Source organism: Monodelphis domestica, chromosome 7 (assembly GCF_027887165.1).
Source record: "Monodelphis domestica isolate mMonDom1 chromosome 7, mMonDom1.pri, whole genome shotgun sequence".
Lineage (NCBI taxonomy): Eukaryota > Metazoa > Chordata > Mammalia > Didelphimorphia > Didelphidae > Monodelphis > Monodelphis domestica.
The window spans coordinates 97,002,911-97,074,999 of NC_077233.1; the positions used below are offsets into that span (position 1 = coordinate 97,002,911).

At 40.1% G+C, this 72,089-nt stretch overlaps 1 protein-coding gene across 1 annotated transcript; it reads right to left on the bottom strand.

Annotated features, from left to right (window-relative positions):
- Positions 1–19,752: 19,752 nt before the first annotated feature.
- MYL3 (myosin light chain 3) lies at positions 19,753–42,514 on the bottom strand. Its single transcript, XM_001367167.4, has 7 exons — positions 42,263–42,514; positions 31,959–31,986; positions 30,969–31,118; positions 25,728–25,901; positions 21,560–21,637; positions 21,144–21,188; positions 19,753–20,441 (listed from the first exon to the last, which is right to left on the bottom strand). The coding sequence occupies exons 1-6, from the start codon at positions 42,395–42,397 to the stop codon at positions 21,160–21,162; spliced, it is 594 nt and encodes a 197-aa protein (XP_001367204.1). The 5' UTR covers positions 42,398–42,514; the 3' UTR covers positions 19,753–20,441; positions 21,144–21,159.
- Between the last annotated feature and the right edge of the window lie 29,575 nt (positions 42,515–72,089).

Below are 72,089 nucleotides of genomic sequence, written 5' to 3' on the forward strand. Positions count from 1 at the left end.
AAGAAAGAAAGAAAGAAAGAAAGAAAGAAAGAAAGAAAAGAAAGGAAGGAAGGAAGGAAGGAAGGAAGGAAGGAAGAAAGAAAGAAAGAAAGAAAGAAAGAAAGAAAGAAAGAAAGAAAGAAAGAAAGAAAGAAAGAAAGAAAGAAAGAAAGAAAGAAAGGAAGGAAGGAAGGAAGGAAGGAAGGAAGGAAGGAAGGAAGAAGGAAGGAAGGAAGAGAGAGAGAGAGAAAGAAAAAGTAAAAGGAAATAGGAAAGGAAAGGAAAGGAAAGGAAAGGAAAGGAAAGGAAAGGAAAGGAAAGGAAAGGAAAGGAAAGGAAAGGAAAGGAAAGGAAAGGAAAGGAAAGGAAAGGAAAGGAAAGGAAAGGAAAGGAAGGAAAGGAAAGGAAAATGCTCAAGTATAGGTAGGTGACTCAGTGGATAGAGAGTCTGGAGAAGAGAAGAGTGTTCTCCCTCCCCTCTGCCTTCCTCCTTCCTTTCTCCTTCCTTCCTTCCTTGTTTCCTTCCTTCCTTTTTGCTTGCCTGCCTTCTTTCCTTCATTCCTTCCTTCGCCTTATCTTCTGTTTAGAATCAATAAATACTGTGTATTGGTTCCAAGACAGAAAAGCAGCAAGAGATAGACAATGCATGTTAAGTGACTTGTCCAGGATCACACAGCTAGGAAGTTTCTGAGAACAGATTTGAACTCAGGATCTCTCATCTCCGGACCTAGTTCCACTGAGCCACCTAGCTGTATGCACAGTATTGATTCTAAGATGAAAGGTTAGAGTTAAAAAAAAAAAAGCAAAACTAAGCTGTACATCAATCCATTCTGACTGCTTTGTACCCATAACCACCAACCACTGCACTGAAGCCTTCCATCCAATTTCATTTAATGCTCCTGCTTGAATTTTTAAAATTTGTCTGAGTATGGTCTAGCACTGACAACAGAAAGGGATCTCTTTATCTTCTTCATCTGAGCAGCAACTTCTGGGGCATCTACTTTCCCCCTAAAACTAATCCTGCCTCTGACTTCCCCATTTCTGCCTAAGGTATCACCCTTTATTTTGTGTCCCATATATGAAAGTTTGGTGTTGTCTCTGACTATTTCCTCTCCATCACTTCCCATATTTAGCAAATTCACCAAGTCCTGTCCATTCTAACCTCTGAAATATTTCTCACATCTGTTCCCTCCTTTCTAGTCTGCCATTGACTTTATAACAAGAACAAGTTCTCCCAATTCCTTAATCTCTCTTCCCTCAAATAAACAAACAGAAAGTCTCACCATCCTTCATAGCATTGCCAGACAACTTGGTGGCACAGTGAATAGATCGACAGGTCTGGAGTCAGGAAGACTCATCTTTCTGAGATCAAATCTGACCTCAGACATGTGCTAGCTATGTGACCCTTGGAAAGTCATTTAATCCTGTTTGCCTCAGTTTCCTTGATTGCAAAATAAACTGGAGAAGGAAGTGGCAAACTGCTTCACTATCTTTCCCAAGAAAACCCCAAATGGGATCATGAGGAGTTGGACACCATTGAAAAATGATGATAATTAGGTCCCTCTTCTGCTTAAACCTCCTCAGTGGATCCCTATTCTGTAGCCAGGAAAACTCAAAGCCTTCCCACATCTAATGCTACCTAATCTTCCAACTTCATCTCATATTCCTCCCCTCCATTTTCTCTACCCAGAAGCCTTGTCTCATACAGGTTTGGCATTTTCCTGTTGTTTACATGTGCCTTTGCTCATTTCAGTTCTTTGAGGTTTAGATGCCCTACCCTATCCCTCCAATCCTCCATTCCACTTGACATACTGAATTCTTTCTCCCCATCCTTTAAAGCCCTTCCTCTAGTTGATCCCTTGAAATGAACTCATAATATATCACATAAACCTCTCAGGTTCTTGTCTTGTATTACTGTGTATAGCTGTTAGTGGTGTATTTGTTCTATTCTTTAATTGCCCTCTATGCTGTGAGGGCGGAAACTGTGTCTTATTTAAATATGCTCTCCATGTTCCCAGCACACTGTTTGGCAGATAGTAGGTGTTTAATAAATGTGAATTGAATAAAATTGTAAAATTCAGAACTGGAAGGGTTAATAAGGATTATCTTGGCCATCTCCTTCTCCCATTTTACAGATTCAAGAAAATGATGACTAGAGAATTAAATTCAATTACCTAAGGTATCACAGCAAATTAGTAACAAGAAATAAGAATTAGATCTAAGGCTTTTGATTTCTAGTCTGGGCCCTTTTTAGAACTGTAGCATCCCAAGCATTTTCACATCTATGAAATATAAATGACTGTATGATTACTGTGTCTCCAAGCATAAGGTTATACCAATGAGGTTTGTGAATGTAACCTTGAACTGGCCATGCGGCCCTTGGCTAAGACAAACTCATTAACATGCTCGGACTCAATTCCCCGGGAAAGCGGGAAAACGCGGTTTGCAATCTACACGCCCAAAGGTGTTACCTCTACCTTGCCACCCAATCTTAATTGTCTATACTTTGTGATGTGGGTACTACGTGCTTGAGAATACTTCCCTAATCAGAGGAAGGCAATAAATATAGAGGCGGCGACCTTGAATATCTCTCTTGGATCTTCAATCTTCTCTAGCAATGACTCTGTCTCTCTCTCCTCTTAACCTTCTCCTTCCCGGAGGCTGTAACCATCTCGGCCTGCATTTCCTACCTTAATCTCCTCCTCCGCCTCGTGTTCCTTCCTATCAAAGGGAGTATCATAGGTCTGCCTGCCTATTCAAACACTGATTTGTCCCTGTCTTTCATTCTCCACCCTGGTTCTCGGTTCCTATCTCTGCTCGGGTCCCATCACAAAGGTGAGCCCCTTCCCTTGTGGGACCCTGCTAATCAGGGAAGTCCATTAAGTGACACCCCACAAGAACCCAGGCTCCTCCATAGATAGGGCTGTCACAGGCACTTTCTTCTGCCCCCATGTGTCCCATCATCCTTAAAGTGGAGAACCTTTGGAGAGGGAAAGTTCCATTCTTTTAAATACTGAAAATAACTCTGGCTGGATTTGGCTGTTCCTCAAGGACCATGGGAGACCAGACCACCATGCTTGGAGGGGGATCAGAGATGAATGTTTATGCATCTGTGGGAAGCCCACAGCTGGTAGGGACAACATTGCCCAAGAGATGTCAATGCTGACTCGACAAAGCTCCCATACCCCTGCTTTGAGCCCCTTCTCAGAAACACAAACATACAGACCTTCTCCTCTACCTTGAAAGAGATTCATTCCAATCACTCAGCTCCCATAACACTCACTGAGTTCTTTTCCCTTTCACTAAGCCCCTATTTCTTTATTAAGCCCCCAACCCTAACATTCATCTCTCATTCCCTCACTGAGTCTCTACTGTTATTACTAAACACCCTCATCTCTGATGAGCTCCCCAAGTAGGAGCTCAAGAAAAACTCAACTCAGTTGGGAGACAACATGAAATAGAATTTTGTACTTGGGTGTCAAATCCCCAGTCTGAGACTAGACCTTCAAATCCCCTCTCTCATCACTTTCTTTCCTTTCCTTCTATCTTCTCTCTACCCATTAGCAGTCTTATCCATCCTGGTTGAACGATTCATGGTGCTATCTCTGTGTCTCTGGACCCAACTACTCCCCTGATTGGACATCACCACCTGAATGGCTTACCAGCATCCAAGAATCAACCAAACCAGAGCTCAGAATCTTCCCTCTCAATGTAGACTTCTGGGTAAGCATGGCAGCAGTGTAGACCCAGGACTCTTCCAGTCCTCACCACCTATCAATATTGATGACATCAAAACAAAACAAAAAAATTCATACAAATGAAGGGACTCTAAAGTAAGGTGCAGCATTGAAGGTATGTGGGATTTGGGCATTTCCACACTATAAGGGGGTGAAATACCTTCCACCAAAATGTGAGCTGATCAACCCTCTCCCACCCCACCTACAAAGCCAGAGTCAGAGCCAATTCACTAGAATCAGTGAGTGAGCGAGGGGCACCTCTAGGTCCTTGGCAGCTGACTAAGACCACCAAAGACCTACCCTGAGAGCAGCTAGACCGGAGACCCCAGGAGGATGAACCTTGGGCACCCATGAAGAGATAGTGCAGAGAAGGGCAATAAACAGTAGAAGCTGCAGAGAGGTGGCCTCAGGCAAAAACCACACTCCTTAGCTCCATACACAGAGAGCCTGACCTCCTCACTCAGACTTATGACCAGAAAGGGAAGGAAAAACCACCATAGTGATGGCAAAAAATGCCCAGGAAAAACAACTTCCCCACACCAAGAAAAATAATAAGAAGGCATTGACCCTGGATAATTTTTATGGAGGAAAAATCCAGACTACAGAGGAAAAAGCAGAAGAGGACATACAAATAAATGCACCCAAATCTCCCCCCACAAGAAATGGAAATTGGCCACAAGCTCTTGAAGAATTTAAATAGAAGCTTATCAAAAAGATGGAAGGATTTGGGTAAGAAAAGTGGGAAATAGTTCAAAAAGGAAATAATAGTTTAAAGGACAGGAACTCCCAATTGGAGAAACAACTAGAAGCTATGAAAAGTAGGATAGAGGAAACTGAAAAAGAAAACCAAAAGATTATAGCAGAAAACCAGTCCTTAAAGACCAGAATTAGACAGTTGGAAGCCAGTGATCTTGCAAAACAGCAAGAATTAATAAATCAAAGTCAAAAGACTGACAAAATATAAGAAAACAAAATATCTCACTGACAACAGTAGATCAAGAAAACCGGTCTCAAAGAGACAATTTGAGAATCATTGGTCTACCTGAAAAGCCAGAAATAAACAGAAATCTTGACATCATACTACAAGAAATCATCCAAGAAAACTGCCCTGATGTTCTTGAACAAGGGGGGAAAATAGACATTGAAGAGTTCATAGAACACCCTCTACACTAAACCCTCAGAAGACAACCCCCAGGAATGTGATTGCCAAATTCAAGAGCTTCCAAGCTAAGGAGAAATTTTTACAAGAAGCCAAAAAGAGACAATTCATATATCAAGGAGCACCAATCAGGATTACACAAGATGTGGCAGCTTCCACACTAAAGGACCTCCGAAAGGCAAGAGAATTGGGTCATCAACCAAGGATCACCTACTCATCAAAACTGGCTATATACTTCTAGAGGAAAGTATGGGCATTCAACAAAATAGAAGATTTCCAAATATTTGTAAGGAAAAGACCAGAACTAAGTGGAAAGTTTGATATCCAAACACAAAAATCAAGAGAAACATGAAGAGGTAAATCAGAAAGAGAGGAGAAAAGGGAAAATGTTTTTTTATTTAAATTTTCTTCTTTAAGGGCTTCAATAAGATCGAATGGTTTATATTAATATATGGAAAATGTTGTTTTTAACTCAAAAAATTATATTCACTACTGTAGTAAGTAGAAGAATAATTGGTAGAGATTGGGATAATAAGTGGTATAAGATGATATGCAAAAAAGGAGGAGGAAATGGAAGATGGCACCAAGAAAAACTTGAAGGAATAAGATAAGTAGGATAATCTATATCACACAAAGAGGCACATGGGAAAGGGAGGGGAAGAATACTATTATAAGAAGTAGAGGAAGAGAGTACTAATAGGTAATACTTAAACCTTACTCTCAGTGAAATCAGTTCTGAGAGGGAAGAGTATCTAGATCCATTGGGGTATCAAATTCTATCTTATCCTACAGAGAAAGTGAGAAAGGAAAACTAAGGGGGGAATAGGGCGGGGAGTAAAATGGATGGAAAGAGGGGGGGAGGGAACTTAACAGACCCTAAAAAATAAGAAGGGAACAAAAAGGGAGGTGGCAGAAAGGGAAGCATAATAAGGGTGGGGATTATGGGGACTGATTAAAAGCAAACCACTTACTTAAAGGGATATAGCAAAAGAAGAAAGGGAAAAGAGAAGAAAAAGAAATTGAAGGCATTAAAATAAGCAAGTTATCACTCTTTGCAGATGATATGATGGTCTACTTAAAGAATCCTAGAGAATCAACAAAAAAGCTAATTGAAATAATCAACAACTTTAGCAAAGTTGCAGTATACAAAATAAACCCATATAAGTCATCAGCATTCCTATATATTTCCAACATATCTCAGCAGCAAGAATTAGAAAGAGAAATCTCATTCAAAATCATCTTAGACAAAATAAAATACTTAGGAATCTATCTCCCAAGACAAACACAAGAATTATATGAACACAACTACAAAACATTCTCCACACAATTAAAACGAGACTTGAGCAATTGGAAAAATATTAACTGCTCATGGGTAGGACGAGCCAATATAATAAAAAATGACCCTCCTACCCAAACTTATCTATCTATTTAGTGCCATATCCATTGAACTTCCAAAAAAATGTTTTACTGAATTAGAAAAAAACCATAACAAAGTTTATTTGGAAGGACAAAGGATCAAGGATATTCTGAGAAATAATGAAAAAAATACAAAAGAAGGTGACCTTGCAGTCCCAGATCTCAAACTATACTATAAAGCAGTGGTCATTAAAACAATTTGGTACTGGCTAAGACACAGAAAGGAGGATCAGTGGAATAGACTTGGGGTAAGTGACCTCAGCAAGACAGTCTATGACAAACCCAAAGACCCCAGCTTTTGGGACAAAAATCCACTATTTGACAAAAACTGCTGGGAAAACTTGAAAACAGTGTGGGAGAGATTAGGTCTGGATCAACAACTCACACCCTACACCAAGATAAACTCAGAATGGGTGAATGACATGAACATAAAGAAGGAAACTATAAGCAAATTAGGTGAACATAGAATAGTATACTTGTCAGATCTTTGGGAAAGGAAAGACTTTAAAACCAAGCAAGACTTAGAAAGAGTCACAAAATGTAAAATAAATAATTTTTATTACATCAAATTAAAAAGGGGTTATACAAACAAAACCAATGTAACCAAAATTAGAAGGGAAGCAACAAATTGGGAAACAATCTTCATAACAAAAACCTCTGACAAAGGTCTAATTACTCAAATTTATAAAGAGCTAAAGCAATTGCACAAAAAATCAAGCCATTCTCCAATTGAAAAAATGGGCAAGGGACATGAATAGGCAGTTTTCAGCCAAAGAAATCAAAACTATTAATAAGCACATGAAAAAGTGCTCTAAATCTCTGATAATCAGACAAATGCAAATCAAAACAACTCTGAGGTATCATCTCACACCTAGCAGGTTGGCTAACATTACAGTGAAGGAAAATAATGAATGTTGGAGGGGATGTGGCAAAATTGATACATTAATGCATTGCTGGTGGAGCTGTGAATTGATCCAACCATTCTGGAGGGCAATTTGGAACTATGCCCAAAGGGTGATAAAAGACTGTCTGTCCTTTGATCCAGCCATAGCACTGCTGGGTTTGTAGCCCAAAGAGACAATAAGGAAAAAGGCATGTACAAGAATATTCATAGCTGTGCTCTTTGTGGTGGCAAAAAACTGGAAAAGGATGCCCTTCAATTGGGGAATGGCTGAACAAATTGTGGTATATGTTAGTGATGGAATACTATTGTGCTAAAAGGAATAATAAAGTGTAGGAATTCCATGGGGACTGGAACAACCTCCAGGAAGTGATACAGAGCGAAAAGAGCAGAGCCAGGAGAACATTGTACACAGAGACTGATACACTGTGGTACAATTGAATGTAATGGACTTTTCCATTAGTGTCAATGCAATGTCCCTGAACAACCTGCAGGGATCAAGGAGACAAAAAACACTACCCTCAAGCAGAGGACAAACGGTGGGAGTAAATACACCGAGGAAAGGCAACAACTTGACTACAGGGGTGGAGGGGATATGATTGAGGAAAGACTCTAAATGAACAACCTAATGCAAAAACCAATAACATGGAAATGAGTTCAGATCGAGGGTGCATATGATACCCAGAGGAATCACGCATCACCAATGGGAGGGGTGGTGGAGGGGGGGGTGGGAGGAAAAGAAAATGATCTTTGTTTCTGATGAATAATGTTTGAAAATGGCCAAATAAAATAATGTTTAAAAGGAAAAAAAAAGAAAGAAGAAAACCAAATTGACAGTATCCAAGATGAAAAGTGAAACCTAAAAATAATAAACAGTATATATCTAAAATCATCAGCAAACATCATCTGCAGTGGGGATAAATTAGAAGCATTCCCAATAAGATCAGGAATAAAACAAGGATGCCCCATTATCACCTCTATTATTTAACATTGTACTAGAAACATTTGAAGTAGCAATTAGAGAAGGAAAAGAAATTGAATGTATTAAAACAGGCAGTGAGAAGACCAAGCTATCACTCTTTGCAGATGATGTGATGGTCTCCTTAAATAATCCTAGAGAACCAACTAAAAATCAACAACTTTAGCAAAGTTGCAGGATACAAAATAAACCCACATAAATCATCAGCATTTCTACATATTTCCAACACATCTCAGCAGCAAGAATTAAAAAGGGAAATTCCACTTAAAATCACCCTAAACAATATAAAATACTTAGGAATCTATCTGTCAAGACAAACACAGGAACTATATGAACACAACTACAAAACACTTTCCACACAATTGAAACAAGATCTAAATAATTGGAAAACCATTAATTGCTCATGGGTAGAATGTGCTAACATAAAAAAAAAGACAATCCTACGCAAACTTATTTACTTATTTAGTGTCATACCCTTCGAACTACCAATAAACTTTTTTACTGAATTAGAAAAAATCATAACAAAGTTCATTTGGAAGAACAAAAGATCAAGGATATCCAGGGAAATAATGAAAAAAATGTGAAGGAAGGTGACCTAGCAGTACCAGATCTCAAACTATATTATAAAACAGTAGTCATCTGTAGTGAACCTTCCATGAACCCATGAGAAAAAGTTCCTATTCCCAGGTGTTTGTGGCATCTTATTCCTGCTGAGTACACAAAAACATAGAATTCTCAGTTCAAGGCTGCATAAACAATTCCAAGAACTCCTGAGAATTAGTCAACTCCCCTGTTCATATTCTGGGGAGGATTGGGGAGGATAGGTTATTTCTCTTGAGGAGAGCTTTAAAACCTGTGTAGCTGAACACAATAAACATTCATTATCCCTGCTTTGATAATGTTCCGGTCTTTCTTTACTGTGACTTCATAGCTGTCCCCGACAAGTGGCACACAGTACAGGGACAGCCCTCTCCCTGTTCTTTTATTTGAACCCCTCTAGGTTCTTTTTGGAGAACCCCTGATTTGTCCTGTGTGCTGGTCATGCAGAGTTCCGATGCTACGGAGATCCCCTCGGTGGTGAGTATATGAGATACTCTAAGGGTGAGAGGAAATATCAGTTCTTTTAATTTGTATTTTAGTTGGAATTGGTCTTGGTCTTTTGCTAGTACTATACTTTGTTGCTGCTATTCCCCCCCCCCCCCCATAATTGCATTTGTTTGGTATAAATAAGATGGGTAATATTCTGGTATTCATCTCAGATGAAGATCAGGTTGCAGGAAAGCTACTCAGAACAGTCCTAGGGTTACATGAAGTTAAAGTAAAAAGGAGGCAGTTAAGAAATTTTGTGCAATATGTCCGGAGATTAGCACCATGGTTCCAGGACAAAAACAGTGTCACTATAGAAGAATGGGAATGGATTGGATCCAAATTTAATGGCAATGAAGAACCACAACCTGAATTTGCGCTAATTTACAATGTTGTTAAATTATGTTTGTTTGTTTGTTTCCATTTGAATACGTTTATTTAGTCAATTTAGAACATAATTCCTTGGTTACAATAATTACATTATTTCCCTCCTTCCCCTCCACCCACTCTTCCCACAGTCAATGCACAATTTCATTGGGTATTACTCGTGTCCTTCATCAAAACCTATTTCCTTGTTGTTGTTTACACTAGGATGTCCATTTAGAGTCTACATCCCCAACCTTATCCCTTCGACCCATGTATTCAAGCAGTTGTTTTTCTTCCATGTTTTTACTCCCATAGTGTTTCCTCTGAATGTGGATAGTGCTCTTTCTCATACATCCCTCCAAGTTATTCAAGATCACTGCATTGCCAATAATGGAGAAGTCCATTACATTCAATTGTACCACAGTGTATCAGTCTCTGTGTACAATGTTCTCCTGGTTCTGCTCCTCTGCATCAATTCCTGGAGATTGTTCCAGTCCCCATGGAATTCCTATACTTTATTATTCCTTTTAGCACAATAGTATTCCATCACCAACATATACCACAATTTGTTCAGCCATTCCCCAATTGAAGGGCATCCCCCTCATTTTCCAATTTTTTGCCATCACAAAGAGCACAGCTATGAATATTCTTGTACAAGTCTTTTTCCTTATTGTCTCTTTGGGCTACAAACCCAGCAGTGCTATGGCTGGATCAAAGGACAGACAGTCTTTTATCACCCTTTGGGCATAGTTCCAAATTGCCCTCCAGAATGGTTGGATCAATTCACAGCTCCACCAGCAATGCATTAATGTATCAATTTTGCCACATCCCCTCCAACATTCATTATTTTCCTTCACTGTAATGTTAGCCAACCTGCTAGGTGTGAGATGATACCTCAGAGTTGTTTTGATTTGCATTTGTCTGATTATCAGAGATTTAGAGCACTTTTTCATGTGCTTATTAATAGTTTTGATTTCTTTGGCTGAAAACTGCCTATTCATGTCCCTTGCCCATTTTTTCAATTGGAGAATGGCTTGATTTTTTGTGCAATTGCTTTAGCTCTTTATAAATTTGAGTAATTAGACCTTTGTCAGAGGTTTTTGTTATGAAGATTGTTTCCCAATTTGTTGCTTCCCTTCTAATTTTGGTTACATTGGTTTTGTTTGTACAAAAAATTTTTTATTTGATTTAATCAAAATTATTGATTCTACATTTTGTGATTTTTTCTAGCTCTTGCTTGGTTTTAAAGTCTTTCCTTTCCCAAAGATCTGACAAGTATACTATTCTGTGTTTACCTAATTTGCTTATAGTTTCCTTCTTTATATTCAGGTCTATTAAGTTATGTTTGGAGGATAAAGAGGCAGAAAAGAAAATTCTGTTGAGTCTTTGTTGTTTTTGTGTGGCTAGATTAAAGAAAGGAAGAGGCAGAAAGAAATTAAGATGCAGTTTCACAAAGGGGAATTTCTTTTGTGGTGGCTGGTCCCCGCTCCCTCCACCTACATTCCAACCAGGCAGGCTAGGAAGGAGAGACTGTGCCTGCTCCAGCAGCAAGCTTCCAAGCAGGAGAGAGAATCTGAATGGGGGGGGACGGGATTTAAAAGTTCTTTCCTTGAGAAACCCAGTCAGCCTCATCAACAGCTCTCCTCCAACCCCAATTGGGGGCAGATAGTAGTTTTGTCTAGGTACTACAAGAACATTTTGTTAGAAATCACAATCAAAAGAGAGAAAGTTTAGATAGATCACCACGTAGTGTTCAGGGAAAATTAGAGAACCAGAAAGTCAGATCAGCTGATCATATGGCTAATCTCAGTAGCCATATGTAATCTCTTAGTTCAACACAGCTTCCTCAGTTAAAGGGGCAGTACACTGAAACTGTTTTAATGATTTTTTTCCCCCTGCAAATATTTCTTCTTAAGAATGGATCCTAAAACACTGATTTTTGTTTCTGTTTATCATTGTCTTTGTCACAGTCTCATATCTATGTATTCTTAAATTGGACACTCAAAAAAAATGGGGTAGTTGCAAGATTGAACTTCTCACTGTCAGCAGAGGACAAAAGCAAATACCTGTTCAATTATTTTTTTCCTCTCTTCCTTTAGATGGGCCCCCAAAGGAGTGAAAAAGAGAAAAATTCAGAGCAGAAAAGGGAGATTTTTTTTTTACTCCACGGTTAGAGGCTACTTTTCTCTTAAGATTAATTCTAAGACTTGATGTATGCAATTTGGGAAGATTGCTAATGATTTTGATATGGTACGAATGTAATTTCATGTATTGTGGTAACTGTCAGTTAAATGTGAAATGTTAGCCATATTTTATTGAGCAGAGCAAAACTCATGGTTAGAAGTTTGTTTTGTTAGATCTTTCTAAGCATAATGATTTTAGTGAATTTGAGAATTGTCTAAATGTGATTGATAGCCAGCCTGACACAGAGAGAGAATGTTTTATTCTATAAGGACAGAAATTTTACTGGCTACTTTATAGATGTAAAGGTCATCCAGAAAAAGTTGTTATGCTGTTGAGAAGAACTTATTCTAGAATTTAAATTTGGGATTTTTTCAAATCAGATTTATTTTAATGCATGTGCTGTCAGAACTAGTAACAAGAAATCATATGACACACAAGAATGTTTTAAAGTGGTTAATCTGTGCATGGGATTTAATAATACAAGTACTAAGAATTTGGTATTTTGCAAAAGAGGGAATTTCTAAATGGTATTATCTTTGACTAAGGTTATATGAATTGCTATTAAAAATGTGTACAGTGTATAGGAAGGAATTTAAGGGTATATGATATGCAAACTATATATCCTTAACAAGACAAATTTGACCAGCCCTGAAATCAAGAAGGGCTTGTCATGAGGATTAAATACAATTCAGTATAATACCTTTCCTCGACTTACAATAATGGTAAAGAGGAGAAGCCAGAAGAAATAAGATTATTGGATAGAGATACTAACTGATACTATGAATTCTAGTGTGAAATAGATATAACAAATTACAAATTGGAATATTGTTGATGGAATTAATCAGGAATGTAGCAATGTTTTGAGCTAAAAGAAAACTAAACTGGAGGTTCTATTCTACTTTAGACAGAGGTTTGAGAGGAGTGCATGTCAATGCTTTGAACTTCAGTTTGGTTACATACTGAAAAAATGCTAAAGGACTTAATCAAAGTTATTTGGGAGTTGTGGAGTTCAAACTAAAATCCACTGAGAGTAAATTATTATGAAGGGGGTCTGATACATTCAAAATTTTAAATTGTAGTAAGTTCACTTGTTAAAGAAGGATGGGACAAGGTTGTCAAGTAATAAAACATAAATTGAGCCAAGGAGCCTTAGGATAAATTGCTTAGAAGCAATTAACTCCTTCCTTGCACACAGGAAGGAGAAAGAAGTGCTTATAATTTTTCCACACTGATACTTAGGGACTGAAATAGGGACCTCAAAGAGTCGACAACCACTGTGTGATGGAACTTAAAGATGAGTATATTTTAATTGTAGATTTGGAGGTTTTAAGATGCTCAAACAAACAAACTTTGCCAGCCCTGTCTGACCAAGTAGCTTGTTTGAAGCTGTGGAATCTTAATGCAAACATCCCATGTCCAGAATGATAAGATTATTCAGGGTTTTTATGGGCTTCCTGCTTGACAAGAGAAAGAACTTCTCATGTTATTAATCATTGCTTAATGACTTTTCAAATGGCTGGTCCCCCCAGAATATTTAAAACAGATAATGGACCTGCTTATGCTTCTAAACATATTTTTCTTTTTTGTCAAACTTGGGGTATTCAACACCTCACAGGTATCCCATACAATCCACAAGGAAAAGCTATTGTTGAGCACAATAACCAAACATTAAAAACATTTCTTTTAAAACAAAAAGGGGGAGAAAACACCCCGCATTGATGATTGGCAATAGCTGTATATACTATAAATAATTTGATCTTTACTTCTAATAGCATATCCCAAGCTGAAAATTTTTTCTCTGCATTCTCTTATGAATGAAATTCAGGTACCAATACTCTCATGCTCCCCCCCTCAGAACAAAAATTTGTCATGTAGAAAGATGATAATCAGCCTGGGCAAGAACCCCATCCAGTGGTCCTGCGAGACCAAGGTTTTGTTTGTGTCTCCACAGGTAAAGACAGAGTATGGCTCCCTTCCCGCTGTGTTGGAGAAATTGACCATAAAGAGAAGGACAAGGAGAGGATGCAGGAAGCCTCACAAGGAGACTCGACAATGTCTCCATAAGATGCTGACTCTTTTGCTTCTATTCCAGAATTTAAGTACAGCTACCGGAATAAAGAGATGAGTTTTTTGGGAACAACCACCTTGGGCAGAGTATGTCAGCCTGGGACACTTTCTTCCAGAAGTCATCTTATATACAAAAAACAACTCTGGTATTCCAAGCATTTATCATTTTGAAGGACCATCTAGGGACAGCAATCAGGCCAATAATTTGTTTTTGTCTTTCTATTGGACTGGACTAGTTGAAACACCCCCAGTGTGCCTCGCACAAGACCAGCCTGAATGCCTGCCCCTCAAATCTCTGCAGACGCATTATTATGGTCATCCTGACCTGTCAGACTCTTTCTGGGTAGGACCTTATCGTGTAGATAAAAGGGTAAAATATGAAAGTTACGGGCAACTACAATATTTAGGATGGTTGGGGGAATCATGTAACAGTATGTGGGGACAAGAAAGACCTATTTGTCCATATGTGATGGAATATGAACAAGGAGACACTACACTGTTAATATGTTTCTGCCCTTGCTATCATGTAGATCTAAAAGGGCGTCATATGTTCATTGGAAAAATATGACTTAGGTGTCTTGGCATAACGATACAAGGTGTATTGGAAAGAAAATGGATTCATATAAATTTCATGATTGTTTTATAGGAGGATATAGTTTGCCTTTGTGGGGGATGGCCCCCAGGAAAAAATGTTTACGTTCTGTTAATTTCACACAGATTTTGACTGATTACAGAGAGATAGCCCTGGCATTGGATAAAGTAAATATGTCTCATTATGTTAATGTTACTAATAATGGGAAAGTCCAAACACCTATAAATAGAAGTGTTACACTAAACATTCGAGCTTGCCTAACAGGGGGATATGCTTTTATAACTACAGTAAGAAATCATCCTGAAGCCTTGAACATTACCAAAATAACGAACAAAGGAGTTAGATATTGGAATGTAACCTGTAGCAATTGTAGGGTCAGTTATTGTGTAGGTTTACAAGTGGATGGGCCGGTCTTAATCATCAAGCGACCATGCATGGCCCTTTTTGCCACTGAACATAAAGATTCACGGTATGGTAGTCCAGGGGATCAAATTCTTCATGTCTTACAACAAAAAAATAAGAGCATGATGTAAATGGTGTATTACTTGTATTGCATTAGGCATAGTAGCATTAGTTTCTGCATTGGCCTCTACTATAATGGGTTCTGTATCTTTGGCACAATCAGTTTCTAACTTACATACTCTTGAGCATGATGTCAATTATTTGAAAGCATTGGCTCCTAATGTAACCTCAGCATTAGAAAGACAAAAAGAAATTGATATAAGTTTTTATGAAAGTATTATGACGATACAGAAAAATATGATTGACCTAACAAATGAAGTAAAATATTTGTCCTTAAAAACATGCATGAAATGGGATTATAGGTATACTGCATTTTGCTTGCTACCCATAGCAGTAAATAATGATACAAAAACATTGGAAAAATTAAATTACAATTACACAGATTATGGGATCATGAAAACATCACCAAAGACATTAATGATTTGGGTTTATTAATTCAGAATATTGATTCGTCCTTACAAGAGGACTTTGAACCACAACATATTGCAGATTCTCCATATAATTGGATTGAAACAGGAAAAGGATTGTTTTCCTCCTTATTTTACGATATTACTCTTCTTGTAGTTGGTACGCTTGTGATTTTGTTTATCTGCTTATGCTTGCCTTGTTTACTAAAAACTTTAATTACTAGTTTTGCTGGATTGCAAAAAACTATTAATGGGATCCTGTACCAAAGGGAATTAGATGCCTTAAACAAAAAGGGGAAATTGTAGTGACCCTTCCATGAACCCATGAGAAAAAGTTCCTCTTCACAGGTGTTTGTGACATACTATTCCTGCTGAGTATGCAAAAACATAGAATTCTCAGTTCAAGGCTGCATAAACAATTCCAAGAACTCCTGAGAACTGGTCAACTCCCCTGTTCACATTCTGGGGAGGATAGGTTGTTTCTCTTGAGGAGAGCTTTAAAACCTGTATAGCTGCACACAATAAGCATTCATTATCCCTGCTTTGATAATATCCCAGTCTTTCTTTACTGCGACTTTGTAGCCATCCCCCACAATCATCAAAACAATATGGTACTTGCTAAGAGACAGAAAGGAGGATAAGTGTAATAGACTTGGGGTAAGTGACTTCAGACAGTCTATGATAAACCCAAAAATCACAGCTTTGGGGACAAAAATCCACTATTTGACAAAAACTGCTGGGAAAATTGAAAGACAATATGGGAGAGATTGGGTTTGGATCAACATCTCACATCCTACACCAAGATAAATTTAGAATGGGTGAATTACTTGAATATAAAGAAGGAAACTATAAGTAAATTAGGTGAACACAGAATAGTATACTTGTCAGATCTTTGGGAAAGGAAAGATTTTAAGACCAAGCAAGACTTAGAAAAAATTACAAAATGTAAAATAAATAATTTTGATTACATTAAATTTAAAAGGTTTCGTACAAACAAAACCAATGCAACCAAAATAAGAAGGGAAGCAACAAATTGGGGGGGGGGGGATCTTCATAGCAAAAACCTCTGACAAAGGTCTAATTACTCAAATTCATAAAGAGCTAAACCAATTGTACAAAAAAATCAGGCCATTCTCCAATTGATAAATGGGCAAGGGACATGGATAGGCAATTTTCAGATAAAGAAATCAACACATGAAAGCACGTGAAAAAGTGTTCTAAATCTCTTATACTCAGAGATATGCAAATCAAAACAACTCTGAGGTACCACCTCACACCCAGTAGATTGGCTAACATGACAGCAAAGGAAAGTAATGAATGTTGGAGGGGATGTGGCAAAATTGAGACATTAATGCATTGCTGGTGGGGTTATGAATTGATCCAACCATTCTGGAAGGCAATTTGAAACTATGCCCAAAGGGGACTAAAAGACTGTCTGTCCTTTGATCCAGCCATAGCACTGCTGGGTTTATACCCCAAAAAGATAATAAGGAAAAATATTTGTACTAGAATATTCATAGCTGCATTCTTTGTGTTAGCAAAAAATTGGAAAATGAGGGGAATGCCCTTCAATTGGGAATGACTGAACAAATTGTGGTATCTGTTCATGATGGAATACTATTGTGCTCAAAGGAATAATGAACTAGAGGAATTCCATGTGAACTGGAGTGACCTCCAAGAATTTATGCAAAGTGAAAGGAGCAGAACCAGGAAAACATTGTACACAGAGACTAATACATTGTGGTACAATCGAATGTAATGAACTTCTCTAGTAGTAGCAATGCAATGATCCAGAACAATTCAGAGGGATCTATGAGAAAGAACACTATCTTCATCCAAAGGAAGAACTGGGGGAGCAGAAACACAAAAGAAAAACTACTGCTTGATCACATGTGTCGATGAGGATATGATTGGGGATATAGACTCTAAATGATCACCCTATGCAAACATCAACAGTATGGAAATAAGTTTTGATCAAAATCACATGTAAAACCCAGTGGGATTAGGAGTCAGCTATGGGAGGGGGTGGAGGGAGAGGAGGGAAAGAACATGATTCTTATAACCAAGGAAAAAATATTCTAAATTGACTAATTAAATAAAATTGAAAAAAAGAATCTTCCCTCTCACACCCAGCCTTCCCTTTAACTGGTCTCTTCTTCCACCAGCTCCCATCCATTCCCAGAGATTCAGTTTTATAAACTTGGAGTCATCCTTGAGTCTTCCCTTTCCATTATACCCCCTAGACAGTTTATCACCAAGTCCATTTCTACCTTTGGTATATCTATCATTCTTCATTTCCTCCTTTTCCCTTCACTAAACCCAGCCTAGTTTAGGCTCTTGCCACTCTCTCCCTTTATCGCCTTTTTAATTAAAGCCCTACCTATAACCTCTTCTCCTCAATCCACCCATCACCTTGCAACATGAATCATCTTTCTAATGTGCTTTTCTAATCTCATCATGTTTATGCTCAAAACTCCCATGGGTCCTCTATTGCTGAGGGGAGAAACCATAAAGTCCCAAAATAAGGGGATTAAGCTAGATGGCCTCCAAAGCCTCTTCTTTGACTCTTTGTGATCCCATTTGGGGTTTTCTTGGCAGAGATACTGGAGTGGTTTACCATTTCCTTCTTCATCTCACTTTACATATGAGGAAACTGAGGCTACCCATGTTAAGTGACTTGCCCAGGGTTACACAACTTCCGAAGTGCCTGAAGCCAGATTTGAACCCAGGAAGATGAGTCTTCCTAATTCCAGGTCCAGTGTTCTATCCATTGTGCAACCTCACTGCCCAAAGGTCTTTTCTAGCCCTAGAATCTATGATCCCAACTATGGCTCCTAACATTCAAAACTCCTCACAATCTAGCTTCAATTTCCCCTTCCAGTCTTGTCTCACACTCCCTACTGCCCCTTACTTCTCCTATCTAAAATATTAAACCCTAACCCCAGTCAATCCCATCCTTTCCTTTCTAGCTTGGGTGTCTTGTTTCTGTTTCTGCCATACCTAGAATGCACTTTCTCCCACCTAGAATGTACTTTCTCCCATTTCTTCCTATTGAAGTCTCTCTCTTCATTTAAATTTTCAATTAAGTGTCACTTCTTCCCTGAAGTCTTTGTATTTACAGGAACATAGATTTAGAACAAGAAGGGTCCTTAGAAATCTTTGAGCCTAGGGCAGCTAGGTGGCCTAGTGGATAGAGAGCCAGCCCTGGAGATGGGAAATCCTGGTTTCAATTCTGGCCTCAGATACTTCCTACCTGTGGGACCCTGGGAAAGTCACTTAATCCCAATTGTCTATCCCATTACCCTTCATGTCAATTCTAAGACAGAAAGTATGACTTTAAAAGAAAAACCGAAATCCTTGAGTCTTACTCCCTCATTTTGCAAATGAGAAAAATAAAGGTCCAATGAGATTAACTAACTTGCCCAGGATCCCACAGCTATTAGGTGTCTGAGTTAGGATTTAAATCCAGGGGATATAAAATATTATCTTTGGGGCACAAATGGGTGTGACGTTAAACTGATCATTTTTTCTGAATTATTGGACCCAGACATTGTAAGGTCTTCTTCTCTTCCTCTCTTGAAAGGGCAGTAAATAGCCTATTAATCAGTAAAGATTTGTAAGCCAACAAGAGGAGATTAAGAGGCTGTCTAAGAGTGAGCCTAGAATTAGAGACTGGGCAAATGAGCTTGGTCCAGAGCTCTGGTTAAATCCCAGCTTGGTGGAGAGTATTCTAGCACAGGTTCTGGGAGCAGTAAGGGAGAATTCAGTGAGATCCTGAGGCATCATCCTTTATGTAGGCTTGAAGGAACAGCCTTAGATACTTCAGTGTCCCATAATAAGACAGGGATACTTGACATTCTAAGAAGTGGAGGGATGGGGCTTTGATCTGTAGTCTCAGTATCTCCCATCCCTTAGAACAATAACTCTAGCCCTTTGGGCTTAGCAGAGTAGTCACCAACACAGAGTAATCACTAGGGCCACCTCAGACCCAGGGGGAGGAGGTGATGTGGAGGGTACTTAAGGCCCAGTCTGACCCCAAATTCCCTCCCTTCCCTACTCCATGCCACCCTCTACGTCCCCTCATTAGAGTTACTGTGAGTTTAGATCCTAGAAACAGAACTTTTGTCTCCAAATGGTCTGTAAAAGGGCACAGATATTCCCTGGGAGTGCTCTGCATGCCTTTCTCTATCCCTCTTTGAGCAGCATTAACGAATGTATCATATTAGTGGTCCATTACCTAGAATGGTCCAGAGAAGGAGGTTTGAAGGTGCTAGCTCCCAAAATGGGTTTTTTGGGGGTGTGTGCAAAGAGGAAGGAATTGAGGTTCCCTGGTTCAAGGAAAACAAGACAACTAAAATGAATGAGAAGGAAGCCCTTTAATGGGGGTCAGCAGTCAGAAGGATGAAGGTAGCACCAAAAGGTAGAAGTGGACAGAGGACCCTGGGGCCTTGTTCCCTGGTCTCTTCCCTGAGGAACATATCCCTAAGGGCACAAGAACACTTCCCCCAAGGTATAAGAGAGACATTGGAGGTGGACTTGAATATATTATGTGAAAAGGAAAATGAACTGAGAAAGGAGGGCAGGGTTCTGGAGCTCATATCACTAGATTAGACTCCTAAGACACCATGACCCTACCCCAATTCCTGGGGCAAATGTATGTGTCAATGAAGTGGCCTCTGTGTGTGTGTCTGTGTGTCTTTGTGAGATGGACAAGAAGGCAAAGGCCACTTGGTTCCAGTTGTTTAGGAAACATCTTTTTCCTTTCTCTGTGATGTCCCACTCTCCGCCTTCTCCATAGAAGCCACCATTTTATCACTGCAATTCTCAAAGAGGGCAATCAAGTATTTCACCCTAGTGAGTGCCCCCTTGAGAATTGCACTTCCCTTGTCTCGATCCACAAAATGGAATCCATCCCGTGGACAGCCAGCCTCTTCTTTCCTGGCCCTCCCACCACAAACCACCCAGCCTTCATCCAAATGAGCATTCCACACCACTTCAGGGAACTGACTGAAGAATCATCCCCATCAGGCCCTCTATCAGGGCTTCCTGAAAGAAAAATTATTCATGAATTACAAAATAGCAAGGTTCCTCGGAGCCAAAGGGCAGAAAGCTGGCCTGGGAGCTTTGTTGATAACACCCTTAGAAGCCTCCTCAATTTAATACTAGGAAAACTAACTCAAACTACAGGATGGACACAATACAGTCCCCACAGTTATTCCTGTGTCAACTAACAAAGTTAAGGGACACCTGCTCTCCACATCCCAGGCTTGAAGAATTCAGGAACCAGGACACCCAGCTTTACTTGTTTTTCTTTCTTCTTCTCACTCTTCCTTCCTTCCATTTCCTTCTTTATTCTTTCCTTTCTTCCTTTCTCTCTTTTATTGTCTTTTGCCTTAAAAACATATCCCTAGCACTTAGCACAGTGCCTAGAATATAGTAGATACTTAATAAATACTTATGGACTAGTTTCTCATTCTTTATCTCCTTTTTTCTTTATTTTCCTTCCTTTCTTCCTTCCTTTTCTCTCTCTTTCTTTCTCTTCCTTCCCTCCTTTCCTTTATTACTTCATTTTTCTCCTTTCCTTCTTCCTTTTTGTCATTTCTTCCTTTCTCTCCTTCCTTCTCTAGGCTCTTAAAAAGGAAAATCATTGAAGTCCAAATATATGGTCCTCTCCCCAGTAACTCCAAAGAAGTCCTGACTTCTCCCAGTCCATTTCTGAAAAGGTAAAAAGGGAGGGGGAAATCTCACCTGAAGAACTCAGATCTCAGCTAGCCATGATATGTTTCACAAATGCTAGAAAGAAGACAAAGATGGAGAATAGATTAATGTGTATGTGGGTATGAGTGTATGAGAGATGCACGTTGGTGTGCCTGTCTCCCTTATCACTCACTGATGTAGGATGAGGGTAGGTAGGATGGAGGTGGGGAAAATGAGACTCTTCTCCCCCTCAGACCAAGTCTGTGGGGAAATGACAGGTAGGAATTCCTTGGACACCCTTGGCAAGCCCTAATTTGCAAGAAGCCAGCCCATGAGACCCAGGATTTTGTCACTTGCTTATAGAATCTCTTCTCCTCTTCAGGATCAGGTCCCCAGGGCAAGGGTTTGCTGGAATACACACCCCTCAGTCCTTGGGAAGAGCCTCCCTGACTGCCGCTGTTTCTCACCTTCATAGTTGATGCAGCCATTGGCGTCTTCCTGTCCAGCCATCAGTTTCTCCACCTCATCTTCAGTCAGTCTCTCACCTAGAAGGGTTTAAAATGTTGGTTGGAGTCACATATGGTTCTCTCTCTACTAGTGACAGGTAGGAAGGGACTGAGGATCTGCTTGTAACCAGAGGTCCTATGGCTGGCACTGCCCAGATATTCTCTGGCTGGAAAGGATCTCAAGAGGCTTCATCCATTCAAAGGATCAGAGTCATAGATTTAGAGCTAGACAGGAACTTTGGATGGCAGTGTGATTCAGTAGGAAGCACACTGGCTCCAAAGACAGAAGGCTTGGGTTCAAATCACTGTGTGTCCTTAAGCAAATGATTTAACCTCTCTGGACCTCTGGTTTCTCATCTTTAAAGTGGAGATTGGACTAGCTAGTCTTTGAAGTCCCTTCAAGCTCTAGAACAATGATTCAATAGGATTTCTCATTCAACCAACCTTAGATTCCTTCTCTAGAGGTTGGTCACACATTGGGAAACTTGAACTGAGGCCCTCTACCTCCAACTCCAATATTTTTTCTACCTCACCATTCATCTTTCTAGCCTCCATATTTAAAGCATGCTCCATCCTCACCTCTGCCTTTTAGAAGCCTGTGCTCACCTTCAGTGCCACCTCCTTCCTAAGAGAGGCCTTTCTTGATGTTCATAGTTCCTTTCCCTACCTTTCCCTCCCCTATTAGCTGTATTTCTATGGCAACCAGTTGTTTCAATCCTGCTTCAGAATATTTCCTAGATTGTGAAAACCCATGCAAAGTTAAATTTCTGCTTGCCTCAATTTCCTCATTTGTAAAATGGAGATAATAATGTTTGTTTTTCAATAGTGTCCAACTGCTCATGACCCCATTTTGAGGTTTTCTTGGCAGAGATGCTGAAATGGTTTGCCATTTCCTCATTTCTAATAATAGCACCTACCTAACAGAGAGGAATCAAATGAAACAATATTTTTTAAAGTATTTTGCACAACTTAAAAGTAGTATGGGGGTTGGGGGGCAGCTAAGTGGTTTGGTGGATAGAGATCCAGGCCTGGACACAAGAGATCTTATGTTCAAATCTGACCACAGGCACTTCCTAGTTGTGTGACCTTGAGCAAGTCTCTTAACCCCCCATTGCCTAGACCTTACCAAATTCTTCTTCCTTAGAATCAATATACAGTATTGATTCTAAACCAGAAGACAATGTTTTTTTAAAAAATGATACTAAGTATTGTTTCCAAGGTAGAAGATCAGTAAGGGCTAAATAATGGAGGTTTCCCAGGTTCACACAGTTAGGAAGTATCTGAGACCAGATTTGAACCCAGGACTTCCTCTGTCTCCAGGCCTATTGTATCTACTGAGCTACCTAGCTGTCCTCACTTAGTATTGATTTTAAGACAAAAGGTAAGAATTTTTTGGAAATCATTATATAAATACATGATATTATTGTTACTATTATTGTTTTATATACATGTATGTGTTTTTCTCCTTATAGAAAATAAGCTCCTTGAGGGTAAGAATTGTTTCATTTTTGTCTTTGTAGCCTCAGCACCTAGAACATGAAGTGGACTGATTAGTGAGTTCAATTCAAGGTCAAATAGGAAAGTAGATTGTTAAATTTTCAATATGAGCATTTATACCTCAGAAATAAATAAATGCTATCAATTAGGACTTGATTTATTCCTTTATTGATTATCTGGGCTTATGAAAGTGATGGAAATGTTGATAATACAGATTAAATTTACTTATTTTTTTAATTATCCCTAGTTTTTTTTAATTTTATAATATTTTATTTGATCATTTCCATGCATTATTCATTGAAGACAAAGATCATTTTCTTTTCCTCCCCCCCACCCCCCGTAGCCGACGCATGATTCCACTGGGTATCACATGTGTTCTTGATTCGAACCCATTGCCATGTTGTTAATATTTGCATTAGAGTGTTCGTTTAGAGTCTCTCCTCTGACCTGTCCCCTCAACCGCTGTAGTCAGGCAGTTGCTTTTCCTCGGTGTTTCTACTCCCACAGTTTGTCCTCTGCTTATGAATAGTGTTTTTTCTCCTAGATCCCTGCAGATTGTTCAGGGACATTACACCGCCACTAATGGAGAAGTCCATTACGTTCGATTATACCACAGTGTGTACAATGTTCTCCTGGTTCTGCTCCTCTCGCTCTGCATCACTTCCTGGAGGTCATTCCAGTCTCCATGGAATTCCTCCACTTTATTATTCCTTTTTGCACAATAGTATTCCATCACCAACATATACCACAGTTTGTTCAGCCATTCCCCAATTGATGGGCATCCCCTCGCTTTCCAGTTTTTGGCCACCACAAAGAGCGCAGCTATGAATATTTTTGTACAAGTCTTTTTGGCCATTATCTCTTTGGGGTACAAGCCCAGCAGTGCTATGGCTGGATCAAAGGGTAGACATTCTTTTGTCGCCCTTTGGGCATAGTTCCAAATTGCCCTCCAGAATGGTTGGATCAATTCACAGCTCCACCAGCAATGAATTAATGTCCCTACTTTGCCACATCCCCTCCAGCATTCATTACTTTCCATAGCTGTTATGTTAGCCAATCTGCTAGGTGTGAGGTGATACCTCAGAGTTGTTTTGATTTGCATCTCTCTGATTATAAGAGATTTAGAACACTTTTTCATGTGCTTATTAATAGTTTTGATTTCTTTATCTGAGAACTGCCTATCCATGTCCCTTGCCCATTTATCAATTGGAGAATGGCTTGGTTTTTTGTACAATTGATTTAGCTCTTTATAACTTTGAGTAATTAAACCTTTGTCAGAGGTTTTTATGAAGATTTTTTTCCCCAATTTGTTGTTTCCCTTCTGATTTTAGTTACATTGGTTTTGTTTGTACAAAAGCTTTTTAATTTGATGTAGTCAAAATTATTTATTTTACATTTTGTGATTCTTTCTATGTCTTGCTTGGTTTTAAAGTCTTTCCCCTCCCAAAGGTCTGACATGTATACTATTCTGTGTTTACCCAATTTACTTATAGTTTCCTTCTTTATGTTTAAGTCACTCACCCATTTTGAATTTATCTTGGTGTAGGGTGTGAGGTGTTGATCAATTCCTAATCTCTCCCACACTGTCTTTCAATTTTCCCAGCAGTTTTTATCGAATAGTGGATTTTTGTCCCAAAAGCTGGGGTCTTTGGATTTGTCATAGACTGTCTTGCTGAGGTCGCTTTCCCCCACTCTATTCCACTGATCCTCCTTTCTGTCTCTTAGCCAGTACCAAATTGTTTTGATGACTGCTGCTTTGTAATATAGTTTAAGGTCTGGGACTGCAAGGCCCCCATCATATGTGGTTTTTTTGTTTTCATTATTTCCCTGGATATCCTTGATCTTTTGTTATTCCAAATGAACTTTGTTATGTTTTTTTCTAAATCAGTAAAGAAATTTTTTGGGAGTTCCATTGGTATGGCACTAAATAAATAATACAGATTAAATTTAAAACCGTGTCCTATATATCTTACCAATCCACCCCCAGTTCCACCTTCATTATCACTCCTTTATATGTTTTCCATAATGTAAAGCACACTTCCTGGGCACAGAGTGGGCACTTAGTAATGTTTGTTCATTGATTGTTTCCATTGACATCTACTTAATCCAAAGCAAGAAAAGAAAAATGTCCCTTCTATTGGAGCTGAAGTTAGGAAGACTTGAGTTCAAATCCTGCTTCAGACACTAGTTCTATGATGCCAGGCAATTCATTTAACCTCAGTCCAAGTTTTCCTTTCAGTAAAATGGGGATCATAACAGCACCTACTTCTCAGAATTGTTGGGAGGGTCAATGAATAAAATACTATGCAAATACTAGCTATTATTATTATGCTGTCCAAAGTCTTTGGGGGGGGGGCACAGAAGACACCATAAAGATTAGCTGAAACTCCTCTGTACCACAAAGTCAGAGAAAACAGTGTCTTTGACAATACCTTCTAAAGGTCTTTCCTCTCCCCTAGGGGATCTCTGTGTTAGAGGTGAGAGGATGCTGGCATAATAATGGGAATAACAGGTACAGTCCTAAGGAGATTCAAGTCTTTGCCTCATGCTGCTTCCCAGCCTACAGTATCTAACCGTGTTCCTCCAAGCCATCTCAAGGGACTCATGGGGCAGTAGGTAGGTAGAGACTTACCTAGGGTGGCCAGCACATGGCGCAGCTCAGCCCCCATGACAGTTCCATTGCCTTCCTTATCAAAGACTCTCAACCCCTCTACAAAATCTTCATATGTGCCAGTGTCCTTGCACTTGGCAATATGCTGCAACATTGGCAAGAAGGTTTCAAAATCCATCATTTTGGAATTGAGTTCTGTGGGGACAGAGAAGGGAGATGGGGAAGTTAAGAGCAAATATTCGCAAGAGCATATGAACACATACACACACACATCCGTGACCCAGACCTACTTCAGAAGGAGTAAGGTACTCTCATGGGGGAATAGATGAATTAGGGGAAAATATATCAGGATGTCCTCCAGAGAAGTAGGTCAAATGACTTCACTTACCCTCGAATCTATCATTTTCTTGATCTATCTGCCTGGCCTTTGTTTACCAAGATCCTTGGGGCCTTGATATCTGTCCAAGGACTTTCCTTGCCAGAATTTAAGGCCTACCTAGTTTTTCCATCTGCCATGAACCAAACATGAACATGAGCCTTCCTTTAGGTGTTGTGTCCCCTAGTTAGAATATGTGCTCTGTAAACATGGAGATTTGAACCCCAAACTTCAATTCCCAGAAGTCCTTGGTAGTTCCCAGAATTTCCCAAAAATCTCACTATTGATACCCACCTGGGCAGAGAACAAAATGGGTATTTAAACTGCCTGTACCACCTACTTGAGCTCTGCTTCCACTTATAGGCTCACGTGTCTCTCTACCAGGCAGGCAAGATGTAGATTGCACGTGCTTTTCTTATTTTGTATTTCTTTGTTTCTTCATTCTAATAATCTTTAATAAACCTCATAAAATATAATACTTTTAGTAGAAAAACTAATTTTAATTTTAATAGTTGTGGCGACCAAATGGGGAAAAAAAAACCTCTCAAAAAAAAAAGATAGCCTAGATAATGATTTCTAAGCCATGTTTCTCCAAGGCTTTTTAGCAAGCCCCTTGACTCATCTTGCTCCTGCCTGCAATCCAGACCCAGAATTGTGCACACTTGATCCCGGCCCTACCCACCCTAGCGGCTCCTGCTCCTGGTCTCTCTCATTCACCTGGCCCAGCTGATACCTGCTGCAGCAACTCTGGCCTCCGACCCAGATGGCTCATAGCCCCAGGCCCAGGCCCAGGACCCAGGCTGCTGGTAGCAGACCCAATTTCTTCAGGATCAAAAATCAGCTAGTAAAAAACGGGGGTGATTTTTCTTTAGGCTACGATTAGCCTCCACATGGCAAGGGGCAGGGGATAGAGGGGGAGAAAGAGGAGAAGGAAGAGATTTTTCCAAACAGGATCTTAAAAGCATGGCTACTTTAAAAGGATATCTTTTGACTGTATTGATTCTTTCACTTAGCTCACCTGGGAGTCAGGAGAGAATTTCAACTCCCTGCAATTCTTTGGCCCAAATTGAGATTCCTAAAACATCCTCACTATGGGGAAGCAGCTCAGTGGCTCAATGAACTGAGAGCCAGGCCTAGAGGCAGGAGGTCCTAGGTTGAAATATGGCCTCAGACACTTCCTGGCAGTGTGGTGCTGGGCAGGTCATTTAACCCCCATTGCCTACCCCTTACCAGTCTTCTGCCTTCTGACAATAGGCATCTAAATGGATAAAAACCCAAGGAACTTGAAAGAGACTGGAGGTTATATTTTTAAGGCTTTTCGGACTCCAATGTTTTATAGAAATCTCTGTATTCGATTGCATTTTGCTGATTGTTTTAAGTTTTAACTTTGTGATTATAAGTTCATATATTACTGCATTCAATACTATTCTGTTACGCTGAATCATTTTAATGTACTGGGTTTTGACTACTATTAAATTTTGTTGCTTTTCCTCTATAACTGTGCTGAACAAACATTATTGAGTAAGCCCATATAAAAACAGCTTTTCTATTTTTGACTTTGTAAATTGTTACATAGAGGATAGATGGACTCCATCAGAAAAATGGCTACAATTATATAACAAACTTTGGAAAAAGTTTAATGAACTAAATATCTCAAATTGATTTTAAGGGTTCTTTAGACATGATTTTTAGAAATTTTTTTTCTACAACTCTGATTGATAATTTTGCCTGCCCCTAGCAGGAGGTAAGGCCCATTTTAGTAGCTGAAGTGAAATACAATTATAATCCCCAACTCCCACATTTAGAAAAATGTGAATGGAAGCTGGGAAGTTAATCCCAGGGCATATAGTACCCCTGGATGGCCCCCCAAAAGTGGAGCATCTCTCATTTACACCTTCAACTCACTTTATCCAACATCAACAGTACAGGGGTTTGGGTTTTTCCTAGACTCCTCTGCCACATTTTTGTAATGATATCTAGATTTCTTGATGACATTCAAAACCCAAAATAAGTTTCACTTTGTTTAAATATGTTTACCAAGGTTGAAATATTTGCTACATTTGTAAAAATTGTGACAAATATCCATCAATGATTATAAGCTACATTTTGAATTTTAAAACTCTTTTATTATATTTTTCTTGCATGTGCAATATACTATTTCAGTTTTTTTATTTTTCTTCTCCTTTTTATATAATTGAAGCACATCACCATTATTAAGATTTTCTTTAACATTTTTGATTTTGCAGTAATATAAGTTTAAAATACATTTGCTATAATGTCAATGCATGCCCCAAAAGCTTGAGACTATAAAAATGATGCCACTAATTGTTTAAAATAAATTATGGGACTTGGCTTAATGATTCTGTCTGATTCCAGGACAAGATATACAAAAGAGCCATTGCACAGGGACAAAGAAATCAATCCAGGCAGAATTGATGCACTTCTAAACCAATACAAAGGACTTGACTTAACTTAACATATGTTAAGATGTAGGCCTTCCTTGTATCCACACTCTTTGTGAAAATACTTACAGACGAGTATCCCAAACTTGGCTCCTACTTGGCTTCTATAATCTAGTCCCTATTCTGTCTTTCATAGTGTGGCAAACTTTCTGTAGTCCTGGCTACTGACTGGGTAAATGTTTACTTGCTTATATCATTTTAATTGGGCCCTGATTCAAGGACCTGTTATAGATTTATTTTTCCTTTGCTTGGAATTTTTACACATAAAACTTTGATAGTCTATATTTCATCCAGAAATTGTTTTTTTAATTTGGATTTTTCTGATGTCTTTTTAATTTCTCTTGCCAATTGATTCATATACCTCATAACCCAGCCATGCATCCCTAAATGATCCCTGTGTTTTTCAATCACCCTCTTCACAGGGGAATGTAAAAATATTATTATTTTAAATTGCAAAGTTTAAATTCTTTTTGAGAAGAATTTTAGGTTAAGAAACATGCTACCTTTCCAAATACAGAAACTGAACTGTTTGAAGAAGACACCATGAAGATGTTTCCAGACCACAAGCTGCATGAGAAGATCAAGAATGAAGGGTGTGGTTGATTGAACATTTATTTGTATGTATACTTTCATGCCAAAGGGGACTGCCGCCTAACTGGCTTTTTGTCAATGCGTCTAGCAATTATTGGTTTTGTTCTTTTCCTCTTATTCTCAAATTATTGTCATCTTTAAGTTGATTATATTTTCATGATCCTTTTGAGGAAACTTTTCCCAATACAATCAAATGGGGGGGGGGTGTAAAAATGAAGATTTGGACCCTGGACTTCAATTCCCAGAAATCCTTGGTAGTTCCCAGAATTCCCCAAAAATCTCATTGGAGATACCCACCTGGGCCGAGAACAAAATGGGTATTTAAACTGACTGTACCACCTACTTGTGCTCTGCTTCCACTTATAGGTTCATGTGTCTCTCTACCAGGCAGGCAAGATGTAGGTTGCATGTGCTTTTCTTATTTTGTATTGCTTTATTTCTTAATTCTAATAATCTTTAATAAACCTCATAAAATATAATACTTTTAGTAGAAAAACTAATTTAATTGTTACAGCTCCTAGAAGTTGGGGGCTGTCTCAATTTTTTCTTGTATACTCAAGAGTTTTGCATAGTACCCAGTATATAGTAAAACCTAATAAATACTTTTCTATTTCTATTCTGTTTCTCATGGTTAGAACCAATCATGTAAGATGTCTCTGCTTAAAACAACTCCTTTATTCCTTATCACTGTTTTTTTAACCCTTACCTTATGTCTTAGAAAAATCAATAAGGCAGAAGAGTGGTAAAGGCTAAGCAATGGAGGTTAAGTGACTTGCCTAGAGTCACACAGGGGGGAAGTATCTGAGGCCAGGTTTGAACCCAGGACCTCCCATCTCTAGGCCTGGCTTTCAACCTACTGAGCCACCTAGCTACACAATCTCTATTGACTTTTTTTAAATTTAATTTAATTTTAAAATTTTCCATAGCTACATGATTCTTGTTGTCTCCCTCCCCTCTTCCCTCTTCCATCCTGGAGTTGACAAGCAATTTCACTAGGTTATACATATATTATCACTCAAAACCTATTTCCATGTTAATAATTTTTGTAATAAAGTAGTCTTTTAAAACCAAAACCCCAAATCATACACCCATATAAATAAGCATTCTATTGACTTTTGAATAAAATTTGGGCTCCTTTGCTTAACATTCAAGGTTCTCCATAATCTGACATGTACTTTCTGAGGACAAGTGTACTGCTAATCTAGAGTAATGCCCTTAATGAGAATTCTGGCACAAAGAGGAGAGACAGTAGCAGATCATTAGGCTCCCCTTATCTCAGACATAGACATCAACCTAATCACCTCCCTACAAACCCAAGGTAGGCTGAAAAGCTTAATGGGTATTCGAAACAGGGCTATCCTTGGTTTGGTGACAAAGTTTCACTGCCACCAATCCCTTTGGTGCTCATTGCTGTGCTGGCTACACAAGATCCTCAAGGTCATCCATCATCACTCAAATAAGCCTGTGGAAAAAGACTTCCAAGTGCATCTTACCTTCTGCTCTACAGTAAAAAGAGTGTCCCTATCTCTCTTCTTTAAAGATATAAGATTCTCATCAAGAGGACTGATTTCCAAGGACAGCCTTTCACCTTGCTTATATGAGCTGGCTACAGGCAGCCCTGGTATAGGAGACTGGTAGCTACCATGGGACTATTGTCAATAGCTGCTGTTTCCCCATTCCAACAGCTCAACTGCCCTGGATTCTTTGCTGTGCAAACACCTCTGAACAAAGAGATAGATTGGGATGCAGGTAGGGCTTGGTAAAAATACCTCTCACATTGAATTCCTTGGGTAGTTGCTTTCTTCCCCTGTAGGTAAGTCTAAGGTCACTTACCTTCCTGTTTGGGTCTCCCCAGCACTCGAAGAACCTCAGCCTGGGTTGGGTTCTGACCCAGTGCTCTCATCACATCCCCACACTGCCCATATGTGATTTTCATCTCTGACTTGGGGGTCCGATCAAATAGGGAAAAGGCTTCCTTGAACTCTGGTAAGAATGAGGGAGAAATATCAGATAAGGATGATGACACATGAGGTGCTCAAAACACAGAACAAGCCAGGATGGAATGTTCTCTAAGTTTTTGTCCTAAACTTTCCCCCAAACCCATCATTCTGGAGCAACTATTAATTTTGAATCTAATTATAGTTAGTTTTATATAGCTTTTTTCCTTTCTTTTTAAAAACATTTATTTTCCCAATTATATGTAACTATTGGGTTTTTTTGTTTTGTTTTGTTTTTTTTAAACCCTTACCTTCCGTCTTGGAGTCAATACTGTGTATTGGCTCCAAGGCAGAAGAGTGGTAAAGGCTAGGCAATGGGGGTCAAGTGACTTGCCCAGGGTCACACAGCTGGGAAGTGTCTGAGGCCAGATTTGAACCTAGGACCTCCCATTTCTAGACCTGGTTCTCAATCCACTGAGCTACCCAGCTGCCCCCTAACAATTAGTTTTGTACAACTTCTGAAAGAGGTGAGGACAGTGTCTTTCACCTCATATGGCAGATGAAGGAGTGAAGAAGGAAGGCATCTAAAAAGCTGTATTTTTCATGTAAGAATGGGAATTCTCTGAAGGCAGGAACTATGTTTTTCTCTCACTCTAGAAGATCCCAAAGGGCAAAAATTGTGCCTTTCCTCCCTCAAATGAAGGATTCCTTAAGAGCAGAGACTTTGTCTCCTCCTCAGTCTAGGGGCTTCCAGAAGATAGGGGTTGTAGTCTCTCTGGCATTAATGCCTAACATATAATTGGACACCCCAGAAGGGTCGAGCAATTAGCCTATTGACTAATGATCTGAGTAATGCATAAAGGGGTAGTGACCCAAAGCTACTCACCTTCTATTTGCTCTGGAGTGAACTCAATCTGAAATAGAAACCAGAGGAAAAGTTCTAATTACTGCCGTGGACTCTCAAAAACCCTCTCAACAAAGCCCAATGAAGAAACCTAGCCCTTGACACCAACCTGAAAGAAAAATGCCTTGAAAGTTCTTTTTTATTTATTTACCTTTATATGTATGAATATAATATAATATGATATTATTTGTTTTAAATATGTAATAAAGTATAAAAATATGCTTATCCAAGAGAAACAAATTTTTTCATTAACTATGTCCAAAAATTTATATCTCATTCTTTTTTCCCCCTTCCCTCCTACCTTTCCCCTTCCCAAAAAGGCAGGTAATGTGATATAGGTTGTACAACATTGGGAAACATTTTTTAAGCCCTTACCTTCTGTCTTAGAATTGGTACTAAGTATTGATTCTTTCTTTTTATTTGAAAATTTTTATTTAATTGATTAATTTAGAATATTTTTCCATGGTTCCATGATTCATGATCTTTTTTTTCCCTTTTCCCACCTCCCTCCCATAGCCAATGAGCAATTCCACTGGGTTTTCCATGTCATTGATCAAGACCTATTTCCATATTATTGATATTTTCACTAGAGTGATCATTTAGAGTCTACATCCCCAGTCATCTCCCCATCTCCCCATGTGATCAAGCAGCTGTTTTTCTTCTGTGTTTCTACTCCCACAGTTCTAAATATTGATTCTAAGACAGAAGCATGGTTAGAGCTAAGTAATCATGTTTAACTTACTTGCCCAGGGTCACGCAGCTAGGAAATGTCTGAGGACAGATTTGGAGCTAGAACCTCCTATCTCCAGGCCTGGCTCTCTTATCCACTGTGCTACCTTCCTGCCCCTTGAGAACATTATCAAGCATTTTAATAAAATATTGTTAAGTGAATGATGAACATTCAGAGAAGAGTAACCAGGGACCTCTCATGCCTTCTGAAAACTGTTTGAAGGAACTGGGAATATTTAGTATAGAGTAGAGAAGACCTAGGGGGACATGTGATCCTTGTCTTCAAGCCTTTGAAAAATTTTCAGGTGAAAAAAAGGATTAATCTTGTTCAGTTTGGTTCTAGAGGACAGGACTAAGAATAAAAAATGGTTATTGCTGAGAAGCAGATTTCAGTTCAATATAAGGAAAAATTCCTAACAATTAGCTCTCCCAGAATGCCTCAGGAGGTAACCCCTGCCCCCCTCCAACTTGTAAATAATCTTCAAGTGAAATCTGATTCATTATAAAAGGGATCTTTGTTAGGTTGTGGGTCCATAGGATCATAGAATTAGAAGTGGAAGAGAACAGAAATTTCTCATTTTATAGATGAAGAAACTGAAAAAACAAAGAGGTTGTGTCACTTGTCACAAAACTAAGAAATATCTAAGGGAAAAATTGAACCCAGATCATTCTGAGTGTAAGATGAATTCCCTGGTCATCACTGAATGTATCTTGCTGCCTTGGATGATTTTGGAAGACTCTTTCATCTCTGAAACTGTGCATCTCCTCCAGACTCTTTCACTGTGTTTTAGTTTGGGGTTTTTTAAACATTTGGCTGACATATGAGACAACTCTCCAGAAGCTGTATGTCCACGAGGGTTGGACTTTCATCCTGGGGACTCTTTTTTGGAGAGAGTGTGGAAGAATCTGAGTCCCTGGTACTTGGAGGAACGGTCAACTCCTGATGCCCTGTTCACTTTCCTGCTCCCTAATGCCAAGGGCAAACTCCCACTCCCAGGACTAATCCAGGTCTCATCCAATAAGAAGAGAAGAAAGATGATCCTATTCAAACCGAGTGTCTGTATGATGTGTTGCTATGGGATAGGGAAGGGGAGCAGAGAAGCAGAATCCCAAACATTCATGGCTCTTCCCTCAGACAGGTCCCTCAGTCATCACTGGCTCTGTCCCACAGCAACTGACACACACCCAGCCCCACTCACAGGGAGCTCAGTGTCTCAGACAGGCATGCCAACCACACCACGGAAACTCTAAACTGAGGTATGAATGGATAGGAATGTCACATACTGGCCACAAGGGCCTCTTGGGGGTGGGGGAGGGTTGGGGAACTGGAGGAAGAGCTGGAGAGAGGAGAAGCGGGTCTATCCCTATCCCCAATTCTCTCGAATCCATGGATACCTTGAGCTCCTGGGCAATCTGAGGAAGTCTCTAAGAGGAGGAGGGATATCTCCCCCCACCCCATTTTAGCATTTCATTTTAACAGTGGATGAAGGTATAGCAGCTCTACTGTTTTCTTTCTGTACAGCCTTGGACAAATCACCTTCTGTTTCCTCATTTCCCTCATCTGTAAAATGAAGGGGTCCAATTAGACATTCTCTGAAGTTCTTTTTGGTTATTATTCTATGACTTTAGGGTTTTAGGGTAGAAGAGTCCTGAGAAGCTGGAGAGAAGGTCTGGATGTGAACACCCACAGAACTGAACTGAACTTTGAAGAAACACGAGAGTCCTGTGAGCCCCCTCCATCCACTTCCTTCCTTCCCATCCTTCACTCCAATTTCTGGCCATTGGCTCTGGGCTCTCAGTCACTTTTCTCTGCTCAGACAGGCCGGCAGAGCCACTTCGTGTGAATAAGCATAATGAGGTCTGAGATAAATCAAGGACGGTAGCCATCTCCCCACAACCTCCCTCCTTCACGCCTGGCAGCCTCGTGCAGCCCGGACTTCCAAGCATCCTTCACGCATCTAACCCAAATCTCCCTTGTTTCCCCAGTTTCAAGCCTTACTGAACTGAAAACTTCTAAGGGCTAAATTTGCCCAGGGTTCAAAAGAGGCAGCAAGGTTAACTTGGGGAGCCCTGGCCCAGGTGGCTGACTGTATTTGGAACCTAACACACTTCCTAGCAAACCACTTCATCTCTCAGGGGCCTCAACATCCTGATCTGTAAAATAGGAATATGATTCTTAGACTGACCATCTTTCCAGAGGGGCTGTAAAGAAGACTATAAAAATGAGATCTGGGAGCAGTGGATTGAGTCAGGCCTGGAGATGGAAGGTCTTGGGTTCAAATCTGACCTCAGACACTTCCTAGCTGTATATCTCTGGGCAAGGTTCTTAACCCACAGTTGCCTAGTCCCTGCCACTCATCCACCTTGGAACCAATATTCAGTGTTGATGCTAAGCAGGAAGGCAAGGATTTAAAAAAATTTTTTTAAAAAGAAATGCATTCTTATTATTACAGTCAAAAAGTGTCAGAGATAGCAGGAACGCTGGAGACCATCAAGTCAAACCCTTTCACATAACAGATGCAGAAACTGAGGTCTGGAAAGAGACAGTGCAAGGTCAGACAGAAGCAGACAGAAGAAATAAATTTAGGACTTTGTATTCTAATGTTTTTCCCACCACACCAAGTTGAAGAGTGGAAATATTCTATCCTCAACAGCATGGGTGCCTTCTAGAGCTGCCCAGGCCGTGCCTCTCTCCCTAGGCTGGCCAGGGAAGAGAGGAAGAGTCACCCCAGCTGCTCTCTCTGATTTGTCCCTCTCCTCCCTCCCCAATCCTCGCTGCCCCCCCCCATCAGAGCTGTGGAAGCAGCCAGATCCCTCGCTCTGGGGGTCACGGGGGGGGGGGAGATTTATGAGGTGTGAGCTGGATAGGAGCCTGCCTGGCCCCACTGTGCCTGGGCACCCATCAGGGCATGCTTGCAGCTGGTGCTTTTGATGCTATTTTCTCCCTCAGAGAAGGCAACCGCAAACAGGCCCAGGGTGTAAGTCATCATTTCCCACTGGAAGCCGTATGTTCCAGGTCTAAACTGAGAGCAGAGGGAGGGGAAGTGAGAGGGTGAGAGAGACAGAGTGTGTAGGAGAGACAGAGACAGAGAGAGATGGGGAGAGAGATGGGAGATAGAGATACAGAGCCAGACAGAGAGAGCGAGCCACAGCCAAAGACGTCTGCATGAGGATCAAAGCATGCCATCTTCGACTGCATGTCCTTCATGCGATTTCCACTGTGTCTTCTGTCATGACATGAGCAATATGGAAATACATCTGACCTGAAAGGAGGGGCAGAGCCTGGAACTGACTCTTCATCTCCTCGGGGAAGAGAGGGAGGAGAAAATCTGAATTCTAAAATGCCCAAAAAAGGGTGTAAAAATGGTTTCTACACATTACTGAATAAATGTTAGAGTGGTGGGGAAAAAAGACAAAGAGAAAAAATATACAAAGGACATCAAGACAGGAAAGGCAGAAAGAGTGAGGGAAAAAAATAGAGATAGATGGAGAAACATGTAAAATCTGAGAAAGAAACAGACAGACACAGACACAGACACAATGAGGGAGAGGGAGAGAGCCAAGACAAAGAGGAAGAAGGAGGGATACAGAGACGGACAGTGAAGGAGAGAGGGGAGAGAGTGTGTGCACATCACTATTGGGGTATATGGATGTGTATTTCTAAGTATGCAATTTGGGTCTATGAACACAAAACATTAAAAAAAAAACCCTCACCTTCTGTCTTAGAATCAATACTGTGTGTTGGTTCTGAGGCAGAAGAGTGGTAAAGGCTAGTGGGGGTTAAGTGACTTGCCCAGGGTCACACAGCTGGGAAGTATCTGAGGCCACAGTCCTTTTTAACAGAAGATAAGACTCAGAGTAAGAAGGTAAGAGGCCTCCTGATTTCCAATCCAGGGCTCAGGATGAGCCCCCTCAAGGCTAAGGGAACGTCTGAGAACCTGTCAATCTCTACCTTCCACTCTGCTTATCTACAAACCATGCAATTTATTTTTATCTCAGCCCCTTTGGCCCCTCTGCAACCTATTCTAGGGTCCCTGGTGGGCTGAGGCAGGAGGAGGGGCTGTTGTCTGGAAAATATTCCAGGTCTATTCTTGGACACATCACAAGCAATGTGATGTTGCCCACTTTGGCTGTGATAACCTCCATGGTCAGCTCACAGTGGCCTCGTGGGCCACTCTAATAAGTAATTCTTGAGTATTGGAATAGCATCAGAGAATGTTAGAGGCATTCAGAGGGATAGTAGAATGTCATCAAAGGCCAGAAAAATTCCATTCCACACAAATTAGAGAAGCAATTTGTCATATTTGAACCCAAGTCCTCAGAATACAGATCCACCTTGAGTGGATCACTTCTCTCCCCTGGGTGGAATAGAATCTTTCTAGTCAGTTTAGTCTAATCAGAAGAGTCCGAGATGTGGTCATGAAGATAGTCTACTAAGGCCTGGCAAATCTGGGATATGGGCCAGTAGAACCCTCACTCTTTTGAAGTACAATTATTATTAATATTAAACTGGTCCTCAGTTTCCTCATCTGTTCAAAAGCCAGGTCTGACAGAATAGAGAACCTCCAAGATCCCTTCCGACTATAAGTCATTGATCTAGTCTTAAATGGTCTTTCTTTGCTGGTCAGTTCCTATATAAATTTGTCATATAGCAAGTTAATAGTTGAGTCATCCGTTAAGTCACTCTTTCCATCATAGCACATGGCATTCCAAGAGAAGAAGAATATTAACTCACTCCTGCGTAGAGCTCTGAGCTTTGCATGGCAATTTTTTTCACAAGTCATAGAGATAAATAGTGTGAGTATCATTCCCTCCCCCCCCCCATTTTACAGGTGAGTTCATTAACTTGCCCATAATCCCAGGGCTAGTGCCTGAGATGAGATTCAAACTCATGGCTGCTGTCCCCAAGTGCCCCTTAGAGAGTCTCTCAGACAATGATCTCCCCAATCCTAGACCTTCCTGAGCCTCATTTTCCTGATCTTAAAAGGAAGGGTTTAGATTAGATTGCCTGAGAGGTTCTCAGCTCTAGGTCTGTGGTCCCATAATGCTATGTGGGCATTGGGCCATGGGAGAAGAACAGTTTATCTCTGTCACAGTCAGGGTCGGACACCCTGTCTGCCCAAGGTCAGGGATACCTGTCAACACTCTACACACACCCACTCAAGCCTCTCGAGGACTCTCTCCCAACCCAACTTTCCAGGCTGCTGGCTCTTCCTCTTCTTCTAAAGTTGTTTCCCATGTTTGAGAAACATCAAGGAGAGAGCAAGATGATGACGACAATGAGGATGATGATCACTACCATTATTAATGCCTACTATGGACCAGTCACTTTACAAATATTATCTGGTTTGATCCATAAAACAAAACTAGAAGCTAGGCACTACTGTCATCCTATTTTGAAGATAAAGAAACTGGGGCAGGTTAAATAATTTCCCCAAGATCACACAGCTATTAAGTGAGTGATGTATGATTTTAACTCGAGTCTTCTTGACTCCAATCTAGCTAGCTGTCCAGGTAAGAAATTAAGAGTTCCAATAAGTATAAAATCAAAGATTCTGTACAGTAAGATAAGGAAATTGAAATAAAAATCAATAGGCTGCTCCAGGTAACTCCAAAGTCTAAAGAAACACAGGGAGGGGCTATGACAAAGCCCTAGAGATCATCTTTAGTTTATTGTTCTTCAGTCTTTTTTGATCATGTCCAACTTTGCGACCCCATTTAGTCACATTGTCATTTCCTTCTCCAGTTCATTTTGTAGATAAGGGAAACTAAGGCAAACAGGCTTAAGAGACTTGCCCAGGGTCACCCAGCTGATAAGTGTCTGAGGCCAGATTTGAATTCATAAAGATGAATCTTCTTGACCCCAGGCTCACCACTCTGTCCACTGTGCTGTCTAGCTGCCCCTAATCTAGAGGAGGGAAATGTTTTATTGAATAGGACTGGCAATGTTAATGAACCATAATGATTTAGGAAAACTTGTGGCAGTAAGCTCTGGCTCTAGAGTCAGGGGACTTGGGGTCAAATTCTATTTGAATTAAACAAAACATCCTTTTATATCAACCCCAATAAGTAGTCATCAAGCCTTTGAAGAATTCTATTGCGCTGGAGTCTGTGACCTCCCGGGAAGCCCACTTTACTCTTCCCTACATAGTGTTAAAACCTGCCTCTCCGAGAATTATACCCATTGGTTCTGTAAGGTTCTGCTCTCTGGACCCAAGCAGAAGCAATCTAGTCCTCCTTCCACATGGTACTCCCTGACCTCATCTGTTGGCCAATACCCCTTTGCAAACAAGGCTAGATTGGTTCACAGTCAATATACATCACTGGACTTAGAGGAACTACTGGAGTTGGTACCATCTTTGAGAATCCTGCGATCACCTCTATTGTAATGTGAGGTACTAAATCATAGCTATAGAAATGGAGATCAGCATGAAATGTGAATGTGTGTGTGTGTGTGTGTGTGTGAGAGAGAGAGAGAGAGAGAGAGAGAGAGAGAGAGAGAGAGAGAGAGAGGGAGAGAGAGAGAGACAGACAGACAGACAGAGACAGAGACAGACAGAAAGACAAAGAGAGGGACAGAGAGAGACAGAAAGGCAGGGAGAGACAGAGACAGAAAGAGAGACAGAGATACAGAAAGAGAGAGAAAGACAGAAAGAAAGAGACAGAAAGAGACAGAAAGACAGACAGAAAGAGAGAGAGACAGAGATATAGAAAGAGAGAAACAGAGAGACAGAGAGAGAGAAACAGAGACACAGAGAGAGAATACAGAAAGAGAGAAGAAGACAGAGAGAGACAGAGAGAGGAGAGAGAAAGACAGAGACAGAGAGAGAGAGGGAAAGAGAGAGAGAGAGAGGGAGGGAGGGAGACAGAAAGAGAGGGAGGGAGAGAGAAGGAGAGAGGAGAGAGAGGGAGGGAGGGAGAGAGAGGGAGAGAGAGAGAGAGAGAGAGGGAGAGAAAGAGAGAAAGGGAGAGCTGGAAATAAAGACAATAAACAGAGATTTAGAGATGGGAACCTAGAAAGAGGTAGAGATGACAGAGATAGAGATGAAGAAAAATGAATGTGTGTATGACTGCTATATAAGTGATATTATTATTCATTGTTATTATTATTACCTCCATAGTATCCTGGAGTACATAGAGTGCTGGATTTGGACTTCAGGAAGATTTCTGACAATTACTAGCAGTGTGACCATGGGTAAGTCACCTCTCTGAGCCTTGGTTTTCCATTCATAAAATGGGACGTAAAGTACCAATAATACTTCTCAGGGAAGCTCAAGTGAGATCACATTCATAGAACAGCTTGGGAACTTGAAAGCACATTTTAAATATCATTTATCCATCATTTGCACCTTTTTCATTAGTGCAAGTGATTTGAAGTAGCTTTTTCCCCCCAGGGCTGGGATTTTGAAAAGGGATAATGAGAAGGTTTCAGGGGGTGGACAAGACAGGCCCCATCCAGGAAGGTGACCAAGGCTGGGAAGGAGGGGGAGGGGGGGCCTGGGGCTAGAGGGACCAACCTTAGCCAAGGACACAGTCAAACATTCCCCCCCTCCCATATGCTAAAATATCAGCCGTGCTGCTATGTGGAATGCCAGAGCCCTAAAGTCACATCCCCAGGGTGGACCTGGACCTACCTTCCTTGTCCTTTTAGAGCATTCAGAGCTGTAAAACCATTTAGAGCACAGGCTCTTAACCATTTGCACACCATAGTCCATTTTAGCAATCTGGTAAAACCTATGAACCCTTTCTCAGAAAAAAAAATCATTTCTAAATGAGTAAAATAGAATACATAGAATTACAAAAGGAAACTGATACATTGAAGTAAAAATAATTGTATTCACCATGATAATTATATTGAAATGAAAATAATTTCCTTTCTCCTACAAGGTCCTAACCCAGGTTAGGAACTCTTGTTCTAGAGAAAAGGAAACACTGAGGGTCGCTAGGACTAAAGCTAAAAACCAGGAGGGATTTCCTACCACAGGGAAGGGAAGGAGGCTTAATAATGATCTTAGAAGAATCAGATCTGTAAAATGGGCATAAAATACTTGTTTTAACTATTTCACAGGCTTGAACCACAATAAAAGTATGACATGTGTTATTTAAAGTATTCATCTCAACTACATAATCCTTGACACCTGCTCATTCTTGTTATCTTGCCTCTGTGAGAAGACATCCCACATGCATGGTGCCCTCACAAATTCTTTAGGTAACCCATTTCCCTTTGGGATCACTCTCATCTTTAGGAAGTATTTTTTTCTTATATGGAGTCGAAATCTGCCTCCCTGTTCACTTCCACTCAGTGCTCCCAATTAATTGCTATACTCTGAGGCCAAATGTAATCCCTTTCAAATATTTGAAGGCAGTTATCATCTTCCTGAGTCTTTGCTTCTCTAGACTTGATATCCCCGTTTCCTTCAATATAATCCTCCTAATGTAGAATTGTCTCTCTCTTGCCTATTGTGGTTACTGGAGGTGGGGAGGAAGCTTGGATTTGGTGGGGGAGAGAATACATGTGAGGGACAGGGTACACATGCCTAAAATAAATGTTGCCAACTTCCTAATTTTCTTGCCAATTCTCAATTCCCAGGCTGGGCAGAGTTCCTGATCTCCCCTGGAGTTAGGATCAGAGAATGTAGTCAAGGGTTAAAGATCATCCCATCCATCTCCTTGTGCTTGGAATGCTTGAGAAGGTGGTAGCATAATGGGAAAAGACCAGATTTGGAATTAGACAACATAGATCCAAATTCGAATTCTGCTATTTATACCTGGTGGCCTGAGGCAAGTCACTGAATCTCTCTTGGGGATTGGATCCCATGATCCTAAGGTTCCTTCTAGCATTATGTCTATAATTCTATGATCATCATTCAGTTGTTTCAGTTGTTTCTGACTCTTGGTGATCCCATTTGGGATTTTCTTGACAAAGATATGGGAGTAGTCTGCCATTTCCTTCTCCAGTTCATTTTACAGATGAGAAAACTGAGGCAAACAGAGTTAGGTGATTTGCCCAGGGTCACACAGCTCTCTGTTGAAAGGAAGGGTGCTCCTCCCCACATCAGTACATTTGAACAAAGCTCCAGCCATCCCATTTTAAAGTTTTGCCGGCACAACAGAAAGATCATTGAATTTGAAGCTGAAATTTATCTTAAATATTACCTAATCTACTCACCTTCTTTTACAGCTAAGAAATCTGATTCTCAGTGATTTCCCCAAGGTCACATAGAAATTTGATGGTAGAACTGGGATTTGAACCCCGATTTCTCACCTGGAAATTCAGTATTCTTTTCTCGACAAATGAAATGCCCTGCATGTCACATTTCTATTCCTTGTCTCCTCTTTTAACATTCTCTCTTCCAGCTGGGCAGTCCCCTTTATGCCATACCCTCAATGATTCCCCCCTCCCAGTCTCTGCTGGTCTCCAAGTCTTTACACCCCAACCTCTCTTCTGTAAAACCTCCTCTTCCAGAAGTCTAGCCTAACTCCATTCTATTTCATCCCTCCTTTGGATTTCAGAATCCCTCCAGAGCTGAGCCTGGAGACCTAGGGAAGAAACCTACTTTGATCTTGGAGGCATCGAACTCGACTTCCTTGGGGGGCTCAGGCTGGGGTGCTGGCGCTGGAGCTGGAGCTGGAGCTGCCTTGGGGGCAGCCTTTGCCTCCTCCTTCTTTGGATCAGGCTTCTTGGGAGCCATGGAGAGGGGCTGGTGAGGCAAAGAAAGGGGAGGTGCGAAAGTGAGCCCAGGGAGAGCAGAGCACAGGAAGGGAAGGCTCAGGGGAGCTAAGGCAGTGCAGTGCTGGACTCTGGTCTAGATCAGGGTCTTTATCTCCAGCCTTAATTGCCCCACCCCATATCACTAGTGCCCCCCCCAGCCTTCATTCCTCCCCCCTGTGGGGGTTGGGGGAGCCTTACAATAGGGACACAGCTATAAAAGGAGAAGAAGCCAGGGGGCCAGTGGCTATTTTGGAGCTGATGTAGACAGCATTGTTCAGAGTTGGCACATCTGAGGAATGGAAGGTTGTTAGGGGCGGGCGGGAGGGGGGAGGGAGGTGAGACACAGTGTGAAGGTTACAGGTCCCCTCTGCCTCTCCATTTCTGGCTTATGTAGGGGAGGATTAGTGACATTTCTCTTCTGCCACCTGGCTCTTTCCACTCCAAAGGAAAAAGAGGGGGGAAGGGGAAAGGAGAGTGGAAGGAGAATAGAGGAAGGAAAAGGAAGGGTACATAGAAAGGGGGTATAGAAAGGAAAGTAAGAAAGAAGGGAGACTAGAAAAGGGAAGAGGAGGAATCAAAGAAGGAGGGAGAGTGGAGCAAGGAGGAGGGAGAAGAAAGGAGGGAGTAAAATGGAAAAAGACTAGAAAAGGGAGAAGGGAGAATCAAAGGAGGGAGAGTGATAGAATGTGGAGGAAAAAGGCTAGAGAAAGGAATAAAGAGGAGGGAGAATAAAGGAAGAAGGGAGTATGAGAATGGGGGAGGGAGAACAGGGCAGGAGGGGGAAGATTGGAGGAGGGAGAAGAAAAGAGAGTGAAAATGGAAAAGAGAGACTAGAAAAGTTGCAAGGAAGAAGAATGGAAGAGTGAAGCTAGAGGAAGGAGGAAGGAGGAGGGAAGGAGAACAGAATAGGAAGGATAGAGAAGAGAGGAGGAAGAATAGAAAATGGAGGGAGAATGGGGAAAAAAGGCCAGAGAAGGGAGGAGTGAAAGTAGAGGAAGGAAGGAAAAGAAAGGAGGGAAGGAGAATGGAAAAGTAAGAATAAAAGATGAAGAGATATAGGGTAAGGGAAGTGAAATAATAAGAACCTCTGTCCTAAGCTCCTGAAAGTCAATAAACGTTTATGAAGTTCATGCTAGGTACCAGACATTGTGTTAAATAAGAATTTTCTATCTAGCTTCATCTTGGTTTGTGAAGTGCCCTACTGTGTTTGCTATCTTCTCACCTCCAACTTATTATGTCCCCTGTCATAACCTCATTCTAGCCTGGACCTAGCTGCAGCTACCTGATCTCTTTTGCTCTTTTCCCCGGGGATTTTTAAAAGCCAATCCAAACTCCCAGGGAATTTTTTTCACTGTATTAACAGGAAGTCACCCTTGGTATAATCACCTTACTTTAGATCCACAGAGCTGAAGCATAGTAGAAGAGCATTTATTCTGTCAATGTGAAGCAAGTATCTCTTCTGCAACCTTCCAGTGACTATGTTGCCTCTACTTTAAGACCTCCCGTGTTAAGGAACTTACTACCTATCAAAGTGGTACATTCTACTTTTAGACAACTCTAATTGTTAGGAAATTTTTCATCACATGGAACTAACATCTCTGCAATTGCCAACCATTGGCCCTGATTCTGCCCTGTGGGGCCAAGAAGAATATATTTAGTATATATCCAATATATAATATATGCTATATTGTGTATCTATTATAATATATATAATCCCACTTCCTCATGACAGCCCTTCAAATGTTTCCAAATGATTAATATATTCCCTCTCTCCAAATCATCTTTTCTCTAGAAGAAACAACCCCTGTCATCTTAACTTACCCTTGCATGGTATGGTCTTCAGGTCCCTCACCATCTTGGTCATCCTTCTTTGAATATGTTCCAGTTGTTCAATGTCCTTCATGAAATATGCTGCTCCAAACTGAACATAATAACAGTGGTTAGATAGGAGGAAAAGAACAAAGAGAATAGTGTCAGGAAAGTCCAGAGTAGAGAAAGTATTCTGAAAAAGAGGGTGACCAACTTTTAGACGGAGGAATAGATAGACAGACAGACAGACAGATAGATATAGATAGATAGATAGATAGATAGATAGATAGATAGATAGATAGATAGATAGATAGATGTATGGATGGAGAGAGAGATAGGTGGATGAATAGATATATATATGGAGAGATGGATAGATAAATAGATAGATACATACACACATACATACATACATACATACAGAGATACAGAGATAGACAGAGATAGATCAATGGAGAAGGAGAGGAATAGATGGATAGAAATTAGATAAATAGATAGATAGATAGATAGATAGATAGATAGATAGATAGATAGATAGATGGATGGATGGATAGATGGATGGATAGACAGATACAGATAAGAGGAACTATATCATCTTTTTCTTTTGACATCACTTCCATTATTTTTGTTCTCTTCAATTCAGCCTTCTCCTGACCTTTTCCTTGTTCCTTATATATCCTGTCTCCATGCCTTTGCATTGGCCATGCCTAATGCCTGGAATGCCTTTCCTCCTTAACTACACCACATAGAGTCAATCCTTCTCTTCCTTTAAAATGCAACTCAAGTATCCCCTGGATGAATTTTTTCCTGGATTTCTCCCAATTGCTAATGACTTCCTTTGCAAACTACTTTGCATTTAACTGCTTTGTATAGAATATTGGGTCTGATTTGAGGAAGACTCATCTCCTTGAATTTAAATCTGGCCTCAGACACTTGCTAGCTGTGTGACTCTGGCCAGTTGCTTAACCCTATTTGCCTCTCTTTACTCCTCTGTAAAATGAGCTGGAGAAGGAAATGGCAAACCACTCTAATATCTTTGCCAAGAAAACTCCAAATGGGTTCATGAAGAGTGGAACACCATTGAAACAAATAAAAAACCATAACAAAGTATATTGGTATTTATTCCCTTTTTAATTATGATGTCTATGTTTGTATGTGTACTTGTCTCCACTGTTAGAATTTAAACTCCCTGTAAGCAGGAATTATTTCATTCTTGGTACATACTTCAAGCATAAAGATTCACACAGAATAAGGGTTAGGGATAGGAGCAAAATCTAAGACAAGGTCATCAGGCTCATCCAGAATTTAGGGTTGACCTGGACTAATTTTAAGGAGAGCTGACACTGGAGGGAAAATCAAAACAAAATAGTAGATCTGAACTATATATTCTCTCAACTCTCATTATGTGGCTTCTGACAGTCATAGATCTGAATCACAGAAGAGCCAAAATATCCCTAAGGTTAGCAAAAAGAGCTGTTAATTTCCTCTAAAGAGGAGAGGCTACTTAACAGCTGAAAATAAGCAAAGAAGTCCAGTGGAGAATTAATAGATGAAAGTATAGCTGAGGAAGCAATTATAGACGGTATCAGCAGCTCTGCATGGTGGAAGCTAGTGGCACATTCATTGGCAGAGAACTTTTCCAACTAGGAAGCAGCCTTAGGAATATAAGCTATTCAGGTTATAAGTGTTCTCCCACCAGTGGTAGGAGAATCTGTGTGTATACTGTGAGCATAGCAGGAGAAAATCATACTTGTTACTTACTATTTTGTATAATTAAATTATCTCTTTAAAAAAATCCTTATCTTCCAATTTAGAGTGGTTACTAGGTATTGGTTCGCAGGCAGAAGAACTGTAAGGGCTAGGCAATTGGGATTAAGTGATTTGCTCAGGGTCACACAGCTAAGAAATGTCTGTTACAAGATTTGAACCCAGAATCTCCTATTTCCAGGCTTGGCCACCTAGCTGCCCCAATTAGATTATCTTTGTTTTGAGTTAACGCGTCTTCTGCTTTGGCCTTGTTAAAGAAAACAAAAACAAAAAAATTAGAAGGAGACTCATGAGCAATGGTTCTGAATAGAGGGTAACTTAGAGAGTGTTTTGAGTCATAGTTTTCAGGGGTTCACATTTGAAGGGGTTCAGGATACAACCAGAGCCCTGAAACAATGGCTCAGGCTTTCGTTGTAAGAGAAGAAACACTCTGCTACTGGAGGAATCTAAGCAAAGGCTGGGTGACACCCTGGGTCTAAAATATTTGCCCTTGTCCCTTGCTCTTGAATCCATAATACACTTCTTTAATGGACTTTTCATGTAATGTTGTAGAGAATATGCCATAGATCTGCAGTTCTTGATTTGGAATACATGAAAGTCTTATTTCTATATAACTGGTTTCCTTTGTAGGAGTATGCACTTTATTTTATGCATTTAAAAATATTATATGGGGAAGGGGCTCCACTGGCTTCACTAGACCAGTACATAGAAATAGTAAAGAACTCCTACTCTAGGGACAAATTGAGTACCCTTCCAAATCCCCTCCCATATATTTTCTTTTATCCTTCTACAAAAAAGATTATGTGTCTTTGGGGGTTGTATGTTCTTTGGCCATTAAATCGATGACCCTCCATTTCTTCAGGTTCTTAACAATATCACACACAGAGAGGCAGGGAAAGGAGAAGGCAGAGGGTCCTGTGAACCTCTCCATCCCATGTTCCATTCTACTTTTCCCCTCCTCCCACCCACTAAATGGGATCAAAAGGCATCTTGCCACCATGTTGGATTGGCCTTGGTTGTGCCATGCTGGCTGTGTAGCACATGTTTTGAGAGAAGGTGGAGGAGCATGGAGAGTCCCATCTAAGGCTATTTTTAAATCATCCTGTGCCTTTGAAAGAAGAAACCTGGCACATGGTCCCCCACCCCAGCTCACAGCCTGCTGCTACCCTACAAAGCTTTCCCAAGAGGTACCATCTGTGTCCCTCACAGTGGACAGGGCCATACGTCCCCCTCAGAGAGGGGCTTCCCAAGGACATAGGCCCAAAGTGGCATCTTTGTCTGATGGAGATACCTTGTGGGGTGGTCAGCAACTTTTCTGAGACCATTTAGTGGATCTGAGGGAATGAGGTCAGAAAGAATCCTGGGTTTCAAAGTCAGACAACAAGGGCTCCAACTCAACTCTGCTGCTTACTATCAGGGTGATGTTGGGCATCCACTCCCTTGCCCCACTTCCATACTCTGTAAAAGGAGGAGGCTGGGCTCCTTACTCCAAAAGTTCTAATCTCAGACAATGGATCCCTAAGGACAAAGACTGTATCTCCCCCTCAAACCAGAGGCTAAGGTCAGAGATTGGATTATACTTTAGACCTCAAGATCCTTAGGAGTGAAGATTGAATTTTTCTTACAGCAACTCAGTGGATTAATGAAGAGTAAGGGATAGAGGGTAATCTGGAATCAGGAAGACCTGGGTTTAAATTCTACCCCCAAACACTTAATAACTCTATGACCTTGGTCAAATTGGTTAATTTATCTGTACCTCTATTTCCTAACCTGTAAAATAAAAAGGTAACAGTTAATGGCTTCTAAGGTCTCTTGTGATTCTAAAGCCAAAATCCCAGAAAGATTCATCTTCCTGAGTTCAAAGAATTTAGCCTTTGACACTTCATAGTAGTGTGATCCTGGACAAGTCACTAAACCTTATTTGCCTTAGTTTCCTCATCTGTAAAATGAGCTCTAGAAGGAAGTGGCAAACCACTCCAGGATCTTCACCAAGAAAACCCCAAATGGGGTCAAGAAGAGTTGGACATGACTGAAAAAAACGACTGAACAATAGCAATGATCCCATCGTCTCCATCTCTCCTGCCATGTGCTTTGCATCTCTCCAACAGTTCTCAGTGGGGACTGGGGGTGTCTGTAATGGAAGAGGGGGTGGATTGAAGCACTTTGAAGCCCCAGCGTGACAAAAACATAGGCTCTGGCACAAGCTCTCTCTACATAATGCTTGAGCATCCAGATGAAAATAGAAAAATGTGCTCCCTCATCTGGATGTTTGAACTACAGAGCCCTGAGCATCTGGAAATGTGACAACATCTGGATGATAGACAGGGTTTTTCACTTTTCTCTCAAAAGATAGTGTTGACAGAGAAAAAAAGACAAGCACACAGAAAAAGAAACATGAAGGAAAACGGGCAGAAAGACAAGGACAAAGAGAAAAGCAGAGACAGAGACACATAAACATGAAGTTCTCATTTTTTACAAAATGAGAAGAGGGGTAGAACTTGGGACTCCATGGATATGGGGAACTTGGGTGAGGAAACTCCCTCTATCAGTGCAGTGCTGGTGGGCACCTTCTGCAACATAGAGACTTAGACACCTGCCCAGAGCTCTTGAGAGCATGACTCGTCCAGGCCACACAGTGAGGACGTGTTAGAGGTAGAACAGCTCTTCCTGGCTCAGTGGCCAGGATTTTATCCTGCACTCACTAGAGCTAGAGAAAGAAAAAGAGACACACAGAGAGGTGAAGATCATAGAGGGAGGTCTCCCTGCCCCACAAATCTGACTTCCTTGTTTTGTCTTAAAGGCTCTTGGGATTCCTAGTGATGGAGGGTTGAGGAGGGATACTATAGCAAGAGCACAGAACCCAGAACAGTCCTTGGTGCCATCTCGGGTGAGAAGCTCTCACCCTGACATGTGAGGGGGAGAACATCCCCGCTACCATCTGGGCCCCACATGTGTGCCCAGGGGGTTGGTCCCACCCAAGAATGAAGAACAAGCTATCCAGAGCTCTCTGGCTTACACTGCATTTTTTAAAGTAAAAATGTTTATATTTTATTTTTTTCCAATTATATGTAATAATTTTTAACATTCATTTTTAAGTTTGAGTTTTTAAAATTTTCCCATTCCCTCCCTCCCCTCTCCTTCTCCCTGAGCAGGCAAGCAGTTAGATATAGATTATACATATGCAGTTATTGCATGGTATATTCTCAGGGTTGGCGTGACTTGGGGATAGAGGATCTAGGGAAGAGGGGCCCCCAGCATTGCCAATATCACCCTGTTCCACATGGAAAGACTCACCATAACTAAATTCTGGGCTGGGTCAGATTGGTCACAGGAGCAGGGGACAGGAGGTGGTAGGGATTCTAGAAAGTAGATACTGCCTGTGGGTCCTGGAACATCTCCAGCAATGGGTCTGTGACACATTGAGCCATCAATATTCTCTTGCCCCAGTGTGACCCATAATGCATGTTTCTAAGAAAACTCATGGGGGATCTGGGATCAGTCTTTAACTAGGATAGCCTCATGACCAGTAAAAAGAAGCTCCATCTCTTTGAATTTTTAAATTTTGCCTTTTTTCTTATCACCTTCTACCTTCAAGCCTACTTAGTCCCCTAGGTTTTGATTTCCCTGTGTGTTAGATTATAATTTCCAAGGCAGCATGACGTAGGGGCAAGGATGCTGAGTTTGAAGGATCTTAGATCTAGGAACACTTCAGACATCATCTAGTTTAATATTCCTAATTTTATAGATGAGGAAACTGAGGCTGGCGGTGACTTATCCAAGGTCACTTAGATTATACATATGCAATTATTGCATGGCATTTTCTTGGAGTTGGTGTGACTTAGGGAGAGAGGAAATAGGCAATATTTGAAAATTGGGTTCCTCTGACTCCAGAGACTTTTCCCACTGTACCATTCTTCCTTCCTAAGTCAGAGCACCTAGTTTCAAATACAGTCTCCTCCCTACCAGTTATGTAATTCTGGGTAATTCATTTGACCTCTCTGCATTGGTTTCTTCATCTATAAAATGTAGAGATTGCACCAGAAGGCCTACTTAAAATGATCTAAAGTAGGCACCGTGTCATTTATCACCTTGGTATCCCAAGTACAGAGCTTAGAGCTGTATAAACAGACAGAGATGAAATGTTTTTTATGTTAAATTGAACTGACCAGAGCCCAACCTCTGGGATGAGGATTAGAATTCAGTCTGGATCCAAGAAATAGTATTGCATTTTTTGGTGTTTTTTTTTGGGGGGGGGGGTTCTCCTATCTCTGAATCTAACATGGGCTACTCAGGGAGGACCAGCACCTCTCATCCAAAGGCTTGCCCGGTCCTTTTCGGGGCAACACTTTTTGGTGTTTCTCTCTCACCTGTGGCTCCAAGATGCTTTAGCACATACAGTGACCTCAGCAGATGGGCTAGACCAGATTATGGGTAACCTACAGGCCTGTTGTAAATTAGGGAAGATCTTTACTCCAGGTATGTGAAAACTTCTCCCAGAAGAATGGGCAGATGAGAACAATTTATTCAAGTGGCGGCATAGTCAGCCTGACTTTTTTGTCTTACTACTGGACTTCCAGTGGAGTGAGACTGATGGCTTTATCTTCTTTCTCTATTTCTTGTTTCTATTTAAAACAATTCTTTGTTACAGGGGGTAACTCTCTGGGAAAGGAGAAGAGGGAAGGATGGAGGAGGACATAGGTGATATAAAAACTAACATCAACAAAAAGTTTATTTTAAAAACAGCTGTCCTTTGAGACTTGCCATATTCAATGCTTTTTTAAACACTCACCTTCCATCTTATAACCAATACTGTGTATTGATTCCAAGGCAGAAGAGCTATAAGGGCTAGGCAATGAGGGTTAAGTGACTAACCTGGGGTCATCCAGCTAGGAAATGTCTGATACAGATTTGAACCCAGGATCCCCCTCCCCCGTCTCTAGACTTGGCTGACAATCCATGGAGTCACCTAGCTGCTCTCTGCCATATTCAGTGTTAGCAAAGTTCTCATCCCTCCTTCAAGTCAATGAATGGGGGACACCTGGATTCTTCATCTACACTGGAGCAGTCCCAATGACACAATTGAGGACCTCAGGCTTTTTGGAGAGAAGCAGTTTCTTATTTAACAGCTCTCTGATGTCACACAGCACAACACTATGAGACCAGAGACATATCTGCTATTGAGCATGAATAGGGCTTCGATGTTTCCAGCAAGGAAGATTCCAAGCTTAGAAGATTTCAAAGGAGGGAATAGACCTTAGGCAGGAGGAAAGAGCACATCTAGAAGCCACCAATCAATAGACAAAGGCATCATGGCCCCAGGATTTACATCTCAAAATTCCTAAAAGCCAAAACTGGAAAGGACTTTACTACTCAGAACCTAGAATGTTAGAGCTAGGAGGGACTCTAGGACACAGAATACAAAATGTTGGATTTAGAATATAGAATATATGGAATATATTATGAATTTACATGGGATATATGTATATAGACCATTGGAACCAAGAGGGACAGTAGGACATAAAATACAGAGTGTAAGTACTAGAAGACCTACAGTTTACAACATCAACCATTTTAATTATTACAGTTTAAGCCAAACAACTATTTTAAATCTTACCGTTTATGACGACCACGAAGTTGGTGATAAAACCCTCAAAAGACTTCTGTGAAATCTCTTTCCTTTATCTCTTTGCTTTATTACTTGCCTATCAGTCAGTTTTGTTTTCTGTTTTAACTTGGCTTCAAAATTACAGCTGCAAGAAATGGGTGAGTAAAAAATCTTTTTGATTCTCCTTAAATTTAAGCTGTTTTAGATCTTAGCAACAGGGCCCTAAAGTCCTGGCTAGGAGAACTATTTCTAAATCCTTTCCTTTAGGGAACAACTGCCTAAATTAAGATTAAGACAAACCTGGGGAACGTTCTGGCCTTGTCCTTCTCCCCACATGTTTACTTTAGAAATATGTGGTTACAACCAGTTCACAACATACTTAACAACTGGCTATTCAGCTCCATGACCAACCTTGTAAAATTTGCATTCTTTTTCTCTCTAAAATTTCTCATACCATGGGATTTATGGCAAAATATAATCAACACAGTACTCCCCCTTGGGATTTTGATTGTTATAGCTGTAATATGGTATTTCTTTACAAAACCCATTTCTCAGTCAAACCAACCAAGTGTTCCTTCTACTACTCAACAATATGCAGAACTAAATACTCGGCTTGAGCTTATAGAAGGAGGTCAAGGAGAGATTGTAGCTTTTATGAGAAGCATTAAAAGAGAATTAAGAACATTATCAGAAACTCTGGACACAGCTCCTCCTGCCAACTCAACCTTAGAACCCCCTGCTTCTAACGAACCCACCCCTCCCCCTGCCCCGTCGGCCTCAGAAAACTCACCCACTCCTCCCACTGCTCATGCTTCTGACCCAACACAATCAACTCTAAGTTCACACCCCACCCATACTTCTGATACTGATTCCTCCAATCCAAACACCTCTGTATCCTTTCACACTTCTTCCTTGGCTCCTCCTTCTCATCCTACACAATCCACTTTAAGTTCACATTCCAACCTAAATTCACACCGTACCCCTGATTTTTTTGGCACTATGGGACAACAACAAACCCTTCCTTTTAATGTGCCCAACTCTTCTATTTCTCAGACTTACCCAATTGAAAATGGAGCAAGAAGCCTAGAAACAGGAATACCAAATAACTTAGATAGCTTATTTCCTTTAAGGGAAGTACCCACTTTTAATAAGAATGGAAACTTGGTATCTGTAAGACATCATACACCTTTTACCCCTGAGGATTTAAAAAAAAATTGAAGGAAGATATGCCATCATTTGAGGACGAACCAATATTAATTATAAAAAAATTAGAGAACATATTCAGAACTTTTGACCCCACTTGGTTGGATGTTGAGAATATATTAGAAGAATTATTAACAAAGAGAGAGAAAAATAATATCGTCTCTCTGGCTAATCAAAAACAAGGTAGAAGAGGACATTATTGGCCAACTGAAGATCCACATTGGAACCCCAATGTTGAACTAGATTACACAAAACTAAACCAGGCCAGAGAAGCATTATTGACAGCCATGAGAGCTTGCTCTGATAGACCTGAAAAATGGTCAAAATTTGAAAAAACCTAACAACATATTGATGAAACACCCTCCCAGTTTATGGACAGAATTATTGACGTAGGGAATACATATATGGACCTTAATTTATCCAGAGAAAGAGACATTAGACAAATACGTAGGCAATTTGTTAAGAATTGTTGTTCAGTGGTAAAAGACTACTTTAGAACTAGCTGTCCTAATTGGGACTCTATGGACCTCGATGAACTAAGGAGAGTAGCAACCTATGTTTATCAAGGTCGTGTAAAAAGACCTGAGGAAGATGATACATCAGTGGAAGATTTAAAGAAAGAAATTGAAATGTTAAAGAGACAATTGAAAAATAAGGGAGAGACTATAGCCCCTTTGCGGGAATTCACAAATAAATCAATAACTTGCCACTTCTGTGAGAAGAAGGGCCACAAAATGATGGAATGTAGAATCTTTCTTAAGATGATTGGAAGGAATATGCAGTTTAATAATAGCTTTAGAAATAACTATTGAAATGATGATAATGGTCATAGAAACCAGAACAACTATAATGATGATAATGGTCATAGAAACCAGAATTTTAGAAATTCTAGAAATTATAATGATGATTATGGAAATAACTATAATGAACATAGAAATAAGAACTTTAGAAACCAGAATTATAGAAATAGGAACTGGGAAAATAATGACAATGCTCCAAATGAAGAAAATGATAATACCCAACAACAAAATATAAGAAATGGAGCTCGTCCAAAAAATAGTCGAGGTGCCCTTCAGGGGGGTGCCCAAGGAATATCCCAAACACAATGATGGCGTCTGGGGCAGGGGGCTGGGGCCCAGGAATCAGAGGATACAACCTTTGATTTTCCGGACCCTGATATCCTACTACCCGTTGTCCCTATCCACTGCCCTCCCCATACTAATGAACCTCATGTTAACTTAAAGGTGGGTAACACTTATTATGATTGTCTATTAGACACTGGAGCTACCAGGTCTGTATTGAAGAATGTACCAGATTTAAATTGTTATTCCGTTGATTCACAAAGTGTAGTGGGGGTATCAGGAATACCCTAAAGAGTTGAAAAACTTGCCCCTAGAATGGTGTCTGTAGGACCCCTAGAGGTACAACATTCCTTTCTTTTAATGCCTGACTCCCCTTTAAATTTTCTGGGGAGAGACCTTCTATGCAAACTCAGAGCCATAATAACTTGTTCACCAGATGGTTCTTTATCATTGGAAGTACCAGAGGAATCTTTAAATTTACTCCCTGTACTTCTCTCGGAAAACCAGGAGGCAAAAGAGTCTTCCACTTTTGAAATACCTAAGGATATACCGGAGTCTCTTTGGGCCACATCTTCTTCCGATGTAGGCTTACTTAAATCTGCTGTTCCTGTGCAGATAAAAACTAAATCTAACCCACCTCCCTCCATCCCTCAGTATCCCCTCTCAAAGGAGGCAATTGAGGGTATTACACCAGTTATTAACTCATTAATAGAACAGGGAATAATAATCCCTTGCAAATATGAATACAAAACGCCCATCCTGCCAGTTAAAAAACCAAAAAGAGGGCCCAATGGCAAGCACCTCTATAGATTCGTACAGGATCTGAGGGCAGTGAATAATCATGTTATAAAGAGACACTCCGTAGTTTCTAACATAAATACTATTATTTCCTCTATTCCTAGAACAGCTACATACTTTACAGTAGTAGACTTGTGTTCAGCTTTCTTTTCCATATCTACACATGAGAACTCCAGACATATTTTTGCTTTTACCTGGAAGGGCTCACAATACTCATGGAGTCGGCTGCCACAGGGTTATGTGGAAAGTCCGAGTTTATTTGAGCAAATTTTGAGCCAAGATACAGACAATATAACATTTAAAAATAGTAAATTAATCAAATATGTAGATGATCTACTCTTGGCTTCAACAGATGCAAAAACATGTCAAAAAGATAGCAAACACCTTCTTTTGGAATTGTACAAAAGAGGACATAAAATCTCAAAGGATAAAGTTCAGTGGTGTCTCCCTAAAGTAGAATATTTGGGATTCATCCTGTCTGTGGGTGCTCGTTATATTTCTCCAAAACGAATTGAGAATATTCAAAATTTAAGCGCTACTACTACTAAGAAACAGTTGATAGCAATTTTAGGAGCAACAGGGTTTTGCAGACAATGGATTCCTTGCTATGGGGAAATTACTAAACCCCTCATAGTATTAACAAAGGATTCAGTTTCTGAACCTCTCAAATTAGAGCCTGATCACTTGTCAGCTCTATCAGATCTAAAAAAGGCTATCATGTCTGCCCCTGCTCTAGGCATCCCAGATTACAACAAGCCATTTACTTTGTATGTGCATGAGCGAAGAGGAGTAGCTTCTGGCATGTTAACTCAGACTTTGGGACCCTCTCAGTGCCCAATTGCTTATTATTCTGCTAAATTGGACCCAGTAGCAGCAGGAGCACCACCATGTCTTAGAGGAGTAGCTGCTACAGCCTTACTAGTGACAAAAACTGTTGATTTATTATTGGGATGTCCATTCACAATAATGTGCCCACATGAGGTAGAAGCATTATTGATAAAACATAGAACACAGGCATTCTCAGATCAGAGAATTACAAGATATGAAATAACCTTATTAAATAGTGAAAACATTACTTTAAAACATTGTACTACTCTTAACCCTGCCACCTTGCTTCCAGATTTACCAACTTCAGGAGAACCATTACACAATTGTGAAACATTAGTGTCCATGGCAGAAAAGCCTCAAGATAATCTCTTGGACACTCCCTTAGACAATGCAGATATAATTTTACTTACCGATGGTTCCTCTTTTATGAGGGATGGCATACATTACACTGGAGCTGCTGTAGTCTCAGAATTTGCCACTGAATGGTCAGCTTCACTACCTTCTAACATTAGCGCTCAAGGAGCAGAACTCATAGCTCTGAAGCAAGCTTGTATAATTGTCAAGGATAAAAAGGCAACAATTTGTACGGATTCTAGATATGCTTTTGGCATTTGCCACTCAGTCGGGATGTTATGGCTCCAGAGAGGATTCTTAACCTCAGCTGGAAAATCTATAGCTAATGCAGAAATTATTAATGAAGTTCTTTCTGTTCTCCAGCTTCCTGAAGCCCTAGCTGTAGTTCATTGTTCTGCCCATACAGGTGGCACTGACCCTGTCTCTAGAGGAAATGATCGAGCAGATGCCGCTGCAAAGCTAGCAGCCATAGAAAGGTCTGAATTAATTTTAACATTAACAACTACTAATGATTTAAATTTACCACTTTCCTATAATGAAAAGGAAGTGGAAAAATGGAAACAAAAATTCAAAGCAAAACAGATTAATGGAGTGTGGGTGTCATCTGAAGGAAAACCCCTGCTCCCTAGAAGTTTCTATAACCAAATTTGCCAATCTATTCATAAAAATGGTCATTCTGGCACCCAGGGCATCATGGACTCTGTCAAGAGAGTATGGATAGCCCTTGGTATAACTACCATAGCCTCTAAAGTGTGTTCAGCCTGCTCTACCTGCCAGGCATATAACCAACATGCATTTTGTAGAAAAGCCTTTGGGGGACGTCCTCTGGCTTACACACCTTTTGAACATCTACAGATAGATTTCATAATGATGCCAAAGGCTGGACGTTATAAACTTTGTCTAGTAATTGTAGATCAACTAACCAGATGGCTGAAAGCATTTCCTGTGACCCGAGCCACGGCGGATTTTGTTGCAAAGATACTTTTAAAGGAAATTATTCCTCGTTTTGGCCTGCCAGCACGTATTGATTCCGATTGGGGGGGGGGGGTCATTTTACTGATTCTGTTCTAAATCAGATATATTCTTGCTTGGGAATAACTCCCAAATTTCATGTTCCATATCATCCCCAGAGCTCAGGCCAAGTCGAGATGATGAACAAAGAACTTAAAACTATGATTGGCAAATTATGCACTGAGACCCATTTAAAATGGCCTGAAATTCTCCCTCTGGCCCTATTTTATCTTAGAAGCAGGCCTAGAGGAGACTTACATATTTCACCATTTGAGATGCTTTTTGGACATCCACCTATACAGGCTAAGCCTTTCTCCCCGGCATATACATCACTATTAGGGGGAGATATTACTATTGCTTCCTATATACAGGAGTTACAGCACAAACTACATGAACTTCATGAATCCAGAGCTGCAGTACAAGCTGGACCATTAGACTTTTCTCTGCATGACCTGAATCCAGGAGATAAAATTTATATTAAGAATTTCAAGCGTACTGGAGCAACTCAGTCTTCGTGGGAAGGACCATTCCAAATATTATTAACTACTCCAACATCCATAAAGATTGGAGAAAAGGACTCTTGGATTCACTGCTCACATGTTAAGAAAGCATCTTCTGCTGAGACTGATTGACTGAAACCTATCGCATGCATTGGAGATAATAATCCTTAGACAAGTGGATGCTTTTTTTTTTTGAGAACACATTGAATTACTGATTTTTTCCTTATTTTTATTATTTCTTTTCCTTATTTTGATTAGAATATTTGATTTTTTCTCATTTTTGTACAGAAGGTACACATAATTAATATTAATATTTTTTTCCTGCAGTAATAGAAGTTAATATATATTCTTGCTATAATATCAATATATACCTAAAAGCTTTAAACTACTATGGGAACCTGCCATTTATTGATAAAATATTATAGGACTGTGATTAATGTTTATGTATGATTCCAGATAAAGGGATAAAAAGGATAAAAAAGGGATAAAAACAAGGAGTACAGACTTAACCTGAATAGTGCCAAAAAGAGCACACATGAAATACTAATGTGAGACTCGAGGTTGCGATGCTTGACATATGTTAAGTTGTAGGACTTCCTTGTATCTACACTCTTTCCGAAGTACTCATACAAGTACAAAGTTTGACTATCATGCTGGCTCCCTATATCCCTGAGAATGACAAAAAAATCAGATGAGGGAATGACGCTTCCCTATCAAAATAGAATTCTAATTCTTTTCTTCTAATATTATGGCAACTTCCTGTAGTCTTGTCTGCAAATGGCTAAATGACATATTATTGCATTCTATCCTACAGACTTGTGGGATAGAAATTACTTTATATTGGACCTATACAAGGGCCTATTTTGAATTTTTCCTTATGTTTTTGATTATTTTTCTCTTCTTTTGATAATTGACTCATACACCCCCATAACTCAACATTGCATTCTGAGTTGAACTGAATGTTTTTTAACACCTACTTCAGGAGGGATTGTATTTTAATTTAAAATCTAAGAATTTTCAAATTTTGAATTTTTTGTATGAGATTGTATTTTTATAAAAATCCAAGAATTTTGATTTTTTGTTTAAGATTGTACTTTTATAAAATTCAAGATTTTGATTTTGTTCGAGAAAAGATCTTCAAGAAAGAAGCTTGAAACTTTTATATCCAGAGAATGAACTGTTTCAGAAAGATGCCGAAAACCTACACTTCATCAAGAAGATCAAGAATGAACTTTGGATATGATTGATTGAACTGAACTTTGATTGAACATTTATTGTAAATGTACACATTTATGCCAAAAGGGACTGCCCTTAATTTGACTTTCTGTCAATGCGCCTAGCAAAACATTGGTTTTGCTTTCTTTTCTTTTCTATTTCCTCCCTCACTATTTTAATTCCTCTTAGAAATTTGAATATCGTGTATATCTATAGTTAAAAGTGCATTTAGGATTACAAACTGATTATGTTAAATGATCAATGGGGAGACTAATCTCCCAATAATCATCAGGAGGGATTGTAAATCTTGAAATTTCTCAGACTTGTGAATGGTAAAAATTTCCACATTGAGGAATCCTCCATTGGAACAAATTCCCTACTGAGAAACATTCCCCATTTTGATGTGAGAACTCACCAGGATCAGAAATGGGAGGACCTCTACTCCACCCATACTTAAGACTGCTTTAGGGGAGAAAACTCCTTGCTAAACAATGAAAGTACTTGGACCCATGCTTATAATAAGGCAAGGAGTTCTTTGAGCCATGCCTGTTTTTTAGAATTGATACAATGAGATGCTAGGTACCAAAAAGGGTCAAGCAAGTTTTCTCTTAATGAGATTAGTTGACTCAGCTGTGTTTTCACTGGTTCAGACTTACTGAGGAGATTAGTCGACTTAGCAGGAATTCAGACGGGCAGTCCTTTGGAAAGCGTCTACAGTGACTGGTAGATGTAAGGACTTAGGGGAGGTGACATAGGAGAAAAACCCCTGTATAAGAAAAAGCAGAATCTCTTGAGAAAACAATTCTTTTGGAGAAAGCTCTTATGAGGATCGCTTGGGAAGAATCTCTTGAGAGAGGCTCTGGAGAAGGGAAGCTCTTGGAGGACAATCTCTAAGGAGGTCTCGCTGGAGCTCCTCTGAGGGGACTCTGTCCCTCTGGAGGCTCTGGAGAGAGGCCCTTTGAAACAGTCTCTGGCTGGATCTCTCTTTGAGGAGGACTCTGGCTGGAACTCTCTCTGGTGAAATCAGCTGAGATGGAGCTGGCCTGGTGTCACTAGAATCCTTGCTTAGACAGACTTTGTGCTTAGGCAGATACAAGACTAACTGACTGATATCTCTCTTAAGACTCAGGTCTAGGCCATGTTGGCTTAAGGCCCTTCATACTTATTTCCTTTTTTTTTCTCTCTCTTTCTTTGATTATTCATTGTATTATTAATTAAATTCTCTATAAAACCCAGTTGACTTGGGCATATTGAATAATTGGGAATATTTCCCTAGCGACCACCTTATATTTGATTTAAAAACCAAGACACTGTAGTGAAACATATTTCCACATATAAACCGCATATAAATTGCGGTCACAATTTACTCACCCTCTCTTATATCTATCACAATTTATATCTTCCACCATTTTAACTCACTACAGTTTACAACATCAACTATTTTAATTATTACAGTTTAAGCCAAACAACTATTTTAAATCTTACAATGCACAAAGAAGAGATCAGCTTATCTAGTCCTTTTGTCCTACAGAAGGGGAAACTGAGGCCTAGAGGGATTGGCTAAAGTCACATAGCTAGTAAGTTTCAGAAATAGCACCCAAGTCTCCTGACTCCAGGTCTTTTCAACAATCTCACAAGATTGGCTCTAGCCTAAGGGAAACCATTCACCCATGAGGGAAGGAGAGGAGGCAGAGAATGCTGATTCCAGGGAAAAGCTAAAGGAGTCATCCATGCAATCTCCTGCTCTTTGGACTTTCTCTCCCACAGTGGACCCCCAGACATATAGACATCCCACACTTCAGCCACAGAGATGGCGGTGTAATGGGTGCCATTGGAAAGGTGACTGATCTAACCTACAGAAAGAATGAGAGAGGGGCGGAGTCAAGATGGCGGCTTAGCAAGCAGCAAAAGTTCAGACCTCGTGGAAAACCCTTCCTTACCGATACAGACTGAATGCTCCAAGGGCACTGAAATCCAAGCTGAACAACAGGACAGAAGCAGGGAACCCTCCTTCTGGACTCAAATCAAAAGATACGCCCCCCAAAAGCTGGAATCTGAGAATACTCAGGGCTAAGGGGAAGGCAGAGGGTAGGTCCCAGGACCCCTCCCCCACAACCCAGACGCTGAGCCTGTGGCAGCAGGGGGAACCTCTGAGCGGGCAAAGGTGCTGGTTTGGAGGGTCTACCTTGTGAGCAGAGGGGCACCGGGCTCGGAGCGTCCAGCTTGGACAGTGGGGAGGAATCCAGGGAGAGATGGGGCCATGGCTGGGTCCCTCCATCAGGCTCCAGCCTCACCTTTGCCTCGGGGCACAACCAGATCAATCCAGTTGAACCTAATTCAATCAGAACTCCTCAGAGTTTAGGGAGGTGGGCAAAGGCACTTGCAGACAGTGGAGAAGCAGCTGGAGAGAACTGGAGAGAGCCTGGGCGGCCCAGCCTTCCAGGAGTCTTCAGAGCCTCAGAGCTTCATACGACATACAGACCAGCCCAGTTGAACTCAATCCAATCAAAAGCCTCCAGAGGACAGGGAAGCTAACATTCCTCCCCTAGAGACTGTACCAAGAGATCTGACAAAGCTCCAAGAGGGGAGACTGATAGCCCCAAAACCAAAACAAAATGAGAGGAGCAAGAGCACAGCCAAATATGGGGAGCAAAGAAGGGGTAAACTCGAGCAAACAACAGAAAAAGAAGAAAGAAATTACAATAGACAGCTTCTGCACAGGTAATGAGCAAAACGCGAATGAAACAGAGGGGGAGGAATCAGCAAAGGAAAAATCAGAAATCCCAGCGAATTGGATACAGGCTTTGGAAGAACTCAAAATGCAATTCAAAACACAATTAAGAGAGGCTGAAGACAATTGGGAAAAGAACTTAAAAAACTAAGATAAGTCATCTAGAAACAGAAAATAGTGTCTTGAAAGCCAAAATCAACCAGCTGGAAAATGAGGCAAAGGAGATGAAAGATGAGGCAAAGCAGATGAAAGATGAGGTGAAGAAGATGAAAGATGACCTCCAAAGAAAATCCGACCAAAAGGAAAAGGACGATCAAAAAACTAAGGATGAAATCCAGTTTTTAAGAATCAGAATACAACAATTAGAATTGAGTGACCTCACAAGGCAGCAGGACTCTATAAAACAATACCAAAAGAATGAAAAAATTGAGGAAAATATGAAGCATCTCATTCACAAAACAAAGGATTTAGAAAATCGTTCAAGGAGAGACAATTTAAGAATTATTGGCCTACCAGAAGACCATGACAAAAAAAAAAAAGCCTGGACATTATATTACAGGAAATTATTAAAGAAAACTGCCCCGAAATCCTTGAACAAGAGGGAAAATTGGAGATTGATAGAATCCACAGATCACCTCCTGTACTTAATCCCCAACTGACAACACCCAGGAATGTTATAGCCAAATTCAAGAACTATCAGACCAAAGAAAAGATATTACAAGCTGCCAAGAAGAAGTCACTCAGATACCAAGGAACCACAGTGAGGATAACTCAGGATCTGGCTGCATCCACACTGAAAAAAAGAAAGGCATGGAATACGATATTCTGGAAAGCAAGGGAACTAGGTCTACAACCAAGAATCAACTACCCAGCAAAACTGACTATATTCTTACAGAGGAAAGTATGGTCATTCAACAAAATAGAAGAATTCCAAGAATTCATAAAGAAAAGACCAGACCTGAACAGAAAATTTGAAGTCCAACCACAGACCTCAAGAGAATCATCAAAAGGTAATTTAAAAAGAGGAGAAAAAAGAAAAACAAAAAAAAATTTTTAAGAGACTCAATAAGTTAAAATGATATGTATCCCTATAAGAAAAGAGGTCATTGGTAACTCTTAAAAACTGTTGTTATTACCTGGGCAGCAAAAAGAAGTATACTTAGAGGGAACAGCAACAAACTGTATAGGATGAAAGGACAAGACATAAATAGGTATATAGATATATGCATGCAAAAATATATACGCATAAGTATGCATATATATATATAACTAGAGCTTAAAATAGGTTAATATTAAAAGAAATGGGAAAAGAAACAAATGGGGGTAAATTTATATGTCATAAAGAAGCTCATGGTGGGAGGGGGGAAAACATCAATACACTGGAAGGGTAAAGAGGTCAGAGACAGGAAATACTCAACTTTTACGTGATTTGAAAGTGACTCAAAGAGGGAAAAACAATCCAATCCATTGGGGGCAAAGAATATATTTGCACCCTGTAGGGGAGTAGAAGGGTAACAAATGGTCTGGTGGGGAGGGAAGCAGTACAAGAGAGGGAGGGAGTGGGGGGTTAATTTAGAAAGACTATAGGGAAAATAAGGGGGGGATAAATAGGGAGGGGGGTAGAAAGGGAAGTAAAATAAGGGTGGAAACAAGGGGGACTGTTCAAAAGCAAACATTGGTATAGAAGGAAATAGTGAAAGAAGAAAAGGCAGGAAAAGGAGTAGAAATCAAAATGCTGGGAAATAGACAGCTAGTAATCATAACTCTGAATGTGAATGGAATGAACTCACCCATAAAACGCAAGTGAATAGCAGAGTGGATTAGAGTCCAAAACCCTACCATATGCTGTCTAAAAGAAACACATATGAGAAAGGTAGACACACATAGGGTGAAAGTAAGAGGGTGGAGCCAAATCTATTGGGCATCAACTGACAAAAAGAAGGCAGGAATCACAATCATGATATCCAACAAAGCCAAAGTAAAAATAAATCTAGTTAAAAGAGATAGGGAAGGTAATTACATCCTGATTAAAGGCAGTATAGACAGTGAGGAAATCTCTGTACTCAACATGTATGCACCAAATGGCATAGCATCCAAATTTCTAAAGGAGAAACTAGAGGAACTCAAGGAAAAAATAGATAGAAAAACTATACAAGTGGGAGATCTGAACCTTCCTCTATCCGAACTAGATAAATCAAACCAAAAAATAAATAAGAAAGAAGTAAGAGAAGTGAATTAAATCTTAGAAAAATTAGAGTTAGTAGACATGTGGAGAAAAATAAATAGGGACAAAAAGGAATATACCTTCTTTTCTGCAGCACATGGTACATTTACAAAAATTGACTGTGTATTAGGGCATAAAAACATTGCAAACAAGTGCAAAAGAGCAGAAATAATAAATGCAACTTTCTCAGATCACAATGCAATGAAAATAATAATTAGTAAGGGAACATGGAGAGGTAAATCAAAAATTAATTGGAAATTAAACAATACGATTCTCCAAAACCAGTTAGTTAAAGAATAAATCGTAGAAAAAAATAAATAACTTCATTGAAGAAAATGACAATGATGAGACATCCTTTCAAAACCTATGGGATGCAGCCAAAGCAGTACTCAGGGGGAAATTTATATCCTTGAGTTCATATATTAACAAATTAAGAAGGGCAGAGATCAATGAATTGGGCATGCAAATTAAAAAATTAGAAAGTGAACAAATTAAAAATCCTCAGATGAAGACTAAATTAGAGATCCTAAAAATCAAGGGCGAAATTAATAAAATTGAAAGTCAAAGAACTATTGATTTAATAAATAAGATTAGAAGCTGGTACTTTGAAAAAACAAATAAAATAGACAAAGTACTAGTCAGTCTAATTAAAAAAGGAAAGAAATAAACCAAATTGACAGTATCCAAGATGAAAAAGGAGACCTCACCTCTAATGAAGAGGAAATTAAGGCAATCATTAAAAACTACTATGCCCAATTATATGGCAACAAATATGGCAATCTAGGTGATATGGATGAATACTTACAAAAATATAAATTGCCTAGACTAACAGAGGAAGAAATAAATTACCTTAACAACCCCATTTCAGAAAAAGAAATTGAACAAGCCATCAAAGAACTCCCTAAGAAAAAATCCCCAGGTCCAGATGGATTCACAAATTAATTCTATCAAACATTCAAAGAACAACTAATCCCAATATTAAACAAACTATTTGACAGAATAGGCCAAGAAGGAGTTCTACCAAATTCATTCTACGACACAAACATGGTACTGATCCCAAAGCCAGACAGGTCAAAAACAGAGAAAGAAAACTATAGACTAATCTCCCTAATGAATATAGATGCAAAAATCTTAAATAGGATACTAGCAAAAAGACTCCAGCAAGTCATCACAAGGGTCATCCACTATGACCAGGCAGGATTCATACCAGAAATGCAAGGATGGTTCGTTATTAGGAAAACCATCCACATAATTGACCATATTAACAAACTGACAAAAATCACATGATTATCTCAATAGATGCAGAAAAAGCCTTTGATAAAATACAACACCCATTCCTATTGAAAACACTAGAAAGTATAGGAATAGAAGGGCCTTTCCTAAAAATAATAAACAGTATATATCTAAAACCATCAGCAAACATCATCTGCAATGGGGATAAACTAGAAGCCTTTCCAATAAGATCAGGAGTAAAACAAGGATGCCCATTATCATCTCTATTATTTAATATTGTACTAGAAACACTAGCAGTAGCAATTAGAGAAGAAAAAGAAATTGAAGGTATTAATATTGGCAATGAGGAGACCAAGCTATCACTCTTTGCAGACGATATGATGGTTTACTTAAGGAATCTGTGAGATTTAAAATGGTTGAGGTCTTAAACTGTAGTGAGTTAAAATGGTGGAAGATATAAATTGTGATAGATATAAGGGAGGGTGAGTAAATTTGACCACAGAAAATGTGTTTCACTACAGTGTCTTGGTTTTTAAATCAAATATAAGGTGGTCGCCAGGGAAATATTCCCAATTATTCAATATGCCCAAGTCAACTGGGTTTTATAGAGATTTTTAATTTATAATATAATGAGGAATTAGAGAAAGAGAGAAAGAGTAGGAAAGGAATAATTATGAAGGGCCTCAAGCCAATATGTCCTAGACCTGAGTCTTAAGAGAGAGAATCAGTCAGTCAGTCTTTTAACATTCACCACAAGGTCTGCCTAAACAAGGATTCTAGTGACACCAGGCCAGCTCCATCTCAGACTTCACCAGAGAGAGCTCCAGCAAGACCTCCTTAGAGATTGTCCTCCAAGAGCTTCCCTTCTCCAGAGCCTCTCTCAAGAGATTCTTCCCAAGCGATCCTTATCAGAGATTCTCCAAAAGGATTTCTCCAAAAGGATTTTCCTCAAGAGATTCTGCCTTTTCTTATATAGGGGTTTTTCTCCCATGTCACCTCCCCTAAGTCCTTACATCTACCAGTCACTGTAGACGCTTTCCAAAGGACTGCCCATCTAAATTCCTGCTAAGTCGACCAATCTCCTCAGTAAGTCTGAATCAGAAAAAATGCTGCTGTGTCGACCAAATCTCCTCAGTAAGTCTGAACTAGAGAAAACACAGCTGAGTCAACTAATCTCATCAAGAGAAAACTTGCTTGACCCTTTTAGTTACCTAGCCTCCCATTGTATCAATTCTAAAAACAGGCATGGCTCAAAGAACTCCTTGCCTTATTATAAGCATGGGTCCAAGTACTTTCATTGTTTAGCAAGGAGTTTTTTTCCCCTAAAGCATTCTTAAGTACAGTTGGAGTAGAGGTCCTCCCATTTCTGATCCTGGTGAGTTCTCACATCAAAATGGGGAATGTTTCTCAGTAGGGAATTTGTTCCAATTAAGAATTCCCTCATGGGGAAATTTTTACCATTCACAAGTCTGAGAGATTTCAAGATTTACAAATCCTAGAGAATCAATCAAAAAGTTACTCGAAATAATCAACAACTTTAGCAAAGTTGCAGGATACAAAATAAACCCTCATAAGTCATCAGTATTTCTATATATTTCCAACACATCTCAGCAGCAAGAAATAGAGAGAGAAATTCCATTTAAAATCACCCTAGACAATATAAAATACTTAGGAATCTATCTGCCTAGACAAACACAGGAACTATATGAACACAACTACAAAACACTTTCCACACAGCTAAAACTAGATCTAAACAATTGGAAAAACATTGATTGCTCATGGGTAGGACGAGCTAACATAATAAAAATGGCAATCCTATCCAAATTAATTTACTTATTTAGTGCCATACCCATTGAACTACCAAAAAACTTCTTTACTGAATTAGAAAAAAACCATACCTAAGTTCATTTGGAAGAACAAAAGATCAAGGATATCCAGGGAAATCATGAAAAAAATGCAAAGGAAGGAGGACTTGCAGTCCCAGATCTCAAACTCTACTATAAAGCAGTGGTTATCAAAACAATTTGGTACTGGCTAAGAGACAGAAAGGAGGATCAGTGGAATAGACTTGGCGTAAATTATCTCAGCAAGACAGTTTATGACAAACCCAAAGACCCCAGCTTTTGGGACAAAAATCCATTATTTGATTAAAAACTGCTGGGAAAATTGGAAGACAGTGTGGGAAAGATTAGGTTTGGATCAACACCTTACACCCTACACCAAGATAAATTCAGAATGGGTGAATGACTTGAACATAAAGAAGGAAACTATAAGTAAATTAGGTGAACACAGAATAGTATACATGTCAGACCTTTGGGAAGGGAAAGATTTTAAAACCAAGCAAGACTTAGAAAGAGTCACAAAATGTAAAATAAATAATTTTGACTACATCAAATTAAAAAGTTTTTGTACAAACAAAACCAATGTAACTAAAATCAGAAGGGTAGCAACAAATTGGGAAACAATCTTCATAAAAACCTCTGACAAAGGTTTAATTACTCAAATTTACAAAGAGCTAAATCAATTGTACAAAAAATCAAGCCATTTTCCAATTGATAAATGGGCAAGGGACATGTGAACAGGCAGTTCTCAGCCAAAGAAATCAAAACTATTAATAAGCACATGAAAAAGTGCTCTACATCTCTTATAATCAGGGAGATGCAAATCAAAACAACTCTGAGGTATCACCTCACACCTAGCAAATTGGCTAACATAACAGCTATGGAAAGTAATGAATGCTGGAGGGGATGTGGCAAAGTAGGGACACTAATTCATTGCTGGTGGAGTTGTGAATTGATCCAATCTTTCTCTAGGGCAATTTGGAACTATGCCCAAAGGGCGATAAAATATTGTCTGCCCTTTGATCCAGCCATAGCACTGCTGGGCTTGTACCCCAAAGAGATAACAAGGAAAAAGACTTGTACAAGAATATTCATAGCTACACTCTTTGTGGTGGCCAAAAATTGGAAAACGAGGGGACGCCCTTCAAATGGGGAATGGCTGAACAAATTGTGGTATATGTTGGTGATGGAATACTATTGTGTTCAAAGGAATAATAAAGTGGAGGAATTCCATAGAGACTGGAACAACCTCCAGAGTGAGAGGAGCAGAACCAGGAAAACATTGTACACAGAAACTGATTGATACATTGTGATACAATTGAATGTAATGGACTTCTCCATTAGTGGCAATGCAGTGTCCCCGAACAATCTGCAGGGATCTAAAAAACACTATCCACAAGCAGAGGATAAACTGTGGGAGTAAAAACACCGATGAAAAGCAACTGCTTGACTACAGGGGCTGAGGGGAAATGACTGAGGAGAGACTCTAAATGAACACTCTAATGCAAATACCAACAACATGGAAATGGGTTTGAATCAAGAACACATGTGATACCCAGTGGAATTGTGCGTGGGCTATGGGAGAGGTGGTTGGAGGGGGGTTGGGAAGAAAAGAAAATGATCTTTGTTTCCAATGAATAGTGTTTGGAAATGACCAAATAAAATTAAAAAATTTTTTTTAAATTTTAAAAAATAAAAAAATAAAAAAAGAACGAGAGAATCAGAAGTGAGGAGAGGAGCTCCTGAGATTCTAGGCTTTTAGAGGAGGGGGCCTTAAAGAACATTTAGTGATGTTCTCCCCATCTCATAGCCCTGAACTGGAGAACTACAGAGGGGAATTCAACAGGGAAATTGTCCCCATACAGAAAGGAGGATTGAATGCGTAGGAGTAAAAATGAATAAATTCTCCTCGTATTTAAAAATATATAGGATTTTTAATAATAAATCACAAGAGAGGGAAAAGAAAAAAGATTCTTTCAGTCAAGTGAGCAGAGCAAAGAGAGCCAGAGACTCACACCTGGGGCACTTTACCAAAAGCACAAACTCCTCACAGCATGGGGTTCAGCCAAATTTATCTCCCAAACCTCTGAAAAATGAGGACGAAACTTAAAAGGATGCTGGGAATGGAGCTCAGGTGTGGCAAATTTTCCACTTGCACAGATTCTAGGCTGGGACGAATCAATCCCCTGTCCTCCAGGGACCCTTCTCTAGTTATCCCAGTTTATGGTAATCTATCCCTCCACAGAACTAATGCAAAGATAAACCCAAGGAGAGAGAACGAACTGACTTGTCCAAGAGAACACAGTGTGAGGACAGAGGGGGAAAAGGTTCTATCTTTGCATCTGTAAAATGAAGAAGTTGGACTAGAGTAATGCCATCAAATTCAAATAGAAATGGGGCCACAAGGAACTCTGCAACTGACACATCGACTTTGAAAAATCAAATATTAATGTGATGTTTTATTGGATTTATTGATTTTGTTAACTATTTCCTCGATGATGTCTGAAATTCTTTCCAGTTTTAAATCCTCCCATCCATGGCCCCTTCTCCCCTCCCCTCTCACGTTCCTTGCTCCCTCCTTCCTTTCACGAGGTGTTTACTGGGCTAAGAGGAATTTCTCACCTCCTACCAGGTCAGACTCCCAAAGAGAGAAGATGTCATAGCTGATAGTTGCTGCCAAAATCTGTGGTCACCCAGGCCTGGCATGAGGCAAGAAGGTCAAGGGGTTGGGGGGTTCCCTGTAGGGTTAGTTTAGAGGAGAGCCAAGCGAGCTTCTGGAATTTAAAGGTCATCCCAACTAGAATAATAATAACCACGCACATTCCTGCTGAGCTTCGTAAGGTCTTTTGCTGGCTTCCTCTCATTTCAGCCATCTAACCCCCTCGGCTCACCCTCTCTCTCCCTCGCCTGATGCTCAGAAATGCTCACACTTTACCAGGAGAAGACATCACTTTCCTCCTTTAAGAAAGCTCTCCAGCTCCCATTGGCCTGACAGTCTCATCCTTTGTCTAATCTCACGTCAGTCCTGCCACTGGGTGGCATAGAGTGCTGGCTTTCGTGTCAAGAAGATCCAAGTTCAGATCCTACCCAAGATATATGATCCTGGGTCATTTAATCCTTTTCAGCCTCCGTTTCTTCTCGTTATGCAATGGGAATGAGCATAAAAGCACTTACTTCCCAGAGTTGTGGTGAGGCTCTTGTGATAATAGATGTAAAAGTACTTAAAGTGATAAATAAATATTAGCTATAATGATTCTCTGGGGCAGTAGTTAAAGTGCTTTAAGACCTGAGTTCAAATCTGATCTCAGATACTTATTATCTGTGTCACTTCACCCTATTTACCTCAGTTTCCTCATCTGTAAAATGAGCTGGAGAAGGAAATGGCAGAACACTACAGGATATCTGCTGAGAAAATTCCAAATGGGATCACAGTCACAATGACTGAATGACAACAATAATGACTCTCACCAATTTATTATTTAGAAAAAAACCCTTACTTTCTCTCATAGAATCGATACCATATATCAGTTCCAAGGCAGAAAAGTGGTAAGGACTAGGCAATGGGGTGAAGTGACTTGCCCAGGGTCGCACAGCTAAGAAGTGTCAGATTTGAACCCAGGACCTCCCATCTCTGGGCATGGTCCCATCACTGTAGTAGGTGATGAGAGGACAATCTAGCCTCTGTCTCCACCTTAATCATTGTAGGAACAACAACTCAAATTTAAATAGCCATTGAAGGTTGGCAAAACCTTTTATAGACATTATCTCCTTGCATCTTGCAAAAACCAGGGAGAATATCCCCATATAACACATAATAAAATTGAGGCTTAGAGAGTTTAAATGGCTTGCCCAAGCTCCTAAGTATTGGGGATTTGAACCAAGGTTTTCCTGTCTGCAAGTTCAATATTCTCTCCAATATACCATCCTGCCTCTTCCCCCACTATTGAAACCCGAAGGGAAGAAGAGCATTAGAGTCATCCCCACCCCATCCCTGTCCCCAGTGCCCCACAGCAGGACAATCTCCTATGAATCTATCAACCTCATATTCCTGTAGGGAACACTCCCCTGTTCCCATTCACACAACCCTCTAGTTGAAGCTCAATGATGAGAAGAAGAACTCCCAGCCCATGCCATTCTCTACCTCCTGCAGGCAGCAGCAATGGCGGGAGGGGGCGGATCTCATGGCAGGAGTGACCTTGAGATTTCCAAGGCTATGCCCGTGAAGCCCAAGCACAGGCTGCCACGTCAGAAGGGCTCCTAGCCCGAGCCTGGGACTCAGGACCAGACTAGCTAAGTTTAGAGACTCTTCTCACCACATTGGTTACTGGGTAATGAACTTTTTGGCTATAGCAATCCCCAGAGACTTTACTTACTGAATTAGAAAAGGACTATGATGTGGGATGCTGACTATTGTACTCCCTCCCACCCATGGAATCACACAGATCCTTGAAATATTGAACTAATATTTTTTTTTTTTGCTTAAATTTTTGCTTTACTTCATGTGGGTTTACTCCTCCTCGACTTACATGGTCCTATATCGTTTTTCCCTATAGAATATAAGTTCTAGTTCATTTTGCCTCGTTTCCATCTCTGTGTCCTTAATGCCTAATAAAGGCTTAATTTTGTTAAATGTTTTCTTTTCTTTTCAGATTCCTAATGAATGCTTGCTGATAGACTAATAAGAATTTCTTATTTATTTAGAATTTTGTTATTTAAAGAGTTTTCCTCCCAACCTCCTTCTGCCCCACCTCCCCTGCCATGCAGTGCCCATATTTTTATTTTTAGCACAGTCCTGTGATCTCATTGGTGAAGGGAACTCCCTCTACCCACATAGACCAGCAACTGCCCTGCAAATTCTAATCTTAGTCGCCAGAGTCATAGTCCTACTGAAATAAGTCTTGGACCCTTATCCTCTTGGCTCAGAAGCCAAGTCTTAATCTAAATGACCACCCCACATCTTCATTTTATAGATGAGGAAACCAAGGTTTGGGAAGAGGAAATGACTTGCCTAGGATCACAGAACTAATAAACCCAAACTGAACTCACTCAAATTCCTCAGATTTGACTGTGACTCAAATTGAAGTCATGGAATCATAGACTTGAGAGCTGAAAAAGACTTTTGTTGTGGTGGTGGTTCAGTCATTTTCAGCTGTGCCAACTCTTTGTGACCCCATTTGGGGTTTTCTTGGCAGAGATAATGGAGGTATTTGCCATTTCCTTCTCCAGCTCATTTTCCATCTGAGGAAACTGAGGCAAACAGGGTGAAGTGACTTGCCCAGGGTTAAATAGCTAATAAGTGTCTGAGGACAAATTTGAACTCAAGAAGATGAAACCTCCTGACTTCAAACCCAGCACTCTATCCACTGCTCCACCTAGTTGCCCATGGAAAGGACCTTAGTAATCATCTACTTTGATTCTCCCATTTTACAGATGAGGAAATTGAGATTCAGAGTAATTAAATGGCTTGACCAAAG

What these genes read in the sequence shown, in the direction of transcription:
- MYL3 (XM_001367167.4), bottom strand. Translation starts at nt 42,397, where the DNA reads ATGGCTCCCAAGAAGCCTGATCCAAAGAAGGAGGAGGCAAAGGCTGCC. An exon ending in TCGATGCCTCCAAGATCAAA is followed by an intron (nt 31,987 to 42,262) that starts GTAGGTTTCTTC and finishes TTTCTATTTCAG; the next exon opens with ATTGAGTTCACTCCAGAGCA. An exon ending in CACTCCAGAGCAAATAGAAG is followed by an intron (nt 31,119 to 31,958) that starts GTGAGTAGCTTT and finishes CATTCTTACCAG; the next exon opens with AGTTCAAGGAAGCCTTTTCC.